This window comes from Telopea speciosissima, chromosome 5 (genome assembly GCF_018873765.1).
Source record: "Telopea speciosissima isolate NSW1024214 ecotype Mountain lineage chromosome 5, Tspe_v1, whole genome shotgun sequence".
NCBI lineage: Eukaryota > Viridiplantae > Streptophyta > Magnoliopsida > Proteales > Proteaceae > Telopea > Telopea speciosissima.
The window spans coordinates 19,936,545-19,999,753 of record NC_057920.1 but is presented as its reverse complement, the minus strand read 5'-3'; the positions used below and the strand labels follow the sequence as shown (position 1 = coordinate 19,999,753).

Here is a 63,209-nt window from a genome sequence, read left to right as displayed (position 1 = left end):
GATTTGATGTGTATCTATTTTTTGGACACTTTATTGGATGGACGTTTATTTGTGTCTCCCTTTCACAATATGTTTTTGGTAGAGCGATATTGCATGTACACATTTATAGTTTTAAAGATGTCACTAGGCATTGAATCGACCCACTCACATGGGTGATTCACCTCGGTGCTTGAGGATAGCGAGTTAGATGAGCCCATGAGCATATGTGCTTGATGGTGCCTTAGTTAAAACTAAGATGAGACCTCACCAGGTCGGATATGGAAGGCACCACACTTTCGAGTAGCCTGAGCGAAGCAGGATGTGAGATTTCAGGCAGGAACCAAGAGGGTGACTGGGTTAGAAACTCAGGTTAGGCATTTATCCCAGCGACTAAACTTAGATCCGTATGGCATTTATTTTATGAGTGACATGCCCACTCCAGTGGGAGTCACGCCATAGCATACATATCATATTGTATGTGCTACAATTGACTGATAGTGGAAGTGATTGAATGGATCCTTACTTCGTCACTGTGTGAGCCACTTGGATCATACTTGATTGATCCCATAGTACCCTTATTACCTGAGACCATGTCATGAAGAGGATATCTAATGATGCTACTTTTACGTTCTCCTTAGGGTCATGGATGATGCGGTCCAGCGGGACACGATTGGGAAAGCTATTGGAGACCATCGGATTGACATAAGGGGCTCAGGGAAAACCATTCGGAATTACACCTTTGTTTTGTGACTCATTGCTCGGGCGACTTATCATTTTGATATCGACATAGTCATTAGTACATTGCATACAAAGAGCCAGCACTATGCACCATGAGGGATCGAGAGTGCTGAGTTTGGTGTAACTGGATCGTTTGGGGTATTTTGAGATTGTTTGTGAGTGATGTACTATGTTGGTTAGATGGAAGCTTGATATAGTACTCCTACCCTGTATTATCTCGTTAGGTCGCACGCCCCATTCCTATATAAAGAGTTACACAAATTGAGAGAAACTTGGATGCATTGTTGATCTAATGCGCCCATGCATGGGCGAGTAGGAGATGTGAATCGGATCCGGGTCTTGGACCCGATCCATGGCGTCCATGAGGGGCGGTTGACCCAACCCACGAGCAAGGGGAGGGAGCAGTTCACTTTAAGTGAACGACTCCCTCTCCCCCTTTCTTTGAGTGAAAGACTGCAAAGGGGGGGGGGACTTAGGGTTTTGGCTATAAATAGATGCTCTAACCCTAAGTCTCATTATAACATCAGCAACCAAGATTTGTCTCTATCTCCCTACTCTCCAAGTAATTGTGTGCTCTTTAGATTCCATCTCTTTCCAAGGATTTGTGGTGTGGAGTTCTTCTTTGTGGAGAAACCAAACAAGATATTCGAAGATCGTGAAGGAGATTGTTCGAGTTCATGAAGCTTGTAACCAAACCCATACGAGATCCTCTTCTACTGTGTTCCCATCTAAGTTCAGGTAACACCCTAACGGGTGATAATTTATTTACAAAAAAATAAAAAATAAAATTACAAACTAAAACTAACACAACAATTAATATGGAAAACTCTCCAATGTGGAGGGAAAAATCACGAGGCAACTCCAAGAATAATCCATCGAAACATATAAAGGATTACAATAATTCACCTCTCAAGTTTATGTCCAAACTTGAGATCCGCCTACCACAAGATTGAGAAAAAAGAAATAACAAGCATTTGGAGAGATTACAAGGTTACCTCAAACTTTAGCAAAAATGCTATCAAATCACATCTAAAGGCTACTAACAATTTCTCTTAAAGCTTGGATAACCCAAACCTAATAAGGTAAACGGCAATTTCGATTACCAGGCTTATATAGTGCGTGAGAAGTAGTAAAACGACATCAAGAATGAGCCAAATGTGAGAACAAAACCTCCACAATAAAAAAAAAAAACTGCACTGCTTCTCCAAGAGCTTAAAGAACAAACTTCGTCTCCTTTTGTCTTCTCAACCAAGCCGAAACCTTGTTTTCTTCTCAAACCTTGCACTTTCTCTCTCCTTAGAGAAAACCCATTAATTCTCTCTCTTCCTTTTCTTCTCTTGGAAGAAAACACACTATACACTTCACAAAGAGGCTCTTTGAATTCTACAACTCACTAAGGAAAGGTAGTGAATGTCAACTCATTGACCCTTTAGCTTCACATGAGTTTTGGACCCAACTTAGCACAAGCACCCAAACCTCCACATGGGGCTGGACCAACATAGTCCAACACCTCACAATTGCTCGGAAAACTGACTTAAGCATCAAAGAGTCCCCTGGAGTCCACTCTGGTCCTCTCTTATGCTCTTTGGTCTTGCTGAGTAGCTCGTCCAACCGTGCTAGGTTAATTTTCTACGGCAATAAAAAGTATTGTATTTAATTTTCTCTTCCATCTCCAAATTCCAACCTTTAACTTTCATGCCAACTTAAATATAAGCAGAAGGCAACTTAGAAGGAAAAAGACCTTTTGAAAACATTAGGTGGAACTTGATAGGAACCGTAAACCAGTATCAGAATCCTTACCAAGGAATATTTTATTTTAGTTTATGGAATTAAGAAAACTTCCCAAAATTGAACCTTAATGATATTTGAGCTACTCAATTTCAAATGGTATTGTCTTCTTTTCCTTTTTTTTTTTTTCAAATGGTTTTCTCAACCTATTGGCTCAAGTGGAAAATTTTATAAAATTGAACCATGCGCTCAGACACATGGGGTGGCGAAATGACTGTCGGTCCCCCTGAATGGCTGAAATGACCGTTCTGCCCCGCCCCATGGGTCTGGACGCATCCTACGCCCCTATGTGCTACGGTGCTGAGAACATGATTGTTGGATTTAACCCTATGGCGCTGTGGAATCGGATCGGGTAACACACTTTTCGTGCAGATCCAAGAGAGGTAGAAACAATTTCATAAGGAAAAATCATGGTTATCTTAGAGACGCAAGTATAACTCCTCCTATAGATATTTGGTCTTTCCGACTTGTGCAATGTTGGAAATTGATGTAGTTCAACACTTTGAATCTCGCTATCAATTCTTGCAAAGTGGAGTAGAAGTCAAATCACCAAAACACATGGATTCCAAAACCCAAGAATCCTTCTTGTTCAAACCACACCAAGAGAGAGGTAGAGAGAAGAGAAATCGTGGGAGGAGGGAGAGAAGTAGCCAAAACGTGGGCTGCTTCTCCCTTCCTCTCTTTTATATTTTTAGAGACCCAATTGGGTCCCCAAATTGTTTTCATATTGGTCATGGGCCAATATTCTATTTTGGTGAGATAAAATCTTCTCTCCTTTTGCAACTCCAATTTTCTATCAAAATGGAAGACAGAGAATTTGAAAAGGGATCCAAGTTCTTTAATTATGGTTAATAGAATATTTCTACAATATCTCTTGCCATAATATAAAACGATAATTAACCATCAATACATTTTTCTCATAAGATGCCAAGTGTCCAATAAATTCTTTTAATTGTACACAAGCCCCTCCACTTTCCTAATATCCCATAATGAATTATAGGGTCAATTCATTATGTACGTAGATCGAGAGAATATGTGTTTGTGATTGGACGGTCGTAAAACTTCGAAATCAAAATTCAATATAATACATATATTAATTTTATATTGAAAATAAATTTATAAAACATTTCGAATAAATATTGGATCCAGATTTCTATCTGATCAATCACCTACTTTCTCTCTCATGGATATTCCCTGTAAATTGGGCAGTGGATTCCGTGTTGAGCATCCTCTTTGTTTACAATGCGGGACCACGAATCTAGTGTATCCGTTTATAGTCCTAACGAACATCAACCATTGGCTTACCAAAATCCATGATGTCACGCTGCAACAAATAGAATCTCTCAGATCAAAGGGCATCGAGTGGTGGGTAAGTATATCACTCTCATACAACTGGCATCACTACATATGATATACGTACCAGATTCATATCTATACACGTTCTCGACATGTACCCACATCATGCACTGAAATCACCATTTCTCGTGACATGTGATATGGCAACCATATGAACGGGATGTCCAATCCCATCCCTAGTCGAGACCTATTTTAGGTTAAGACCTAAGGAACGTTCTTATAAGCCCAAATTAAATAAAGTCATGCAAAAATTAAATTCACTAATTTAATAAATCGTGTTTGATGGGCACACACTTTCAACAATGACCCCTTTTTTCTTGTTTACTCAAGGCAAAGCTTTTTATTTGCTTGTAAAAAGTCAATCCATTCTAACTAAAGATGGCAACAAGTCGAGTTAAAGCAAGAACTTGTCCACCCCACCCTGCCGCAGCTTGCGAATACCATCCCAATTACCTTGTAAACTTAGAGAGTCCCATACATGTTTTGCAAGGGAAGGTTAAAGACATGAGCTAAATCCAAGTTATAAATAGGGAGAAAAATAAATTAAAACAGTTATTAAGAGACTAAAGATATGAGCTAAATAGATACAGTATTGGAAATGTACGAATTGAATAGGTCATCTAATTGAGTTTGGTGGGTTCTGTTCTCCTTTGTCAACTCCTTGCCGTGAGATTTGTGATCGCTCTTTCGTCCCGTCTCGTTGGTTCTCTATATCCCCTTGAGTATTCAAAGAAAAATTGTTTGATCATTCAATGGATCAAACAAGGTGTTGATGATGCCCTTGCGTGTAGTCTCAGACACCTTTGAAACTGGATTGCCATAGATCGGCCCATATCAGATAATTTTGCCTTTGGCTTCCTAAAAAGTAGTTGACAGTTTTACCCCTGGTCTGTACTGTTCTACTAAAACAAAATCGGCCAGATACCGGGCTCAGTCTATGCCGATACCAATCCGGATCACCCAATATGGCCGATCTGTGTCCAATACCTCCAACCATGCATTAGCCTCCATGCTGGTTCAGGGCAACGCGACCAGGGAGACAGGGAGCGATCTATTGCGATCTTGCCCCAAAATTAATTACAGAAAAATGATTGAAAATCACTTCACATGAAATGACCTCCCTACCCCTTATTCATGATGCTCTGATTTCCAACCTTGAGGAGCACACCAGCGAGGTCCGACGGAAGAAGTTGCAGCAGGGATGAAGATAGTACTCTGAACAGCAGTTTTGTTACAGTTTTCAAGCAAATTAAAGATCTCAGTCCAGCAGTCCTCCATTCATCAGTCTCCTGCCTGAAACGCTGAGTCTCGTTTGTTGAAACTCGATGGAAGAACAAGAGGTGAACCAAAGCTGCGAAAATGGGAGAAAAAATGGAGAAGAGGGACAAGAAGAAGACAGTGTCTTGCAATTTATGGATTCAATCGACAGTTATCTCTGCCTCATGGATTCCCTGTCTTCTGCACTTCGCCAGGTAGGGTGTGATCTACCTTTTCTTTCTTATCTATGTGGAATTTTTTTTGGGGGTGAATCAATGAGAAACTGTGTAGGATTATTATTTGTTCTGTTGTTTATTCCCTGTGATTATTTTATCAATTCACTTTTCTGTCGCTTTTCTGGTTTTATTTTATACTTATCGTTGTGTGGGATACCCAGATCGTTTCTAAACAAGTCGAAAACTTCTATCTAAAAGATTGTGGCTTGTGGATGAACTCACCTGTAATTTCACACTGTTTTGGTTCTGAAACTGCTTGTAGTATCATATTGCTGTGATGGATTTTTTGTTTTTTTAGGCTGAGTGCTAATAGGAAGCTGTTTTATACATTTTTTTTTTCCTTTTAACTAGAGGCAATTCGATTGTTCTTTGGTATCTACAATATTGTGTGTTTTTAAGGACCTTTCCAATTATCTAACTTCACGGTTTGATGTGTTGTGCAACTGTAAGTACCAATTTTTGGAGTTGTAGTTGGGTGGTATGGAAAGAAGGTGTTAGGTACATGACCAATACACCAAAAGCTCTAGAGCTAATGGAAATTGTAAGTTGAGGCCCTACTATGTTGGTGCCATTTAGTGCCGACCTAGGTAACCCTTTTTAGGCAGCTCCACTTCAAGTTTTCACTTGTTAGCATGTAGCCCGTTACTAGGCACTCTACTCTGCTCCAGGTGTCCCTTTTCAGATGGTTTGCTCTCTACTCCATGTAGCTCTTTCCGTAGACTCTGATACTAAGTCTTAGGTACTAGACTGATACACCAAAAGTTGCAGAGCTGATGCAATGTGTAAAGTCAAGCCTTTTAACCTATCCCGTGCTAGGCTGGCCCAATCCAACACCCATACTCCAGGTTGGGCCCCACCAGACACATAACAGAAGGCCATGAAGTTTTGAGTATTGAATATGGAAGTTTTCTTCTTAAAATCCTACTCACATGTAAGTGATCAAGTTCAGCTCTTGATATTTGGATTATTTCTTTCCAATCTGGTGCTACTTCAGCTTTGAAATTCTTGGGGATTTATTTTAGAGATTGTAGTAGATCAAATCCAATGTGTGATCTTTTAGATGGTATGTGCTGTTCATCCAAACTAGTTACAACCATTAACCGATAGAAGGTGTCTACATTGATCATTAGTCATATCCATTTTTGTTGAAGAATAAGACATGTATTGAGGTGCTTTTGTTGGAGAACAGGAATAAGATTCGTGCCAGATAATCTTTTATCAAAGGTGCCACTACTGGGCATTGCATCTTAGCTTGCTTCAAGTTCTATTCAAACAATGATCACATGATATCATTAGTTTTTCAAAATTTTCTTTAGTAAGCTGTGAAATACTCATATTATGACATTTTTTGTCTAAATTTTCCTGTGTAGCCTTAATAATTATTATGTTTAGCTATAGGTTTTGGTGTATTTCTTCTGCTTTGGATAAGGTAATTCATTTTCTCTGTTGTTCTCTTGGTATTTGCTTGGGCTCCTTAGCTAATTAAGTTCTATTCTCATTGTTAATGCTCTTTATGTTTCTCTTTCTACAGGGATGGCTGGAACTTGCTAGTGCTCGGCACTCGATGGGTACTTCACGCGTCTCCAGTGCACTGTTTGACCTCAAACAGCATTCTGCTGCCACTACAACACAAGTGATACCTTATGGTTTTGAATGTTCTGCTCCAGGTACTTGATGAATTTGCTAACATCCCATGTGACAGTTGTATGATGGTCTGGATTTTGATGTATTTTAGCTGCAGAGACAACTTTATAGTGTTCAAATTTGCCAAAACAGCTTCATATAGAGGACCTGCTCATATCAGTTTGCACTGTAGGACCAAAAGCACGTGTCCTCCTTCTCTTCATTATAAATGTGACAAACATCAAGGAAGGAACCACCAATTGGTAGTTCTACCTAGGAAATATCACAGGCCTAAAGTTTGATCAGATCCATCCCAAAATAAAAGTTCTGATTGTGAAGTAAAGAAAGGGATATTAAGAAAAACAGTGAAACCACGTACTCTGAAAATGTGACATAAGGGATCAAATTCAGCTTGAAATACCATCATTTATTTCCAAACAGAAAGAAAGATACAACAAATTAAGTTTGCATACCCTTGCTATTCTCTTCTCTTCTTGCCCTTTAGCTGTTTGAGTGATATTTATTTCCTTTCTATTGAGACTTTTTTTTTTTATCTCTTAACAGGCCTTTTCTTATTTTTCCTTCCTTCTTTTGATTGCTTTGGTTTCATCGTAGTCATAATTATGATATGTGAACAATTTGTAGAAGATCCTATGGTGAGACAACCACATTTTACTCTGTCAAAATGGTCATCTTTCAATGCTAGAAAATGCTCCTTTGGTGAAGTAGCAGCCGACGAGGAAGAGTTCCAGAAGAAACTACAGAATCCACAACTACGACATCGCAGCCCATCCCAATTGCCTGGTATCCTTATTGTTATCCTAACACAGGCTAGCTTACTTTTGAGGAAATATGAATTGTGCATTATGTAGTTTGTACATAGTAGGTATTTACAACTGCATAAGAGTAACAAAATAGATGTGCACAAAACTCTTAGTTCTATGCTTTGCACCTAAGGGAACTCCTACACTAGAAGTTGATTTGACTAGATGAACTTAACTGTTCAATCTGTTGCCTTTTATAAGTACATAAGAATGTGATTAGATGGGTTTATGGCTTAAGAAACCAGTAAGTGCATTTCATGTACTTAATTGCCCCTTGGGGGACCACTCTTATGATTTACTTGATAGAAACTTTAGATGTCCCTCTTTTGTTTGTTTGGTGAATCAAGTCTTCTTTAACCAGCTCGTGTTTCTCTCTGTCCATTGACTAAAGAATCCCAGGAGACACACACAGTAAGCAAAGGATCTCCTCTTAGTGCTGATGATGAAGTAAGTGACACTTGAAATTGGTTTTCTTCCCATCGTTGTTGAACATATGAACGAGTAATCATTTCATTTGGCACTTTACTTAATATTAGAGTTTAATTACTAGAATTAATAAATTGATTCTAGTATCTTTACGTGGAAGAATCTTTGGAAATCTTTTCTCATATCTGGTGTATAAATTTGCAGAATACTCAACTCTATCAAACTCAACTATCGCTTTTCCCAACTTAATGCGGCGGTCTACATAAATTCTGTTCCACTTTTTGGTTCTATTTATATATTTGCAGAATGCTAAATGTGATTAATAGAGCCACTGGACAAATGACAGAGAGATATCTTACCGGAGTCTTGTGATACAGAGCAGGAAGATCCGATTAGGTCAAATACTTGTGCAAACCTATAGAAAATGTAGTCTTGGCTTAGGAAACACCACAAGAGAGAATGGTGTCCTCCTAGGTAAATGGGTGTGCAACTGTTATGAGGAGCCTTTAACTCTAGGGATTGGGCATCCATTAAGTTCAAGTAGGGACTTTTAGAGAATGAGTGGATTCTGTTGAGTTTTGCATACCCCTGGAAGACTAAAGGTTAGAATTAGATTTTATTTTAAGCACATGTGATATGGTATGGGTGGTTGAGAGAGATTCAAATTCCTGGAAGATTTTTTGTTTGGTACAAATCTTTCAATTTAAAACTCCCATGATTGTTTCCGTTGTTAGAACTGAAGGTTGAAGTACCATAGCTAAGAGGTTCGTAACTTGGTATGAAGTAATAGTGTCCTTGGGGTTTTGGTAGTAATGAGATACTCAGAACTTGAAGAGTTTACTAACCTTATCAAATGCCTTGGTGTTGATTAGATCCCAGTAATTGAGTAGGATGCGTCAATGCCTCAATTGCTGATGCAGAAGCATCTCAACCTTCAAAGAATGTTGAACCATTTTTCCATTGCCTATCTTTGGGTCAGTTTTTGGAAGGTCAAAAACATGTTCTCTTGGCATGATTTAGCTGCTGTTTGGAATCTTACTCTCTAATGAGACCAAGATCATACAAACTGGAGTTCTTGAGAAAGTTCTGGCCGTCTTAGTTTGGGGTATTATGCTGTGACGGGAATCTGGTGGCAGGCCAAGAAACCCTAACCCTAATTTGAGGGCTAAACTGTAGGTAGAGAAAATAGGGCAGAACTGAAGAAATCCTGTATCTTAATTGCCAGGGGTTGATTGAGTCTGATTTCAAGGTTGAGCAGGCTTCTGGAGTGGGTTGAACTAAGGCTAAAAAACATGGGAGGGAAAACTCAGAAGGAAACAAAGTGTAATTGGCTTTATCAGTTATCCCGGATAAAACAGGGGGGAGGGGTCTGACAGATAAAGTAACAGTGCAGTTTAAGTTGGGTTTTATGGCTGGAAATAAGGGAGAGGACTAACAGAAGCTTAACTCCCAAGTAACAAGGCAAACAGAATTCTATTTAGAGAGATGAAAGAAATCAGTAATTCAAAATCAACCTAGAAAACATAGCATCTGCAGCCAGCAGGTAATAAGGAAATAGGGAATAAGAAAGAAGGAAAAGGGACATAGAGGAAGAAGAAGATTGATCAGCTAACCAGAAATTGAGAGAGAAGAACCAGTAGAAGAAATCAAATAGAAGGAAGAGGAAAATATCAGTAGAATCGCAATGAAATCACTTCCAAGAAAGGACGTACCGAGTGCATGAGGCTCTCCCCACTGCGGAGTTTGAGGAGGGTCATAATTTATGCAGTCCTTACCCCCGTTTTGCGGAGAGGCTGTTTCCCATCTTGAACCCATGACCACTAGGTTGCAATGAATGAAATCACTTCCATTCATTCAAAATCATTCTAATCGATGGTTACAATGGTATGGATTGATAGATTACTAAACTGAACCCAAATTAGAAACTAGATAACTCTTTCCTAAGGAATTTACTAAATATAAAAATAGAAACTTTGTATTGTTTTACAACTGTAACCCAAGAAAGCAGAAAATATAAATTTTCCCAGAGGACTAATAGAGACACTAAAAAAGGGTAACTAAAGCTAAACTCTTAATCTCGTATATGACTTAGTACCCCTGCATGTGGGCTTATAGATATGGCCCATAACAAAGGTAACTACAAAAACAGTTAGCCAATGACCCATATGACTCAATGGAGACTTGAAATTAAGCTTAACAAGGGCCAATTGAGTTGGCTGTCTGCATCAAAATCCTATTTTTAGAAAATAAATCAATAAGTTCTAGCTTGGTTTTTATTTTTTTTACTTAGGGAGCACTCACAGAAGTTTCTGAACTTGTCATTGGAGTCCATTTGTTTTTAGTATGTTAGAGAGTCTAGAAAGTTTCTACTTTTCTTAGTCCTGTAACCTGTATAAAGGCATTGGTTCTGGCCAAGCTAAGTAGTTGAATTACTATTTGCTTATTGAATTGAAGTTGAGTTGCTCCGCTTTATTGCTCTTGTGGTTGGTGCCCTTGAGTTCTAGTGCTAATTGTAGCATGTAGTAAACAGTAGCTAAGTTGTAGCTTGTCTGGTTCTCTTTGTTTCCTCACCTTATTCTTCTTTTTATTTATTCTCTTAAACATTTTGGCCTGCTACCCATAGAAACAGTCCTTGCTGTCCAACATCAATTGTATGCCCCCTCTCTGCCTTTTTTGTGGAAAGTCAATCACAAAGGGGTGAACAGAAATAACTAGTTCTGAAGGATCTATCTTTCCTCAACTTTGTAGTTTGCTGATGGAGAGTTATTACATCCTTTTATAAACTGTTGTATTGTGTATAGGGCTGTCAACAGGAATGTTTTATTGCAGATCCATTTTATAGTTGGATCAAGTTAGATTCATCCTGATACACTTCAGTTATGATATGAATTTTATCTCTTAACTCAACTCAATTCAGCCTTATCCCAACTAAATAGGGTTTGGCTAAATGGATTTTTTTTCCTCCAATCAGCTCTATTCAAATCCATACTTGTTACTAGTCCTAATCCGTGCACCTAGAGTCATTTAGGCCTACCTCTAGCTCTTTTAACTCTTTCAATCTGAATCAATTGACCTTTCTGTACTCAAGAATTCAAAGGCCTCCTTTGCACATATCCATGCCACCTCAAATGACTTTTTCCCAACTTATCATGTATCGGAGTTGGACTTACTCCTAAAGTAGCTCTAATTTGTTCATACTAAGTTTGTTTATATATTGTTTATTCATTGCCCAACATTCAGATTCATACATCATTGTTGGTCGTATAACTATTCTATATATTTTTCCTTTTAGTTTTGAGGGAATACATCGATCACACAAAACTCTAGATGCACCCCTCTACTTCATCCACCAAAACAATATCATCACCAAAAAGCATGCACCAAGAGATGTGATCTTGAATAGCTATATTGAGCTCATCTATGATTAGCGCAAACAATACAGGCTTAGAACTGATTCTAGATGTATTCTAAATGTAATTGGGAATTCACTTCCCTGCCTCCACAGTTCTTACACTAGTTACGACACTATTATACATATCTGTAATTATGTTCACTTATTTACTTGAAGCACTTTTCTTCTCTAAGTCAGTATAGACCATAGGGAGATCCTTCTTACATTCTTTAAATCTTTCCATTAGTCTCATAAGCAAATAAATAGCTTCTGTGGTCAATCTCCTTGGCATAAAACCAAATTGGTATCTGACATATTAGGGCCTGCATGATAACACTTCTGTTTTTTTGTTCCTGGGAACAAAAAACTAAGAGAAATTCGTTTGTTAACACCGGTTCATTTTTTTGTCCCTGGAAATGAACCGTGACAAAAAAGTTGTTGAGAAATAGAAAAAAAGAAGCTCCAATTTTAAGCTTCTCTGTCCCAAAAATAAAAGGAAGAAATAAGGGGGGAGTTGCTTTTTAATGAGTACATGGTTAATTTAATGGGGACAACAATAATTTCACGTTCAACTTCAACCACCACCAGTACCACCACCGCCACCGGCCACTATCCCTACCACCTCCACCACTGCCGTCGCCACCACCACCATTGCCACCGCCACCGTCAACACCACCATCACCACCACCGCCGCCACTACCTCCACCTCCACCTCCACCTCCACCGGTACCACCTCCTCAACCACTACTGCCACCTCCATCGCCACCATCACCACCGCCACCACCGCCTCCACCGGCACCACCACCACCACCACCACCACCACCACCACCACCACAACCTCCACCTCCACCACTGCCACCACCACCGCCAACACCTCCACTTCTGCCACTGCCACCACCTCCACCACCACCTCCACTGCCCCCCCCACCACCTCCACCTCCACCTCCACCTCCACCGCCACCACCTCCTCCACAGCACCACCACCATCACTACCACCACCACCACCACCAATACTTTGGTAATTTAATGGCATGTTTGAAATTTTGTAGAAGGTCTAGAAATAGAAATGATTGTGCATAAAAAAACACGTTTCTGTTTCTTTTTCTTTTCCAGCCCAAAAGTAGAAACTAATATGCGTTACCAAACACGTTTTTTTGCCCAGAAGTAAGTCCTAGTAACAGAAATACAAAAAGTCATTTCTAGAATAATAACATGGCCCAGAAACAGAAGTTTTATCGTGCAGGCCCTTAGTTTCTTGTCTGAGGCAGGTTTCAGTTACAACTTACTCCCATAAGTTACAGTATGGTTCATAAGTGTTTTCGTCTATTGTTATCAGAGCTTTGACTATCACCTCTATTAATATAAATCGGAACCACAATGCTTCGTCTCCATTCATCTGACATTTTTTCTTGTGCTCATAATCTTATTAAACAACTTAGTTAGCCAAGTCATTCCACTAATTCCTAAGCTCTTCCACACCTCTACTGGAATACCATTTGAACCTGCAGCTTTACCTATTTTATATTCTTTAAAGCTTCCTCTAATTTAGACACTAAATTTTCCTTATATAACTAAGATTTATAGTTTCTTAATGGTTAGTACAACCTTCTATAACACTATTACTTGTATTGTTTTCATTTAATAAATGTTGTTGAAATAATTTTTCCATCTCTCTTTAATGTCCTTATCACTTGTTAATATATTGTCATCTTCACTTTTTTTTTTTGGGTGAATAAAAATATATATTACGAAAGAGAAAAGCCCCATGAGGGGATACAAAGGAGCCCCAAGAGGGGAAAGGAGGGAGCAACAAAAACAAACAACCCTTAAAGGGTGAAATTCCAAGAAGTTACAATGTGTCTATTTCTAGGAGTGTCAATGAAATTAAAGGGGACTACAGACAGTCTACCTTTAATGTTGAAGGATGGAGTCCCAAATCTGATGAAGAGATTTGGAGTTGGAAGTCCATCTTCTAAGGTTGCGCTCATACTAGATGTGGTGGATAGCAGCACTGAAAGCAAGTTTACCTACACGGTCACAAAAAGAGGAACCACCAAAGGTCATATTGATGCAGTACAAACCCTAGAGCTAAGGAATCCAGTAATAGGACAGGATTACAGGTGTAACACCCTAGTAGGGACTTAATGCAAGGGCTGGAATTTGCACAACACCACATTCGACATCAAACATAAATAACAGAATTTGCTAATGGCAATTATCAATAGAAATCAAATGAATAAACACCATAGGTCTTAGGAATCAATTCTAGCAACCTATATGGTTAGCTCCACAAGGCTAGGTAAGTAGATTCATGGCATTACATTCAAGGATTTAGTAGGCATACATGACAGTCCATACAAGATACTAAGCCATAATAATAAGCATTAGAAATATATGCAATACCAAAACACCACAGCTAGTGTAGAATAAATACTGTTTCAGGTCTGAAATTAGTGGGAAATCATGCAAACATGATCAAAATAAAATTCTGTTTCTAGATTTAAAGAAAGGATGTGTTGTAGGGGTTAGCTTGGGGGTTAAGATTCAAGGTAAAATCTGGAAATGGGGTTGGGATGGTTAGAGACTGGTTTAGGAAGGGGAGACAAAGGGTTTCGGCTGGCAGAGAAGGAGGGGAATGGAGAGAATAATGTTTAATGGGGCTGGGGTGCTTCGGTTACAAGGACAGGGAGGGGAAAAGGAATCTCGACAGCAAGGGGAAGGGGGGGAAAGAGGGCTACGACAGCAGCCGGGGGGGAGGAATGGTCTCACGACAGCAGCAGGGGGGAATGGTCTCATGACAGCAGGGGGGAAATGGGGACCACGACAGCAGGGGAAAAAAGAAAGAAGAGAAAAGGGGAGCCGAGGGGAAAGGGAAGAGAAAGAAAGAGGAAGAGATAAGAGGGAGAGAGAGAGAGCTCGAGAATTACTTTGAGAGAGGGGAGAAAATCCAAGAAGGGGAGGGGACTTCTCTTGTCGCAAGTCTCTTTCAATCTTCATTCATTCATCGATTTTCAAAAGTGGCTGAATACAAACCTTAATAGAAACTAAAACATGCATATTCCTAATCTACCCTTACCCTAATTAAAACAAAAGGAATTACCCAAATACCCTTACTTAAGTTACAAGGTTGAAACAAAAAACTGCAGAAATAAATAAATAAAACTACTAAAACATCCTTCACTTATTTAACATAAGTACTAACATAAAAGACCAAAATAAGCCTAGAAGTCTAAACAGCCCCGCGCTAGCCTATAGCCTCTGAAAGCATCATCGAACCATAGTAACTGGCTCCGTGGTAGTCTCCCTCTGGTAGTGGTGCACAAAGGGCCTGTGGTAATGGTTAGACTTCTAGGGTTATTTTGGTCTTTTAACTTAGTACTTATCTTAAATAAGTGAAGTATGTTTTAGTAGTTTTATTTATTTATTTCTGCAGTTTTTTGTTTCAGCCTTGTAACTTAAGTAAGGGTATTTGGGTAATTCCTTTTGTTTTAACTAGGGTAAGGGTAGTTGAGGAATATGCATGTTTTAGTTTTCTATTTAGGTTTGTATTCAGCCACTTTTGAAAATCGATGAATGAATGAATGAAGATTGAAAGAGACTTGTGACATGAGTAGTCCCCTCGCCTTCTTGGATTTTCTTCCCTCTCTCTAGGTAATTCTCGATCTCGATCTCTCTCCCTCTTATCTCTTCCTCTTCCCTTTCCCTTCGGCTCCCCTTTTCTCTTCTTTCTTTTTCCCCTGTTGTCGTGGTCCCCATTTCCCCCCTGCTGTCGTGAGACCATTCCCCCCTGCTGCTGTCGTGAGCCATTCCCCCTCTACTGCTGTTGTGGCCCTCTTTCCCCCCCCTTCCCCTTGCTGTCAAGATTCCTTTTCCCCCCCTCCCTGTCCTTGTAACCGAAGCACCCCAGCCCCATTAAAAATTATTCCCTCCATTCCCCTCCTTCTCTGCCAGCCAAAACCCTTTGTCTCCCCTTCCTAAACCAGTACCTAACCATCCCAACCCCATTTCCAGACTTTACCTTGAAATCTTAACCCCCAAGCTAACCCCTACAACCCATCCTTTCTTTAAATCTAGAAACAAAATTTGATTTTGATCATGTCCGCATGACTTCCCACTAATTTCCGACCTGAAACAATATTTATTCTACACTAGTTGTGCTGTTTTGGTATTGCATATATTTCTAAAGCTTATTATTAATGGCTTCTTATCTTGTATGGACTGTCATGTATGCCTACTGAATCCTTGAATGTAATGCCATGAATCTACTTACCTAGCCTTGTGGAGCTAACCATATAGGTTGGTAGAATTGATTCCTAAGACCTATGGTGTTTATTCATTTGATTTCTATTGATAATTGCCATTAGCAAATTCTGTTATTTATGTCTGATGTCGAATGTGGTGTTGTGCAAATTCCAGCCCTTGCATTAAGTCCGTATTAGGGTGTTACACCTGTAATCCTGTCCTATTGCGGGATTCCTTAGCCTCTAGGGTTTGTACTGCATCAACCAAAGATTGATGGGGACATCAAGCTGCACCATTACTAGAGGCCCTTTGTGCACCACTACTAGAGGTGCAGGAGACTACCACGGAGCCAGTTACTATGGTTCGATGATGCTTTTAGAGGCTACAGGCTAGTGCGGGGCTGTTTAGACTTCTAGGGTTATTTTGGTCTTTTATCTCAGTACTTATGTTAAATAAGTGAAGGATGTTTTAGTTGTTTTATTTATTTATTTCTGCAGTTTTTTGTTTCAGCCTTGTAACTTAAGTAAGGGTATTTGGGTAATTCCTTTTGTTTTAACTAGGGTAAGGGTAGTTTAGGAATATGCATGTTTTAGTTTTCTATTTAGGTTTGTATTCAGCCACTTTTGAAAATCGATGAATGAATGAAGATTGAAAGAGACTTGTGACAAGAGTAGTCCCCTCCCCTTCTTGGATTTTCTTCCCTCTCTCTAGGTAATTCTCGATCTCGATCTCTCTCCCTCTTATCTCTTCCTCTTCCCTTTCCCCTCGGCTCCCCTTTTCTCTTCTTTCTTTTTCCCCTGCTGTCGTGGTCCCCATTTCCCCCCTGCTGTCGTGAGACCATTCCCCCCTGCTGCTGTCGTGAGCCATTCCCCCTCTACTGCTGTCGTGGCCCTCTTTCCCCCCCCTTCCCCTTGCTGTCGAGATTCCTTTTCCCCCCCTTCCTGTCCTTGTAACCGAAGCACCCCAGCCCCATTAAAAATTATTCCCTCCATTCCCCTCCTTCTCTGCCAGCCGAAACCCTTTGTCTCCCCTTCCTAAACCAGTCCCTAACCATCCCAACCCCATTTCCAGACTTTACCTTGAAATCTTAACCCCCAAGCTAACCCCTACAACCCATCCTTTCTTTAAATCTAGAAACAAAATTTTATTTTGATCATGTCCGCATGACTTCCCACTAATTTCCGACCTGAAATAGTATTTATTCTACACTAGTTGTACTATTTTGGTATTGCAGATATTTCTAATGCTTATTATTAATGGCTTATTATCTTCTATGGAGTGTCATGCATGCCTATTAAATCCTTGAATGTAATGCCATGAATCTACTTACCTAGCCTTGTGGAACTAACCATATAGGTTGGTAGAATTGATTCCTAAGACCTATGGTATTTATTCATTTGATTTCTATTGATAATTGCCATTAGCAAATTCTGTTATTTATGTCTGATGTCGAATGTGGTGTTGTGCAAATTCTAGCCCTTGCATTAAGTCCCTATTAGGGTGTTACACTTGTAATCCTGTCCTATTGCGGGATTCCTTAGCCTCTAGGGTTTGTACTGCATCAACCTGGTATCAGAGCATGGTCTAGAAGTCTAGCTTCTTTTATTTCATTCTAGGGACAAAGTGTCTTAGGATCTCCCATGTCTTCCCGTGCATGACCACTCGTAGTGGTAGGTCATATCAACCTATGGATCTACCCCCCAACTTTGAAGCACTAGTTAGGGAAATTCAAGCTGAGCTGCATGCTAGCAGAGAAGCTCGAGAAGCTCACATCGATAACCTTTGTACCCTCGAACATCCTTACCCTTACCGAGAGGGTTACTGTTGTGGAAACATCAGTCCCATGCATCGACAAGCAGCCGAACCACGATGAACATGATGGTGCCTACTCTGAGGCTGAAGGCAGATTAGAGGTTCCCGTCCTAGGAAACGGTCGTGGTATAGATAGGGGTAGAGGTCATGCTCCCCGTGGGCATCGTGCTTAGAGAAACTATCCCCCACACAGGGATGATGAAGACTTTGAGCCATATGATAGAGGATTCGATGTCAGGAAGCTGGAAGGTAGATGCACCCTCCTACGATGGCCAGATCGATGCCAAAGTCCTGCTTGACTGGATCAGACAATGGACCGGTACTTTGATTTTTATGCTATTTCCGTAGAAGTCCGTTTCAGGTTTGCTAAGATGAAGCTAACTGGAGCCGCACAGGACTTTTGGACTGAACTTGAGTACCAGGCATGGTACTAAATCTCGTTTCGTTTTGGTGTTTCGGCCTGACCGAAATTTCCGAGATACCGAAATTTCGTCGAAATCTCGGTTGAAATATGGTATTTTTCTATGGATATAAAATGCCAAAAATGTCCGAGATTTCCGAAATTTTCAAAACGAGATGACCGAAATTATCGAGATTTTCGAAATTTCCGAAACGAGATGACCGAAAAATTTCGTCATCAAAATTTCCGAAATTTCTGAAATATTGCATTTTTTCATATCGGACTTGCGTTTCGTTTCGGACAGGCCGAGATACTCGAAATATTCGATATCTCGACCGAAATTTCGCGAGTTTTAGTACTATGGTACCAGGAACATGATTAAGGTCTGGAGCCAGTGTCTACTTGGGCTGAAATGTAGGAAAGGCTCAAAGGGGAGTTGTTGCCTATCACTTATAGGTTGCAACTTCTAAATGACATGAACTCCTTGAAGCAAGGTAAGCTATCTGTGACGGAGTACATGGCTAAATTCAATGAGTTAAAGATTAGGAGTCGTACCCGTGAGGATCGGGAGCAGACATTGTCTAGGTTCTTGACTGGACTCAATTCCGATATCCAGCTACACATGGCACCCCACCTAGTGCGTGATGTTCCCCAAGCCTTTAGAACAGCTTTAGAGATTGAAAAGTCCATGAGATCTTTTCCCCTGAAGAAGAGTTTCTCGACAGGAGACTCGAGCTTCAGAAGACCTCCACAGTCTTCCACACACCCCTCTAAGCCTCCCAATAACCCACCAAGAAGTTTTGACAGCAAAGACAAGGGTATCTTGGGAGCAAAACCATCAATTGGAGGTCAAATGCGGTGTTTTAAGTGTCAAGGTGTTGGACATGCAGCTAGAGAGTACCCCACCCGAAATCTCTATGCGGGGAATCTTGAGGATTATGATCAGGGTGATGATCTGTATGGTGACTACGACGATTATATTCCCAATGAGTTCATTTCTGATGAGGAGGTCGATGAGGAGACTGACACTTCTAGGTTAGGAGTTGTGCGATGCATGGTCCCACGGACCCTACACGACAATGAGCTTGAGGTAGTTGACATCTCCCGTTTGGGTGTTGTGCGTTGCATGGTCTCACAACCCAAGGGCAGCGATGACTGGCGGCGAACCAATATTTTCATTACCTATACTTGCCACCAGGGTAAAAACTGTCGTGTCGCCATCAACAGTGGGAGCTACATGAATGTGGTTGCCCAAAATGCTGTGTCCAGAATGGGGCTTAAACCTGAGGCTCACCCAAAGCCTTATAAGGTTGAGTGGGTTGATCAGTCCACTATTCCCATTACATTGAGGTGTTTAGTCCCCTTACATTTTGCGGGCTATGAGGATAGAGTATGGTGTGATGTCCTAGATATGGATGTCGCCCATATCATCCTAGGGAGACCTTGGCTATATGATAGAAATGTCACTAATTATGGAAGGTCCAACACCTGTGTGTTTGAATTCAACGGGAAGAAAATTTGATTGAACCCTAGTGCCCCTAAGGAGGTGAAAGCTCCAGAGAATAAAGGTAGTACTTCCAAACAAACCCCCAAGAAGACACTCAACATCTTAAGTCAGAAGCAATTTGAAAATGAGTGTAAAGAATGAAAGGTTGTCTATGCTTTGGTTGCCATACAGAGTAATACAGATTTATCACGCCTACTCACTGAGGCACTTAAGGACGTACAACCTCTGTTGAGGAAATTTGAGCTGTTGTTCCCTGAGGAGTTACTGGACGAGTTACCACCTATGCGTGACATTCAGCACGCTATCGATCTAGTGCCAGGCTCCTCCTTGCCAAATTTACCTCACTACCGTATGAACCCCAAGGAGCATGCCGAACTAAAAAAGCAAGTAGATGAGCTGCTCCAAAAGGGCTTCATTCAAGAGAGTTTTAGCCCATGTGCGGTACACGCCTTGCTCACGCCAAAGAAAGATGGTACGTGGCGTATGTGTGTGGATAGTAGGGCCATTAATAAGATTACGGTTAAGTATAGGTTTCCCATATCTAGGCTTGACGACATGCTTGACATGATGGTTGGCGCTACAATCTTTTCCATGATTGACTTGAAGAGGGGGTGCCACCAGATAAGGCTTAGACTGGGGGATGAGTGGAAGACCGCCTTTAAAACAAAGACGGCCTTTATGAATGGCTGTCATGCCATTTGACCTGTCAAACACCCCCAGTACCTTCATGAGGATCATGACGGAGGTATTGCGACCATTCATGGGGAAGTTTCTTGTGGTCTACTTCGAGGATATTCTTATCTACAGCAAGACCAAGGAAGCTCACCTTGATCACCTGAGTCAGGTTTTCCAAACCCTTCTGAAAGAGAAGCTTTATGCTAATCTTAAGAAATGTACCTTTCTGAGCGACCAAGTGATTTTCTTGGGTTTTGTCGTATCGGCAAACGGAGTGTCAGCCAACTCTGAGAAAGTTAAGGCCATAGAAGAGTGGCCTGAATCAACAAACATTCATGAGGTGCGAAGTTTCCATGGTTTAGCCACTTTCTATAGGCGGTTCATCTACAGGTTTAGTTCCATCATGGCTCCCATTACAGATTGCATCAGAAAAGGGGAGTTCAAGTGGACTAAGAGTGCTTCATTGGCCTTCCAGGAAATTAAGAAATCAATGACAGAATCCCCCTTTCTTCGTTTACCTGATTGCTCCAAGGTTTTTGAAGTAGCCTGTGATGCATCAGGGGTCGGAATAGGAGGTGTCCTTAGTCAAGAAGCACACCCCGTTGCTTACTTAGTTACTTTAGTGAGAAACTGAATGAAGCCAAGCAACGATATTCGACGTACGATAAAGAATTCTATGCGGTAGTCCAGGCTTTACGCTATTGGCGATACTATTTGCTACTGCAGGGATTCGTCTTGTTTTCCGATCATCAGGCCCTACAATATTTGAACTCCCAAAAGAAACTGAACCCTAGACATGCCAAGTGGGTTGAATTTCTGCAGGAGTATACTTTTGTGCTTAAGCACAAGCCTGGGGTGGAGAACAAAGCTGCCGATGCCTTGGGTCGAGTCAATGCTTATTAAAGCTTTACAGTGCATTTGGTCGTGTGAAGTCCCTCCTGCACAGTCTGAGTGCGCAAGTTGTTGGTTTTGTTCGGATGAAGGACCAGTACCCCACTTGTCCTGATTTTGGAGTAGTCTTTACTTCCCTCAGCGGGGACCCACCGGTGTCTCATCTTGATTATATTCTGAGGGACGGGTTCCTGTTCAAAGGGAGCCGCCTTTGCATTCCCAGGACTTCACTGAGGGATCATTTGATCTGGGAATTGCATAGCGGGGGAGTTGCTGGCCATTTTGGTCGAAACAAGACCATTCCCCTTGTGGAGGACCGATTCTATTGGCCTGGCCTACAGAGAGATGTGGCAAGAGTTGTTCGCCAGTGGCTGCTTGTCAGACTGCGAAACAACAGAAACCGAACACGGGTCTTTACATTCCTTTGCCTATGCCCCATGCCCCATGGCGGGACCTTAGCATGGATTTCGTGCTCGGTCTGCCCAAGACTATGAGGCAATGATTCGATCTTTGTGGTCGTAGATCGATTCTCTAAGATGGCCCATTTCATTCCATGTTCGAAGACATCTGATGCTTCTGCGGTAGCAAGATTATTCTTTCATAATGTCTTCAGATATCATGGGCTCCCTCTCACTATAGTGTCTGATAGAGATGTTAAGTTCACTAGCCACTTTTAGCGAACCCTGTGGCACAGGTTAGGTACTAAACTCCGGTTTTCGTTTGCATTCGACCCTCAGACTGATGGTCAGACTGAGGTTGTCAATAGGAGTCTTGGTAACCTTCTTCGATGTCTCGTAGGTGAGAGTCTAGGTACTTGGGATCGTGTCCTGTCTCATGCTGAGTTTGCCTATAACATGTCCAAGAACTGGTCGACTGGTCTGTCACCCTTTGAGATATGCTTGGGCACACAACCTAAAGCACCCATAGATCTTATCCCTGCACTAGTCAGTTCTAGAGTTAGCGAGTCAGCCGAGTCTTTTGCACAACGCTTACATGATTTGCATGCAAAGATAAGACAACAGATTGCTTCTAGCAATGATCACTATAAATCTTATGCAGATGTTTACCGTCGGCTGCAGGAGTTCAAAGAAGGCGACATGGTAATGGTCTGGATCCATCTGGATAGGTTTGTTAGAGGAAGAGCGAGCAAACTCCATGCTCGTGGGGCAGGCCCATTCAAGGTAATCAAAAGGATTGGTGCCAGTGCATATGTGATTGATTTGCCAGCTGATATGGGGATTAGTAATTTATTCAATGTTGAAGACCTTGCCCCCTATTATGGCCCAAATACCACACCTTCACCTTACCCAGTTTCATTGGACGACTACCCTTTTGATCTTAGCCAGCATAGCCCTATCCTACCTGCCACTGCCCCCCTTCCTTTACCTCGTTTTGACACCAGGCCCAAAGAGATTGAGGATGTACTTGATGAGAGGGTTATATCCACCACCCAAGGGGGGAGACGAGAGTTCCTTGTAAAGTGGAGCGGAAGACCGGCGAGCGACAATTCTTGGATTCCATTTGATGACTTCCAAAGCATTGATCCTTGTAAAGTGGAGCGGAAGACCGGCGAGCGACAATTCTTGGATTCCATTTGATGACTTCCAAAGCATTGATCCCGACCTCCTTGAGCTCTACCAGAGTTTTCATTCACCAGAGGTGAATTCTTCGCGGGCGGGGAGGATGGATGGGGACATCATGCCGCACCATTACCAGAGGCCCTTTGTGCACCACTACCAGAGGTGCAGGAGACTACCACGGAGCCAGTTACGATGGTTCGATGATGCTTTCAGAGGCTACAGGCTAACGCGGGGCTATTTAGACTTCTAGGGTTATTTTGGTCTTTTATCTTAGTACTTATGTTAAATAAGTGAAGGATGTTTTAGTAGTTTTATTTATTTATTTCTGCAGTTTTTTGTTTCAGCCTTGTAACTTAAGTAAGGGTATTTGGGTAATTCCTTTTGTTTTAACTAGGGTAAGGGTAGTTTAGGAATATGCATGTTTTAGTTTTCTATTTTGGTTTGTATTCAACCAGTTTTGAAAATCGATGAATGAATGAAGATTGAAAGAGACTTACGACAAGAGCAGCCCCTCCCCTTCTAGGATTTTCTCCCCTCTCTCAAGGTAATTCTCGATCTCTCTCTCTCTCTCCCTCTTAGCTCTTCCTCTTTCTTTCTCTTCCCCTTCTCCTCGGCTCCCCTTTTCTCTTCTTTCTTTTTTCCCCTGCTGTCGTGGTCCCCATTTCCCCCTGCTGTCGTCAGACCATTCCCCCCCTACTGCTTGTCGCAAGTCTCTTTCAATCTTCATTCATTCATCGATTTTTAAATGTGGCTGAATACAAACCTAAATAGAAAACTAAAACATGCATATTCTTAAACTACCCTTACCCTAGTTAAAACAAAAGGAATTACCCAAATACCCTTACTTAAGTTACAAGGCTGAAACAAAAAACTGCAGAAATAAATAAATAAAACTACTAAAACATTCTCCACCTATTTAACATAAGTACTAAGATAAAAGACCAAAATAACCCTAGAAGTCTAAACAGCCCCGCGCTAGCCTGTATCCTCTGAAAGCATCATTGAACCATAGTAACTGGCTCCATGGTAGTCTCCTTCGTCTTTGGTAGTGGTGCACAAAGGGCCTCTGGTAATGGTGCGGCATGATGTCCACAGCAATCCTCCCCGCCAGCGAAGAATTCACCTCTGGTGAATGAAAACTTTGGTAGAACTCAAGGAGGTCGGGGTCAATGCTCTGGAAGTCATCAAATGGAATCCAAGAATTGTCGCTCGTCGGTCTTCCGCTCTACTTTACAAGGACCTCTCGTCTCCCCCCTTGGGTGGTGGATATAACTCTCTCACCAAGTACATCCTCAATCTCTTTGGGCCTGGTGGCAAAACGAGGTAAAGGAGGAGGGGTAGTGGCAGGTAGGGTAGGGCTATGCTGGCTAAGGTCAGAAGGGGAGTCATCCAATGCAATTGGGTAAGGTGAAGGTGTGGTATCTGGGCCATGATAGGGAGTAAGGTCTTCAATTGAATATATTACTAATCCCTATATCAGCTGGCAAATCAATCACATATGCACTGGCACCAATCCTTTTGATTACCTTGAATGGGCTGCCCCACGAGCATGGAGTTTGCTCGCTCTTCCTCTAGCAAACCTAGCCGGATGGATCCGGACCATAACCATGTCGCTTACTTTGAACTCTTGCAGCCGATGGTGAACATCTGCATAATATTTGTATTGATCATTGCTAAAAGCAATCCGTTGTCTTATATCTGCATGCAAATCATGTAAGCGCTGTGCAAAAGACTCGGCTGACTTGCTAACTCTAGAACCGACTAGTGCAGGGGTAAGATCTATGGGTGCTTTAGGCTGTGTGCCCAAGCATATCTCAAAGAGAGACAGACCAGTCGATCGGTTCTTGGACATGTTAAAGGCAGACTCAGCATGAGACAGGATACGATCCCAAGTACCTAGACTCTCACCTACGAGGCATCGAAGAAGGTTACTAAGACTCCTATTGACAACCTCAGTCTGACCATCAGTCTGAGGGTGGAATGCAGACGAAAACCGGAGTTTAGTACCTAACATGTGCTACAGGGTTCGCCAAAAGTGGCTAGTGAACTTTACATCTCTATCAGACACAATAGTGAGAGGGAGCCCATGATCTTTGAAGACATTATGAAAGAATAACCTTTCCACCGCAGAAGCATCAGATGTCTTCGAACATGGAATGAAATGGGCCATCTTAGAGAATCGATCTACGACCACAAAGATCGAATCATTGCCTCTCGCAGTCTAGGGCTGACTAAGCATGAAATCCATGATAAGGTCCTGCCATGGGGCATGGGACACAGGCAAAGGAGTGTAAAGACCCGTGTTCTGTTTCTGTTGTTTCGTAGTCTGACAAGCACGACACTGGCGAACAACTCTCGCCACATCTCTTTGTAGGCCAGGCCAATAGAATCGGTCCTCAACAAGAGGAATGGTCTTGTCTCGCCCAAAATGGCCAGTAGCTCCCCCGCTATGCAATTCCCAGATCAGATGATCCCTCAGTGAAGTCATGGGAATGCAAAGACGGCTCCCTTTGAACAAGAATACGTCCCTCAGAATATAATCAAGATGAGACACCGGTGGGTCCCCGCTGAGGGAAATAAAGACTACTCCAAAATCAGGACAAGTGGGGTACTGGTCCTTCATCCGATCAAAACCAACAACTTGCACACTCAGACTGTGCAGGAGGGACTTCACATGACCAGATGCACTGTAAAGCTTTAATAAAGCATTGACTCGACTCAAGGCATCGGCGGCTTTGTTCTCCACCCCAGGCTTGTACTTAAGCATAAAAGTATACTGCAGAAATTCAACCCATTGGCATGTCTGGGGTTTAGTTTCTTTTGGGAGTTCAAATATCGTAGGGCCTGATGATCGAAAAACAGGACGAATCCCTACGGTAGCAAATAGTGTCGCCAATAGCGTAAAGCCTGGACTACCGCATAGAATTCCTTATCGTACGTCAAGTATCGTTGCTTGGCTTCATTCAGTTTCTCACTGAAGTAAGCAATGGGGTGTGCTTCTTGACTAAGGACACCTCCTATTCCGACCTCTGATACATCAAAGGCTACTTCAAAAGCCTTGGAGAAATCAGGTAAACGTAGAATTGGGGATTCTACAATTGATTTCTTAATTTTCTGGAAGGCCAATGAAGCACTCTTAGTCCACTTGAACAACCCTTTTCTAATGCAATCTGTAATGGGAGCCATGATGGAACTAAACCTGTAGATGAACCGCCTATTGAAAGTGGCTAAACTATGGAAACTGCGCACCTCATGAATGTTTGTTGGTTCAGGCCACTCTACTATCGCCTTAACTTTCTTGGGGTCGGCTAATACTCCGTTGCCGATACGACAAAACCCAAGAAAATCACCTGGTCGCTCAGAAAGGTACATTTCTTAAGATTAGCATAAAGCTTCTCTTTTAGAAGGGTTTGGAAAACTTGATTCAGGTGATCAAGGTGAGCTTCCTTAGTCTTGCTGTAGATAAGAATATCATCGAAGTAGACCACAAGAAACTTTCCCATGAATGGTCGTAACACCTCCGTCATGATCCTCATGAAGGTACTGGGGGCGTTTGACAGACCAAATGGCATGACTAGCCATTCATAAAGGCCGTCCTTTGTTTTAAAGGCGGTATTCCACTCATCCCCCGGTTTAAGCCTTATCTGGTGGTACACACTCTTCAAGTCAATCTTGGAAAAGATTGTAGCGCCGGCCATCATGTCAAGCATGTCGTCAAGCCTAGGTATGGGAAACCTATACTTAATAGTAATCTTATTAATGGTCCTACTATCCACACACATACACCACGTACCATCTTTCTTTGGCGTGAGCAAGACGGGTACCGCACATGGGCTAAAACTCTCTCGAATGAAGCCCCTTCGGAGCAGCTCATCTACTTGCCTTTTTAGTTCGGCATGCTCCTTGGGGTTCATACGGTAGTGAGGTAAATTTGGCAGGGAGGAGCCTGGCACTAGATCGATAGAGTACTGAATGTCACGCATAGGTGGTAACTCGTCCGGTAACTCCTCAGGGAACAACTGCTCAAATTTCCTCAACAGAGGTTGTACGTCCTTAGGTGCCTCAGTGAGTAGGCGTGATAAATCTGTATTACTCTGTATGGCAACCAAAGCATAGACAATCTATCATTCTTTACACTCATTTTCAAATTGCTTCTGACTTAAGATGTTGAGTGTCTTCTTGGGGGTTTGTTTGGAAGTACTACCTTTATTCTCTGGAGCTTTCACCTCCGTAGGGGCACTAGGGTTCAATCGAATTTTCTTCCCGTTGAATTCGAACACACAAGTATTGGACCTTCCATAATTAGTGACATCTCTATCATATAGCCAATGTCTCCTTAGGATGATATGGGCGACATCCATGTCTAGGACATCACACCATACTCTATCCTCATAGCCTGCAAAGTGTAAGGGGACTAAACACCTCAATGTAACGAGAATAGTGGACTGATCAACCCACACAACCTTATAAGGCTTTGGGTGAGCCTCAGGTTTAAGCCCCATTCTGGACACAACATTTTGGGTAACCACATTCATGCAGCTCCCACTGTCGATGGCGACACGACAGTTTTTACCCTGATGGCAAGTATAGGTAATGAAAATATTGGTTCGCCGCCAGTCATCGCTGCCCTTGGGTTGTGAGACTATGCATGTCAACTACCTCAAGCTCATCGTCGAGTAGGGTCCGTGGGACCATGCATCGCACAACTCCTAACCTAGAAGTGTCGGTCTCCTCGTCGACCTCCTCATCAGAAATGAACTCATTGGGATTATGATCGTCGTAGTCACCATCCTAATCATCACCCTGATCATAATCCTCAAGATTCCCCGCATAGAGATTTCGGGTGGGGCACTCTCTAGCTGCATGTCCAATGCCTTGACACTTAAAACACCGCATTTGACCTCCAACTGATGGTTTTGCTCCCAAGATACCCTTGTCTTTGCTGTCAAAACTTCATGGTGGGTTATTGGGAGGCTTAGAGGGGTTTGTGGAAGACCGTGGAGGTCTTCTGTAGCTCGAGTCTCCTGTTGAGAAACTCTTCTTCAAGGGAAAAGATCTCATGGACTTTTCAATCTCTAAAGTTATTCTAAAGGCTTGGGGAACATCACGTACCAGGTGGGGTGCCATGTGTAACTGGATATCGGAATTGAGTCCAGTCAAGAACCTAGACAATGTCTGCTCCCGATCCTCATAGGTACCACTCCTAATCTTTAACTCATTGAATTTAGTGATGTGCTCCGTCATAGACAGCTTACCTTGTTTCAAGGAGCTCATGTCATTTAGAAGTTGCAGCCTATAAGTGATAGGCAAGAACTCCCCTTTGAGCCTTTCCTGCATTTCAGCCCAAGTAGACACTGGCTCCAGACTTTGATCATGTTCCTGGTACTCAAGTTCAGTCCAAAAGTCATGTGCGGCTCCAGTTAGCTTCATCTTAGCAAACCTGAAACAGACTTCTTCGGACATACCCTAAAATCAAAGTACCGGTCCATTTGCCTAATCCAGTCAAGCAGGATTTTGGCATCGATCTGGCCATCGTAGGAGGGTGCATCTACCTCCCAGCCTCCTGACATTGAATCCTCTATCATATGGTCAAAGTCTTCATCATCCCTGTGTGGGGGATAGTTTCTCTGAGCACGATGCCCATGGGGAGTATGACCTCTACCCCTACCTCTACCACGACCATTTCCTAGGACGGGAACCTCTAATTTGCCTTCAGCCTCAGAGTAGGCATCATCATGTTCATCGTGGTTCGGCTGCCTGTCGATGTGTGGGACTGATGTTTCCACAACAGTAAGCCTCTCAGTAAGGGTATGGATGTTCCGCTCGAGGGTACGAAGGTTATCGGTGTGAGCTTCTCGAGCTTCTCTGCTAGCACGCAGCTCAGCTTGAATTTCCCTAACTAGTGCTTCAAAGTTGGGGGGTGGATCCATAGGTTGATATGACCTACCACTACAAGTGGTCATGCACGGGAAGACATGGGAGATCCTAAGACACTTTGTCCCTAGAATGAAATAAAAGAAAGCTAGACTTCTAGACCATACCAGGTTGATGCAGTACAAACCCTAGAGGCAAAGGAATCTCGCAATAGGACAGGATTACAGGTGTAACACCCTAATAGGGACTTAATGCAAGTGCTAGAATTTGCACAACACCACATTCGACATCAGACATAAATAACAGAATTTGCTAATGGCAATTATCAATAGAAATCAAATGAATAAACACCATAGGTCTTAGGAATCAATTCTAGCAACCTATATGGTTAGTTCCACAAGGCTAGGTAAGTAGATTCATGGCATTACATTCAAGGATTCAGTAGGCATGCATGACAGTCCATACAAGATAATAAGCCATTGATTATAAGCATTAGAAATATATGCAATACCAAAACAGCACAACTAGTGTAGAATAAATACTGTTTCAGGTCTGAAATTAGTGGGAAATCATGCGGACATGATCAAAATAAAATTCTGTTTCTAGATTTAAAGAAAGGATGGGTTGTAGGGGTTAGCTTGGGGATTAAGATTTCAAGGTAAAGTCTGGAAATGGGGTTGGGATGGTTAGGGACTGGTTTAGGAAGGGGAGACAAAGGGTTTTGGCTGGCAGAGAAGGAAGGGAATGGAGGGAATAATTTTTAATGGGGCTGGGGTGCTTCGGTTACAAGGACAAGGAGGGAAAGAGGAATCTCGACAGCAAGGGGAAGAGGGGGAAAGAGGGCCACGACAGCAGCAGGGGGGAATGGTCTCACGACAGCAGCAGGGGGGGAATGGTCTCACGACAGCAAGGGGGAAATGGGGACCACGACAGCAGGGGAAAAAAGAAAAGAGAAAAGGGGAGCCGAGGGGAAAGCGAAGATAAAGAAAGAGGAAGAGATAAGAGGGAGAGAGGGGAGAAAATCCAAGAAGGGGAGGGCACTGCTCTTGTCGCAAGTCTCTTTCAATCTTCATTCATTCATCGATTTTCAAAATTAGCTGAATACAAACCTAAATAGAAAACTAAAACATGCATATTCCTAAACTACCCTTACCCTAGTTAAAACAAAAGGAATTACCCAAATACCTTTACTTAAGTTACAAGGCTGAAACAAAAAACTGCAGAAATAAATAAATAAAACTATCAAAACATCCTTCACTTATCTAACATAAGTACTAAGATAAAAGACCAAAATAACCCTAAAAGTCTAAACAGCCCCGCGCTAGCCTGTAGCCTCTGAAAGCATCATCGAACCATAGTAACTGGCTCCGTGGTAGTCTCTTGGGCCTCTGGTAGTAGTGCACAAAGGGCCTCTGCTAATGGTGCGGCATGATGTCCCCATCAATCTTCCCCGCCCGCGAAGAATTCACCTCCGGTGAATGAAAACTCTGCTAGAGCTCAAGGAGGTCGGAGTCAATGCTCTGGAAGTCATCAAATGGAATCCAAGAATTGTCGCTCGCCGGTCTTCCGCTCCACTTTACAAGGAACTCTCGTCTCCCCCCTTGGGTGGTGGATATAACTCTCTCATCAAGTACATCCTCATTCTCTTTGGGTCTGGTGGCAAAACGAGGTAAAGGAGGGGGGTAGTGGCAGGTAGGGTAGGGCTATGCTGGCTAAGATCAAAAGGGGAGTCGTCCAATGCAACTGGGTAAGGTGAAGGTGTGGTATCTGGGCCATGATAGGGAGCAAGGTCTTCAACATTGAATAAATTACTAATCCCCATATCAGCTGGCAAATCAATCACATATGCACTGGCACCAATCCTTTTGATTACCTTGAATGGGCTTACCCCACGAGCATGGAGTTTGTTCGCTCTTCCTCTAACAAACTAAGTATTTATAATACCACTTTTGTGTCTGTATCAGCACGTACATTAGTAAACTTGGGTCAATAACCATAAATACCATTTTGAGTGATGTTTTGGTGGAAATAATTAATGGATTGTGTTTAAAACATCAAATATAGCTTACCTGCAAAAAATCAGACCTTAAAAAGTTGTTTTGGTGCTCGAAACCATGGTTTCCCCATCAATGGGAAAAAATCCCTGGTTTCGACCAAAACTCGGTTTCAGCCTAGTCGAAACCCGAGTTTTTTTTCCTTGGGACCGATTAGGGTTGTGAATCCTTAGGACGATCCTACTCTGATACCATGTTCGAGAATGGGAAAAATCAGACTTGTGTCTAATGCAACACAATCCCTCTTTATTTATAATGTAAAGGAGAACATTCTAGAATAAAAGTAAGACCAAAATAACTTTATGAACAAATAAGACAATTCTACCCTTATACCCATTACAACAAAATCAAATTCCAAAAGATAAAAAAGTCAACCCCCTCAATTTAAGAACAAAAACTGGATTTTTGGCGGTAGGTGAATTTTCAACTTTCTAATGCTGGGTTTTTTCTCAATTCTAAAAATCCATAAACCAAAAAAGCGGTAAAATATTCATTTGTTTTGATATCTAAAAAAAAATTTATTCAGAGTGATTTTGATAGCATTAGCGCACACCAAATAAGGTTTGACCGGAATATAATTCCTTCAATTTAAATCAGATTTAAACAATATTGGATTTGTTGGAAAGCTGGTTTTATGCTCTACCTAATACAAGAAGTCATGTAAAAATAAAATCATTTGACCAGTCAAACTTCTTACAGAGCAATTTCTCTAAATCGCGAGCAGTTTAATTACTTATAGATAACATCATATTTTCGAAGAATGGTACAAATCAAATGTGAGACTAGGTATACCATGACAATAACCAATTCCAAGAACAATATAAACCAACTATATGTTTTGATTGTTTTAAACTTTCAATAGCTTGCGTGTTCAGTTCTGCTGTCTTCTAGTTCTATGTTGATTTCTGATGACTTGATGTGGTTTAATAATGATTTTTTATGACTTGATGTGACTTAATGTTGATTTTTGATGACTTGATGTAGTTTAATGTTGACAACTATGGTAGGGTCTAACAAATCCCACCTGAAAAAAAAATCAGTTACGCTCTCATGGTTCAGCCCAAAAGTCCAGATGAGGGCTCCTCACACTTGGGGCTATATTAATTCCCTAATGAACACCCAAACAACAAATGCATAGAGGAGATCTAGTCACAGGAAAGAAAACTAGTGAAAGGGAAGAATCGGGTATGATTTCAGGCTCTAACTCACAATAAATGGAGCTTTATGGAGTGATATCCATAGGACAGATTGCCCACAGGTTGGATTCTAACTCATGAAATTTCAAATAAAACAGAACTGAAATATAGGTATTCTATCAATCCTAGCAATTCCAATCCAACATAGAAAAACTGAGCAGCTGAAATAATTCAAACTTGAGAGCAACTATAGGGAAGAAGGATAGATTAATGAAGAATAAATATAAGGGAAAGAAGAGGTTTGGATAATAGAAACTTAAGGGAGAAAGAATAATGGTGGGAATAGAAACCAGAGAAGATCCAGGGAGAAGAAAGTAGCAGTATTTGTTGTCGCAGGATGAAGGTTCATTTCTGTAATAGAGAGATCAGATCTAGTTTATAGGGAGGTCACAATACTTGTTGATGAAGACGGACGGTTCAGATCTAGTTTATAGGGAGGTCCGGAATAAGATAAAGGGAGTAGACGAGGTTTCAAGATCAGATTCTGATCTAGGATGAAGAGAGAAGAAGAGACGCGATTGAGAGGGGGAGAGAAAGAAGATATGAGATTGAGAGGGGAGAAAAAGAAGAGAAGACGTTTAGGAGAGGGGGAGGGATAGAAGGTGATCAAACACACCTGTTGATTTCCAATGAAATCCAATATTCAATTCATTCTTCAAATCTTTCTTTCATTGTTGGATTACATGAGTGTATAAAGAAAATAAAAATGACTCTTGGACTCAAGCATTAATCACCTAGAAGCTAACTCCAATAAAGCATTAAATTACCTAGAAATTAATACCAAGTAAAATTAATTACTTAACACAAACTTTTGGACTCCTACATAAAAAACTTAAAAGACCCGACTTGAAAACTGAAAAGTCTTATTAAAGCACCTAAAAAAAGAAATCAACTCATTAACTAAGCCTAGGAAAATGAAAAGACACGTTGAAATATGAAAAGACACTTCAAGAAAATTTAACTCAGGTCTGGTGGCTCTTTGGAGTTGACTTCATGGGCCCCCCAGCAATAATATCGTAGGGACTACCCCTGGCCTGCTTAACCCACGACTGGGCTTAATAGGGGCTGGTTCTTGACCCTGTGGTTTGGGTCTAGTTTTGATGTGGACCAAAACAGCATGAGGGATCTTCTTCAGGCTTGATACTGCATCACTTGTGCACTCTCAGCTCTTGGCAGCAACACTCACAAAAAATTCATTCCATCCAAATCTGAATTTCTTTGATGGTCATGCTTACATATATATAAGAGAAAAAAGAAAGAATGTTTCCTAATCAAACTCTAAAACTGAAATAGAATTAAAATAAAATTTTACCTCCTATTTGCTATTAACATATCTAACTTCAACAAGATAAATTTAAAAAAAGAAAAAAATACATAAATATCTCTGTAACCCTGCACATAACTGCATCAAAACCTTTCTGTTTCCATCATTATCATGTAACACCCCCATCCAAATCCGTCAAGGGGTTTAGGTCGTTAACGGTCCACAAGATCGATAGTCTTAGCAAAAAGGAACCGGAGTGTGAACCAAATAAAAATCGTCATAGCCTCAAATTACAGTGGCAGCGTACCTAATCATAACCATTCATAAAAAATAAAAAAATAAAAAAAACACAGCGGAAGTCTTTAAATAATCCTACAATATCTACCTTGTTACAATCATCTTTAAAATTTTAAACTAACACTTTATTACAAATCTTCCCAAAAAATCTCAAATTAATTCCTTATTACCGAAATTTCAAACTTAATAAAATCATTGATATCCTTTAACAGCAAATACAGTAAGGTCCATCATTATCATCACATGGCTCCTCTTCTTCGGTCGCCCATCCACCAAGTGCGATTTCAGGTTCTAAGGGCTCATTATCTGAAATTTGTAAGGGGTAAGCTTTCGGGAAAAAGCTTAGCAAGTACACAACATAATAACCATTCGAGTATTCCAAATTAGAGACACAAATTGAGGAATAGCAGCAGTCAAGATTAGATGAAAATTATGGTAATAATGGAATAGAAAATCATAAACAAAGATGAGGTAATGCTATGTATATGCAATAAAATAATTCTCTCGAACATTTTCAAATAAATTCTTGGTGAACATGAAATATGGCCCCTTAACGTAATACGGCCTGTAACGTGATACAGCTCCTAACCATTTCCAGGTTTCACCAAATGCCAAAATCTTATCAATTAACTTCGTGTAAACGTGAAATGTGGCCTCGTAACGTGATACGGTCTGTAACGTGATACAGCCTTTAACTATTTTCAGTTTCCACAAAAGCCAAAATCTTATATTTAATCATACATCCTTCAGGATTATGACATAGTGCCCCGTAATGTGATACGGCCTATAACGTAATACAGCTTTAAACACATGCATGAATATAATCCCCAACACACAAAATAACATACAATGTAATTTCATAAAAATTCTCCCTTTAAACACATGCATGAAAATAAATCACAATACTAATATTGCTATAGGAATTTAAATCATGACATGTGATATTCATCATATAAAATCACTATGGTAAATAACCAAAAGATAGGCTCACCAAATCAACCGAATTGCGATTAGAATAGATCATAGGTTGGCTTAAGATGTATCTATATAAATCATAAGATCGGCATTTTGATAGGAATAGATCATCATAGACCCAATCAATCAGACATCGTTTCATTGGAGGTCAAATCAAATAGAGTATAGATCATTGGAGAATAAATCAAATAGAATATCAAAGAGGAATTAAGAATACAAGCATGGAATGATAAAGTGCACTTACTGGTTTGTCGAATTAATCAATGTGTACTTCTGCTGAAATTTGAAAATTCCAGAATTCCTTACTTAACTTCAACTTGACTTTTGATCCACTTAGAGTCGGAATTGGAAGATGTCTATTTCTGCAAAATTTGTAGATTTTAGTGTCTATTGACTAACAGAGTTGGAATTACTCAATTTCGATCTGTATTGAGTGAGTTATGGTCTTTCGAATAGGAAAATGTCAAATCTGTACGGGATAGAATCAACTCACCATTTGCTTGGCAAATCGGATTTCCTAACGAAGCTTTGAAAGTGCTCTAATAGAGGATAATGGGCACGCTGCAACTACAGGTCCAGCAATAGAGGCGAGGCAATAACTCTGATCCTTTTCTCATCCTCTTCTTCCTCCTCTCTTTTCCTTCCTTTCTTCCTTTCTTCTTCTCTTTTCTTTCTTCCCTTTTTCTTTTTCTTCCTTTCTTCTTCTTCCTCTTCCACGATTTCTCTCCCTCTCTCTCTCACGTTTTTGCTGGGGGAAAAGGGAGCTCCATTCTCATGATTTAAAACTCTTTGAATAATTCAAATCCTTTTATGATTCTTTCCAAAATTCTATTCCAAGTCTAATTTGCTTTCCTCCAATAAAATTATTTCAAAAGGAATCTTTAACTTTGAGTTTTTAATTAAAAATCAGATTTGATAGTTTTAATCTAACTTAACTTCCTTATTTTGATAGGATTCTATTCCATGGAGATTTTCTCTTATCCTTGGAGAAAAGATTCTCTTAGTGATAAGTCTCCAACCAATGGGAGATTGCCACATCACCTCAATCCTCTCATCCAAAACTCAAATAAAATTTACAGTCTATATAAATCGTCCAAGCATAAATCTTTTAAAATAATGTTATTTTATTAAGTTGGAATAATTAAATTATAATTTATTAAGCCCACAAATGTTAGGCCCGTTCACACTAGAACTAGGCCGGTTTAGGTTTAGCCCAAATTGGGTTAAGGTCTGTTTGGTTGCACTAATTAGAAATTAACTTATTATTCAAATAGCGAACATTTATTAAATTAATTATTGATTTATTTATTGTGGAAAATTCCAAAAATACCCTTTTTAGTCTCTCTCTCTAGAAAACCTTGAAAAAGACATTTTTACCCTTTTTGGTAAAACTTCCAGAATAACTCTTGGGAACTAACCTTGACTAAGTATGGACTTATTTCAGCCTAAAAGTTAGCAAAATATTATTTTAGGCAAAAGTACTAACCCTTGATTGGTTGTCTCAAGGCCAAAGTGCTCTCAGGGCTTTCCCAGAAATCAGATCATCCTTCCGTCACTTCTATAGGATCTGCATAACAGATAAAGATTTAAATTAACTCCCTTGTTATTCCAAGATATTACAATCCACCATCCTTAAAGAAATTTCGTCTTTGAAATTTACAATTATTTGGATCGCTGAATAAATGCGGGATATTACATATCAACACAATCTACACCATAACAAACATACTTGTGACATTTTTGGATCGGAATCCTTTCTACACCTCAGCGACTCTCTGAATCCATTCAATAGATCTGTAACCATCAACCATCCCTTAAGATTCTTGTTCCCAGCTACCAAATCCATCACCTTCACTTTGGTCCTAGAACATGCGAGTCAGAAACAAAATCACTAATTAACCTACTGATCTAATTCATGCCCATGTTCTGATTTACCTAATCTATAAGCACTATCCATTTTTCTTCAACCTGTACCTTGATGGTTTCACTCCATCCAGTAGGTGTTTGATCAAGTTGCTGAACCAGATTCTCTTGTTTAAACTTGCCTTTTTGGCCCAACATCACATGCATGCACTTGATTTGTTGTTCTATATCTTTGTGTACTATTGGGGATGTATCACTCCAGTAAAGGATGCAATGGTCTAGCTAACTACCTGATGAGCTTACTAAAGGGGCCCACTGGAATTATTATGTTTGAATGACCGTACCCTATAGATCTACCTTGTTCAATGGGCTATGTTCTTATGCTGCATTATATGTATCCTACAGGCGGTTTCCATTCAATAAAATTGTCTTGTCATATATTAAGGAAAATGACACTAATAGAGCCTATACTTTAGCTGTTCTTCCCCTCTCCTACTAACTTCTTGCTTTTTTTAGGCGAAAAAGGAGCGATCCAAATCATTGTCAGTGTTTGGGAGTTTGGTTTCTCCAAAGCTCCGGGCTTCTCAGCATTCATTTGAGACAGGTTAAGTAGCTTTGCTTAATTTGGTTCATGAAAGTATATTCAAACAGATCATGTATACAACCACGGATTCTTGTTATCTTTATTGCATGTGTTTACTTTCATAAATTAATGATACAGATGGAATCGAAACTGTAAATAGCTAATAGCTATTTTGTTCCAAGAGTCTCCTTCTCAAACGAGCCTTAACCTTAGACCTCAAGGTTGCATACATAATAAACAAACCATTGAGGATACCAAGAGGCTGGTAATAGTGCTTAGATTTGTAGGTAAAAATGGGGCTATGGAACCTAGTTCTATGACATGAAAGATACCTGCTAGTTGCTACCCCTCAAGATGACCATTGATAGTATATCATGTGGAGCGGGATAGGCACACGGAGGGCAGGCAAGGGGCGACCCAATTCTTTATTATTGAATAATAAAATAGGACTAAAAATGTAATGAAGTTAAATTTAATGGATTTTGTGTACAAACAAAAATAGATTGGAAATGTGAAAAAGAAAAAGAAAATGGTACCTAACTTTTTATTGTAAAGTAACAGAATATGCATAACTACCTAATTTTGTCACAAGAGAAAGTAGCGTTAATTACTCCGTTGATATTATGACTTGTAATTTGCTACCTGCATAGTGGACTTGTATATGCTAGTATCTACAATGCATTACCATGAACATGTTGGTTCATAAGTTGCATACAGTTGAAAGACCATACATTCATCTGATGTTAATTATGGGCATCTTAATCAGAGATTTGGGGCTTGTGTGGGGTGGTCTGTGTTAGCCTATTTATTTGCTACATGGAGATTACTGTGGTCTGTGGATCACATATGGGGTTCTTAAAACTCAAAAAAATCCACCGTCACTTGCATGCATAGATGAGATATATGTCCTAATTCAGAACTACATTGCTGCAGCCCTGGAGATAGTTGTCGAAATAGCAAACAGGCGGTCTTTGATGTTATCTGCTTTTGCTCAAGTCCGGCAAGAAATGGAGTGTAACTTGGAGTGATATACATCTCTTTTGGTGAGCCTAAACCTCATTATTTTTGAATCCTCAATTTATTTAGTTTTTTTTTGTCTAGCAGTGAACATAAGATGCCCATGAGAGTATCAGCTTCCTTTCTCTAATTTAATGTCGATTAAACTATAATAATTATTATTATTCATATTATTATTATAATATGCTATGGTAGTGCCTCCTGTGTCTCTCTCTCTCCTCTCACAGTAGGGGGTAGATATACCATTTCATAGGAGAGAGAGAGAGGCAGGGAGGCGCTAGCATAGTGTACGCAGTCTGGCAGCATTCTTTCTCCATAGTAATAATTATAATGAGAGAAGTTCTCTGTGGGGGGAGTGTACTGCCCACGTCCAGGCACTAAGGAGGGCGAAATGACCACCCCACCCCCATGAAAGGCTGAAATCCCATCCCATGATGCAAGCACACATGCTCTCATTAGCCCCTGCGAGCACGCAGGGGCCACTCTCCCCCCCATAGAGAATGCTGACCCTAATAATAAATGGTCTCTTTAGATGAGCTATGATCTGGCACTGAGGTCATCTTTGTCTACCTCCTAATTTCTAGTCCCCTTGTTATTTATAAATATAATAAGTGGAATTTGTACCAAAATATCCTGTACTCTCAAAAGTGTAATGGGTCCCACCAAAAATTTGGAGGCAAACATGTTATGACAAGAAAACCATGCTTCTATTTACCAAAAAAAACAAGAAAACCATGCATATTTTGGCTGAATCATGTCTCTTGTTAAACATTTAACTTATCCATTTGATATGGGAAAAAGAACGCTACCTAGTCATGTGGCCTTGCTTTTGACACAAAAGCGGGCAAAATTACTGCACCACCCTCCATGAAATCAAAGATTTCACCCATGTCGATGCTGCTGCATGTGATTTCATTGGTCCCCGCACTGGTGCAGGGATTATACGACTAGACAGCGATCTCTTGCCCATTTGATATTTATTAATTACTAGCTAATATTTTGTTGTGTAAGGAATCTTTACGCCTTCACCATCAACTTATCTATTGGTGATTTTGGAAAATTCCTACTGTTTTTTGCTTTCAGATTGTCGGAATTGGCCAGTTTGCATCACTTAACGACACTGATTTGTCTCTCAAGATTCGAACATGTCACCAGATTGGGTTTTTACTCCATCATCAGGGACGTGTGGCTCCATATGTGCCTCCATGCCTCTCCCTTTCCTCCTGGTACAAAGTGAATAATGATAATGATAATAAGGGTTCTCTGGTTTTTTTTTGTTTTCTTTTTGGTTTTTTTTTATGAGAATAAGGGTTCTTTTTTATATGATACTAAAGAGAGTCATTATGTACTTACCAGAAGAAAAAAATCATTATATTTTGATTTAGTGTTGGTTTCTTTTTCTCCTACCAAAAAATATTGATTATGAATATTTATTTATTTTATTATATTAAAAGAGCCCTTATTATTATTTATAATAGCATTATTATTATTATTGTTTATTATATCATTATCATTTCAGTGGTGGGGTAGGGGTTAAGGGGGGGTGTGTAGGAGAGAGTAGTTTGTTTTGGTTTCATTCCTATTGCAAGTGTCAAATGACATTTTTACCTTCATTATACACACATGTTCATTTAAGTGTTGGTGTTTAATAGTTGAAGTTGATTTCTTCCGAAATAGGTGAAAGATCCTTAGCTATTTCAGGATTTCTATTAAAATAGGTTTAAGTCTCATAGAAATAAAGTGCAAAAATCATATAAAATGCCTTCTGAAATTGAAATCATTCCTTGAAATAATTCTTGAAATCATACTAAAGAGAGCTTTAATGCACTCTATTGCATCCACTCTGCCTTCATATTTTGTGTAACATCATCTTCAATTACTCTTTCTTTATTTGTAGGGATTTTTTTATTAACACCTAGTAAGGTGTCAATAGATTTGTAATTTTATTTTTTTGCCTCTTGTGTATTCTCAAAAGTTATATGCGGTATTTTTCTTTAAGTTGAAAGTCATTTAATGCAGTTCCTATAGAAAATAACAGTTTTTTCCTCATAAAAAACTACATTAAAATGCTACTGGGAATAAGACAAAGGCAATTAAATGAAGGTGTCAAGTTCTAAATACACTCTTACAAAAAAAAAAGTTCTAACTACACCAATAGAGATATCATTAATACATTTCCTTATTTATAATTGAATCTAGGTACCTAAAAGCATCATTTTGCTGTATTTCCCTATCATCGTTTTTCATTACTCTATTTTTAGTCCTATTGTTGCTAATTTAGTCCTATTGTTGCTAAAGTTACCATATATTTTACCTTTTGTTCTATTAACTTAGGCTTGATTTGGTATGATTTCTATTTCAATTCCATGGAGTAATTTCTATTTTGGAATTTGTTTGGTTTAATATTTGCACCTTATTTGAACTAGTTGAGGAGTTGTTTTAGTTTTGAATTTGAAATTGATTTCACTCTTGCTCATTAAGGAGCACATGGTTAATTTGATGGGCAAAATAGTAATTTCTTGTTAAAAATAAAATATCACCCTTCTTCTCTTGATGGTCTCAGCACCACCACCCCGCCCCCACCACCATCATGGCCATTGCCATTGCACCACTACCACCATCCTCTACCAAAGAAATAGAAAATCTATGCTAAAAAATTGAACTAGCAAATAGATTTGTTATTCTTGAATATTTCAGATTGATACAACCAAAACAATTTTCACTTTCTTGACTAAAAATCTGTTTGTTGACCTTAAAACCTATTGATTCCAAGACAAATCTCCATAATTTCATCTTGATAATTATCCTTGCTTTTGTTTCGTTGCATCCACTGAAACTATGTCATCAGCAAAACACACTCAAAATGACCTTATCTTAAATGTCTCTTGCAAGATCATCTATGATTAAAGCAAACAAATACGAGCTTAAAACTTATTTGACATGAAATTCAATTGTAATTGGAAAATTATTGTCGTGCTTCCTACAAATTCTCCACTAGTCACTACACCATTCTACATATCTTCAATTATGTTCATAAATTTTTTAAAAACATTTTTTTTTCTCTAACACTTTCCAAAATAACTCTTTATGAACTCTATTATAGCTTTTTCTTTTTAAGTTAATAAAGATCATTTTAAGATATTTCTTACATTCTCTTAATCTTTCCGTGTCTCCTAGGCACATAAATAGATTTTGACAAATGGCTTTATCCTTTTATTATAACAAACCACTTTAATGGGTGTACAATATGAGCAACGTGATTTATTAATTAAGATGCATGGTTTAGTTAGGATCATATTCCTCTATCTTTAATTGTTATTGAAGTGTTTTAGTTGTAATGGACTAGGTATCTATGAGTTAACATTGTTTCAAGTTGTTTAATTCATAATTTTATAGTATCATGGTCAGCTAAAACCACCTCCAAGGTAAACCATTGGTTAAAATAGTATTATGCTTAGTTTGATTTATGTTGAGTATTTTATATAAGTTTGTAAGGGGCTACAATCTTGCGCATCAATTGATGAATAAAAGTTGGCTATTTGCCTTTGGTTCTATGATAATTCAGAATGCGCCCTATTGTGGTAATTCCAAGGTTGGGGTATTGATGGTGGTTCCAATTCTACAGATGAGGTGGTGATTCCTAATTTTTTTTTCTATCTTTTATTTTATGGGTTTTGGTCGGTGCAACCACAGTTGGGTACACACAGCTTGTAATCAGAGGAACTTGTCTTTCACATGTGTAAAGTACACGTAATAATGAATTTTTTAATCTTGATTCAAAGTTTCTGATCATTAGAAAGAATGGTTAAATGTTGGAGCAAAAGAGAAAAGTCATAGTGTTACGTGCAAGATAATTTAAAAAAAAAAAATAAACAAAGAAAAATAATAGGGAGAAAAAGAGATGAGAGATATAATAGGAGATAGGGATTTTGGGGTTTTACAGACGAAGCCACCGGACGTCCTAGCGCAATTGGGAGGTTGCCAATCCTCTTCTCAAGATAAATCTAGAAAGATAAATAAGGATAATTCATTGTGTTGTCTCTTTCATTATCATCCAATAAATAAGGTAATCCTCATACACACAATTATTATAACTTACAACAACTACTAAGTAACTTCCATCCACGTCTCCTACTATCTTAGGTAACTAAGTTTCCAACACCTACTAACTACTCATATGACAGCAACACATGCTATTAAAAATAATAACTCTTTTCCTATACTTATCTACGATAATTACATCATAATGCCCACCTATTTTATAGGCACGTACCAATCCATTCTCCTAAAATTTGGTCTGGTCCTCAAGACCAATTATAGGAACGAAAGAGTGCACAAGTAAAAATTTAAATTATTCTCACCCAGATCCCAAATATTGGTAGAATAATTTTCGAAAATGATCCAACACAACTTGCGGTTTTGGATGGAGAGTTCTTCATCTTGTACGGTTGGAAGGTCACCTCATTTTTGCCGTTAAACAGAGGAGGTTATTCCTGTATGGACCTGGGGCGGTTGATTTCCTCCACCATGCCTGCCTCTGATACTATTTGTTACGTGCAAGATAATCTAAAAAAAATGAAAAAATAAAAGAGAAGATAAGAGAGAAAATAAAGATTTGGCTTTACAGACAAAGTTGGGCGTCCTGGCACAATTGGGAGCCCGCCAATCCTCTTCTCAAGATAAGCTCAAGAACTAAAGTAAAAATTTTCAGTCTTCTTTCTACTTCTTCATTCATTAATAAATACACGGATTATCCTAACAACCCACTTCCCACTCCTACAATTTTTCTCTACAATTCATTCCACTTCTAATAACTACATATAATTAACAATAACTAACTATAATCACAAATAACCATACACCTAAGCAAGAACCATGTAGGCATATAATATTACATCCCCCCTAAAATTTGGTCTTGTCCTCAAGACCACTAAATTACAAATAAATTTTTTTAATAATTCCATTCGGATCCTAAATTTTGTTGGGATAATTCCTTAGTTGCTTCCGCAGATTACCGATGTTATGCCCACGAACTTGTCGGTCAAACAATACTTGAAGAACTTGATGAAAATCTCATACGGACCTGAGGTGGTCAATCTTTGCTGAACAAATCTCTTCCAACCACTCTTGTTTTAAGCCGTTGAACAGAGGAGGATATTCTTGTATAGACTCAAGACGATCGATTTTCTCTTCTATGTTTGGCTCTGATACCATTTGTTATGTACGTGGATCTTGGCGGAGAGAAAATAGAAAAAAAATAGAAATATAAGAGAGAAGATAAAAGAGAAAGTAGAGATTTGGCTTTACAGACAAAGTCAAGCGTCCTAGTTCAATTGGGAGAATGCCAATTCTCTTCTCAAGATAAACTCAAGAGTTAAATTAAGATTTTCCCATCTTCTTTCTACTTCTTCAGTCATCAATAAATACACTGATTATCTTAACTACCCACTCCTATAATTTCTCACTACAACTCATTCCACTTCTAATAATTACATATAATTAACAATAACTGTTTTTTTTTGTAAGAATAATTAACAATAATTAACCACAATCACAAATAACCATACACTTAAGCAAGAACCGTATAGGCACATAACATTCCATCCCCCTAAAATTTGGATTCGTCTTCAAGACCATTAAATTACAAATAAAATTTTTTAATAATTCCATTTGGATCCCAAATTTTGTTGAAATAATTCCCAAGTTTTTTTTTTGTTTTTTTTTTTAATTTTTATAAAAGTGTAGTTACACAAACCACACACCAATCCCAAGTTGCTTCCGCGGATTGCCAATGTTACACCCACGAACTCATCGATCAAATAATGCTTGAAGAACTTGATAAAAATCTCGTACGGACACGAGGAGGTCAATCTCTGCTGAATAAATCTCTTCCAACCACTCTTATTTTAAGCCGTTGAACAGAGGAGGATATTCCCATATAGACCTGAGACGATCGATTTCCTCCACCATGCCTGGCTCTGATACAATTTGTTACGAGCACGAATCTTGGTGGAGAAAAATAGAAAAAAAAACATTCCAATGATTGGCATGAAGGGATTTTGAGTGCGACTCAAGAGGGTACAAGATGGTTCTCGTACGTGAACTGAGCCAAACTCGAGATTTTACATTTGAAATGATAGTAAGAGGAACATTTAAAAGATGATCATTAAAGAACGAGTTGGTTGGTCAGTTTGTTTTATGAAAGCAAACTCACCAATATTATTAGATTTGCTAATTCACATCAACTCCGCTCCCACCACATTCAGTGCTAACTCCAATCCAAGACACACACTATCAAGACTTCATTTTGGGGACTTAGGGGAGGAGATTTTTTTTGGGTGGTGAGTATAAAGAGATTAGGTTAATGGATCTTACCTTTTCATATAAAAAAATCTATCTTCATCAAACATGATATGGGATATGGATCGTTGATCTTAATTGAATAAACATGATCTAAAATCTTGATCAGGGATTTTCTATGACGTATCATTATCCAGGTCTTTGATCAACGATCTATTTTCATTAAACATTATACGAGACATGGATCATGGATCATGGATCTTAATTGTAGGAGCATGATCTAGACTTTGGATCAACAATATTTTATAATTAAAGAATCATGATTTGGATCTTTGATAAATGATCTCTTTATGTAACGTGACATGAGACATGGATAATGGATCTTACCTAAAAGAGAATGATCTAAACCCTTGATTAGGGATATTTTATGATGGATCATTGATCCGGACCTTTGATTAACGATTTATCTTCATCAAACATTATATGAGACAAGGATTGAATGAACATTTAGATATTTGATTAGAAATCTTTTTTGAAGAATCATGATTTGAGTCTTTGATAAATGATCTCTTCATCAAATATTGCATGGGACATGGATAATGGATCTTACTTTAAGGAATATGATTTAAACCCTCGACCATGATTTTCTTTTTAATGATATATCATGATCCAAGTTTTTTTATTATGACCCAGACAGATGAGCCATGCGGATTGTGATCTCACATGTGCTTGCTTACATGCGTAGAAAAAACCCATAAATGTGTCAGTAGTGAAATGCATGTCTTTATGAAATGAAATATAAATATTGGATCATTGATATTTGTTATATTTTGACTCTTCATAAGTTCTTTTATGATAAATCATTTGGGCCTTTGATGGATACCCCATCTTGATCAAACATGATACGAGATATGGATCATGAATCTTAATTGAAGGAACGAGATTTAAACCCTTGACCAGATATCTTTTATGATGGATCATGATCGATCATTTGATCAATGATCAATCTTCATTAAAAAAAATTATATTGGATATAGATCATGAATCCTAATTAAAGGAACATGACCTAGATGAAATGGGTGCGCCTTCAAAAAATACTCTTCATAAAACATGATTTGGGATAAAGATCATGGATCTTACTTAAAAGAACATCATTTAGACCATTGAACATAGATATTTTAATGATGGATTAGGATTTGAGCCTTTAACCATGACTTGTATTCATGGATTTGCATTCTCATGGCTTTTCCTTATTTTTTTTAGGATTTTTCTTGATTTTTTTATGAACCTTTTCTAGCTTTAGGGGCGTTTTCATAATTTTTTTTGGTTTTATATATGCACGAATTTTCACTGCATTTTTTTTTTAAAATCATATTTCACCATGTTTAGGGTTCATTATTTTTTTTTTTTTCTTTTGATCTTTATTGACATGGTCAAGTTACACGAATTTCCACTTCATTTTTATCGTATTTTCACCATGTTTAGGGTCATGGAGTTATTTTGTAGATCCTAGACCTTAGTCTAAGTGATGACTCCCTAATCGTTCACTCTCTTTTACCAAAGAGGTGAGGTGAGGAACAAACCCTACATCCCTTCTCCCACCATAGAGGTGGGAAGACGTGAAAGATTCACCGTTTTTGTTTATGAAACCCTACCTCACTCTACTTTCTTCCACAAGCCTCATCGAGCCTTGCCACGACCAGGCTTGGCTTGGGATGCGTAAAAATAAACTTCAAAACTCCAAAAGATAAGAGAGTATAGTGAGCATTTCTTTCATGAAAGCCTATCTTTGTAGTTCCATTGTACTAAATGAGCTTCACTCTATTCTCTTCCATAAAGAATGTGAGACTAAACATTTCTACTACTTTGATTTATAAGAAGCAACATTCCAAAAGTTTTGAATTCAAAACTTGTGGGAGACAAAACAAGGAAAACCAAAAAAGGTATTTTGAAACTTCTTTTTCTTTTATAAATTCATTTGATACAACAACTATTGTCTGGTGAGTGGTGTGTCATATTCTATGGGTTTGCAGCCTTCTTCAAATATAAATTGATTGCAAGGGTCAAAAGTACGTGTTAATAGATCCAACAATGGGTACATAAGTTTTAGCTCAAGTTCTTTCTTCTTTTTTTATAGTACTCAACTCGGGCAAGTAATAGAGTGTGCTTGATAAATGGGGCTGCTATATCTGGTCCATCCTATTGGGAATATAATAACATATCACTTGTCACAAGTCTAAAAAACTACCTATATTGAGAATTATAATTTGCTTCGAATAAGTTTCTTCTTTTTCCAAGTGTGATTCCCTTTGCATACTATTAAAAAGGGCAAAATTATGTGTGTAGATTCGTACACCATCTTACAAAAAGTGAGGGGCCCACAGCTTCTCTCTTACAAAACTAGGTTTCACATACGCCCAAATTAGTACTCAAAGCGTTGTCCTATTAAAAATGTGGGAATGGGTTCACTCCGACGTTCATGTACTTATTCAGGCCAATCGAAGGGGTGGGTTACAAATCATATAATATGAGGTTTGATGGAGGAGAGAGTGTGTGGGGCCCCATTTTTGTGTCTTGGCGTGCCAAGGAATCTGCACGATAGCATTGTTATTTGGCCTGCTCTCTTTCCAGCTTCTTGAGATTCTTGGAATTTCCCTAGGCCAATTGACACCCAAATGTACTTTTTCAGGTACCTAAATGTACTTTTTTGTACTTTATTCAATTCCTAGAGAAAGGGGTATGCGATCCTTTGTCAGTATCTGTTTTGAGACCCTATCCATCTTTTAATTAAGCTAGCTCTTGGTTAAGAAATTAATATGCAGACCGGGGTGCAGTAAACGAAGAACTATTCTCTCTCCTTGCCCTTAAGTCTCGCGCTCTTGCTTTGCTTAAGCTAGCTGGCAAGCTGTGATCTGCTTCCCTTGATCTGTCTTGATCCTACGACTGCACGGCTTCTTCTCAGTCCTGGGTACAAGTCTTCCTTTCCTCCGTTCACAACTGAAATCCCCTTTGAAACATCCAACCCGTAATCGCAATGACCCAATTGCAAGAGCGGCGCTCTACCAACTGAGCTATATCCCCCCGAGCCAAGTGGAGCATGCATGAAGGAGTCAGATGCTTCTTCTATTCTTTTCCCTGTCGCAACTGGGCCATCCTGGACTTGAACCAGAGACCTCGCATCACGAACTCAGTACACCTTACCATTCTTCTGCGCTTAACTGATGACTAGTTTTCCAGCTCAGCTCGACTTAATCTATTGGAACGTCTTTATCATCTGCTTTCGGCTTTAAAACAACAAACACTTCTGAACAAAAAACTATCTATTCTGGATCCATCAGAAAGAAATCGATATGTATCTGATGGAGTCTACATCGTATGTAGAGCGTTCAAGCGCTTTTTGGGCCAGCTCAGTTCTCTTATCCATCGGTCCAATGCACTGGGCTCATCTCATGGAGGGAAAAGCCAAAATGTAGTTGTGTTGTTGTTGTTCACCACCTCAACGCATTCCCTTCTCTCCCCGACATCATCCCACACAGAAAGAAAGAGCGTGAAGCCCTGGCCCGACCTGTAGGTCCGCTAATGTAAAGCGAGGAGTTGAGCCTGAACTGGCGAACCGAAGTCACTTTCGGAACCATACTTCCTACAGCTAACACGTGTCCAGTCCAGCGGGAACGCACAGCGCAAATGAACTTGAGCTACTATACCGAATTCCCCGCTGGCCATCAGGGACTGAGTGGTAAGGCCATGATCTGTAGGGGAACGGATCACTCATTCTTCCATTAGGGACAGGTGCACGAATGACAACTCCAAACATCACACATCTGCCGCCTACCTACTATTTAGGTGGCACCAGCGAGATCCAGCTAAGGTAAGGGTGGTCGTAGATCAGCGGCTGCTCCACTCCGCTGCGGTCTCATGAACTGAACGTTGTTGCCTCCCCGTGCGCGAAGCGAAGGGGCGCTTTTTTACAATTCCCTAATCCTAATATCGTAATCTTTTTTGTCACTACTTCTAGATCGTATATACCGTATTTGTATATATTATCAAATTACATTCTGTTGAACCACGCGTGTTGGGATAAGCTAAAAAAAAATTATTTCGAAAGTGAGTCAATGATGATACTCATACCTATACTTTCTAGTTGATACTCATACCCAATTCCATTGTATCGAACAAATGATGGGATACAAGGGAATAGGATATAGCATCTATTTATTTATAGAGCGGGGAATAGGATAGAATAGAATGAAATGGAATAGGGGACGGAATATTCTGTTATGTCTATTCCTTTGATACGTCTCCAGACGCGGAGTCTTCGGCGGATGAAAATCTTCAACATGTTGATTTGGAGCCTGAAACGGCTTCTGATTTTGCTTATAATTCGGATTCAAATGGAGATGCTACTTCGGGAAATGCTATTGAGGGAAATGCTCCTTCTGGAGATGAGCATCGAGTGCGTGGGCTCGGCTTCGCTACCATTAGAAGGAAGTTCCATGGTATTGATCATCCAACCATTGATTGGAATGTCTATCGTGATAAACCGTGATTTGAGCCTATCTATAGCTATAACAGTGTTATTCTATAAGCTAAGCAGAAGAGAAGATTCAACAAAGAACCTAACCGTCAGTCTGAGCTCCTCTCTGATTGACTTCATTAGGAGATCCCTACGGCTTCTCCTTCTTCGATTGCCAAACAGTATGCAGGATCCTCTATCACTTTGATCTCTATTGGCCGGATATCAATTCCTTCTGGGATACTGATCATGGAAGCTAGTGTGGCCAATGGGCCAGCAAACTGATTCTTCGTCCCTCGGAAGCGAAAGGCGAGCTAGCAAACTCCGGCAACAAGCAAGGGCCTGACTATATACAACGGCTAGCTGATCGTAGACCACTCTCTCCCGGTGGTCGAGCTGATCTACAAGCAAAAGTCAATTCAAGGTTTCCTTTCTTTTTTTTTTAGTATTAGCTGTCATTGATAGAGCGTTTCGGCAGGAAATAGCTAAGTTGGTTAGAGTCCTGGTCCGTCACGCCAGAAGTCGCGGGTTCGAACCCCTTCTGGTGGAATAAGTTGAAGTTGTGGGATCCTGGGTACAATGAGACCGCAACAACGGTAGGAAGGCTAATTGCTCGCCCCTAACAAGCAATGGCTATCACGCGCATCCATTTTTTAGCTTTTCTTGGGGTGAGCTTACTGCTCCTGGCTTTACCTCATAGGGGTAGACAGGAATATTTAATGGTTCAAAGTTGAGGTAAACGACTGAGCAAAGCTACTTCAATAGCTTTGTACAAGTTGAGTAAGCTATAGCTCACGCAAACGCTATTGAAAGTGAAGTTCAGTAGCCTGAGGAGTGTCTTCGAATCTTTTTTAGCCGCCAAAGCAAGCACCTTTTCAGAAAAGTCCAGTTCAAGCAAAGGAAGCAGCCGCTGAAGCGGCCATTGGGTTAGCTATTGTTTCGTCAATTTTTCAAAATAGAAAATCAACTCGTATCAATCAATCGAATTTGTTGAATTGAAAATTGAATAAATATATTGCTGCCATTTTGAAATGATTAAGGATCGCCGAAGTAATGTCTAAACCCAATGATTCAAAGCAACGATAAAGGATCCATGAACAAGGAAACACCATTTTCAATGGTCTCAACAATTGGATCAAAATGAGGAATCAAACTAGATTTGAAACGAGACAAATAAAGGGGTTTAGAGACGGCTCAATAAATGAAATGCCTAAGGATTTTCTTTCCAACTCTTTGAGAATTATCCAACTTGAGTTATGAGTATGAATGATTTTTCTTTTTTTCTTTTTTTCCTTTTCGGGAAGGAAGAATAAAAAAATGACTCAAATCATATTGACACTAAAATACATAAATTGAATCATTCTGAAGTGAGAGAAGGAGGGAAGGCGCGCTAGTGCGCTACAACTAACATAACTGCCAGCTAAAAAATGTTAGCTAGCTAGGCTACCGCGCTACTCTGGCTTGCTTCTGAAAGCGGAGCTTGTTGCTGTTAAGCCAACAAACGTAGGCAACACAGCCTGCAAACTCCGGTCCAAGACCCAGCAAATGGTGCAAACGAAGGCTTTCAAGTCGGAGTGCACTAGAGTGCCCTTCCGCTTCACCGGAGTGCCGGGGAAAGAATCCCGGGGTTGATGCTGAACCAATTCTTCCATTCCAGAGCCCAGAGGAAGAGGATCTGCAAGACCATTACCCTACTCTAAACAACGACTTATCCGCATTCCACTACCGCTTGCTTCCTGTGCTTGTCTCACTACCGCTTTCTGCTAGCTAGTCAATTCAAAGTTTGACCTGTCTTCAACGCGAACTCTTATGACTATACCCGAGATCACTGCTTGCTTGCCTATGCTTGCTGCTTCTTGCTTGCCTTATTTGGCCTGCTCTCCTTATCACTTCCTGCTCTAACCCGTCTTATGCCTTTTTAGATGAAAAATCTCATTTTTGAAGGAATTATTGCTAGAGCTAGCTGCCAACAAGGCAAACATGTTGAATAGTCCTTCATGGAACATAATAATAAAGAAAGAATGCCCCATCTCTTGATTACGAAGATCACTTTCACAGCAAGCACGAATGCGCGAGAAGCTTCACTATTATGTAAATTGACACTATCTCCCCGGGAAAGCATGATACCTGGCAAGCAAAAGTCTTTTCATGAGATTTTTGGAGGATACATATACAGAATTACACCAATTAACAAGAATTTTGCTCTTTTTACCAACTTGATGTTGAAAAATCCATGATCTAGAAATTCATTTCGGACAATTGAACCTTCTCAAACTGTTTCTTTTTAAGAACCAAAAAAATATGTGCCAAAATAACAGATGCCAAGCTTAGTTGCAAGGGCGCGTTAGCCCGTTTATCTAGCAGTAGGCCTTTTCTTGCTGCTAGTCTAAGACCACCCCTAATTTACAACCCAAAAAGAGGAGAACGAGGGCAACTGACTACCGCTAAAAGTCAGACTATGAGTACACATTTTATGATTGAAAACTGCCGCTACGTACTACCCGATGCTTGCGGGTCTGACTGGTGCCTTCTCTCGAACAGCTGCTTCAATCAAGGTTAAGTCTGACTACGAGGCTTCCTAGCCCACAGCTGACTACTTATTGAAAGACCGAACAGGAAATCCTAGATCACAAGCGAAAGCAACAAGCGAGAAAACCCCGAACCTAGTAGGGGCGTGCTAGCGCACTCCGGCTTTCTTCGCTAGCTTCGCTTCCTCCGATTGCATGTTAGGAGTTTTCTTTGCTCCCTAAGAATTGAACGAACCAAGTTCACCTTTGTGGGTTGGGCAGCGACACGAAGAGCGCCCGTTGAGGTGCTCAAGGCCCAGATCCAAAATCTTGTGGCTGAGTTCATTGTCCTAAAGAGGGCTGGAGCGACTACAATTAGGAGACTCTTCATGAGTGAGAGTCCCCGAGCCACAGTGCTACAATGACACCAGGGATGCCAAGGCAATTTGAATTCCTTTGGGACAACACTACTAAACTTTAGAGCCTACCAGTATATAAGATAGGACTATCCCTATCTCTATCCTTTCTCCTAAGGAGAAAGAGTGATTGAGGGAAAACAAACGTTTAAGTGATTGTACCCCGGGAAGCGAAAGACAGTAAAGCAGGTTCTCGTCCCATACCCTTCACTTGATTTAGGGCCTAAGGCAAACGTTCCATTGTCCCCTCCAGTGCCTGTACGATCTAATCTTTCATTTTAGGTACTTGCTCCTCAAGTACTTCGAAGACCGATCAAGTCCCAGAGATCTTTATCATTAACGCAACCTCCATTTTGCTCATTCATGGAGTTGTATTTAGTACCTCTAAGAAAGATGATTATCCATCGTTAGTCAATAATGTGGGTTGGCTTCGATTACTTAGTGTTGCGCTGATTTTCCGTAAAATTATGTATGGAAAGAAAAAAACAAAAACACGAAAGGACTTGCGGCCGATCGAACAATTTTCTACGCGTCTCCTACTAGGTCTAGGGAGACGCGCCCACCCTTAACGGAGCGAAGCCAACAAGCACTCTGACTTGATGACTGGCTAGGGAAGGCTTGGCTTGAAGAAGAGAAGGGCATGGAGATTTTCCTTACCGATGGTTTGCCCCAGCTCTAGTACACCCAGCAACCGCTCCAGTTCTGCCAGTTCCCATTATAGTATGCAAGTTATTATAAAGTTTATAAAATGACTAAAGCACTAGTGAGGCTGCTGCTTCAGCAATCCGCACTTGCCTTTCAACTCTTTCTCCGGAAGCTCCATTAGTGACGATTTTGTGCTATCTAGATGTGGCTTCAGTCTTTGTATTCTCTTCTTCATTTTTTGCCCGAACCCTTGCAATCAAGCCTGGACCAAAGACCTCAAAGGTGTTGAAGGAAAACCCACCTTTAGTCGATGTTCCATGTTCTCCTTCCCTTTTCTGTAAGAAATTCTGATACCCACTATATAAGTTTCTTTTTTTTCTTAAACAGAATATTAAAAGAAGGCCAAATGTTCTCTGTGCTAGGGTGCAAGCTGTGCCCAAACACATAGAGGTAGGAGGAATGACCATCCTACCCCCTGAATACCCAGCCCATATATCTAGGCGCAGGCTATGCTGTGGCATAGAAAACATCATCCCTTAAAAAAATTATGATTCCATTTGCATAATATTAAGCATTATTTCCGGAAGGGGAGAACTACTGAGATCAAAATATATCTTATCGTTTTCATAAAAAAAAATATATATATATATATATATATTATCATTTGGTCAAAACTTATGTAGTGGAATATTTTCCCTCATCTTAGCTATTTTTAAGTTAACAAGTCAAAGTTATTTTTTATGACAGTTGCTAGTGCAACTAACTTGAGGCTAGTGCAGTAGAGCCTATCCCTTAGGAGGTTTTGAGTTCAATACTTTATGGTCCTCATCTAGTCTAGGATCCCTCCACAATCCAAATAAAAAAAGTCAAAGTTATTTTTGAGTTTCAAATTATATTCATTATTTCACATAAAAAAGGCAAAGAATTCTGGTTGGTGGCTACTCATACTGTGGCATTCTGTGGGGTAGTGCACATTCTGTGGGAGGGTAATGTCTAGGGGGATTTCCAGATTGAAGCATCATCTTACTCACAAACAAGGGCAAGTGGCACCATGCCTCCAAGTCCCAGTTCAAGTGATGAGACAATTTCAGGATCATCTACATGAGCTAAGAACGATAGCAATTGCTAGATGTAGACATGGGAGCTTGAGTTGGAGGCTATTAGCTAGGAGAGGAGGTAGCGGATGCGGACTTGTTGATCAGTCAAAGGACCAGGGGTACGAGCATTTGGCGGCTAGAAGAAGCCCCACTTATATGGATAGATGAGGGATATGGTTAGATGGACTATATTAAACGGGCTAGCAATGCCACTTTAGAGTCCGATGAGATGAGACGCAGATCCATCGCAATTCGTGTTGGGTCCTCTCAGCAAGATGAGGAGAGGAGATGTTGGAGAACCGTATGATACGATGAGGCAGAGGTATAGGATCATTGATGCTGGGCTATTTCAGTGATTTCTACTGTCAGAGAGCAGACATCTTATGAGTGGACTGAGGATCTAGCGAATTTGGCGAAGTAGAGGGTTGTTCATCCTAACATCAGACCTGCTGATTACAGAGTGGCATCTGCAACACAGACCACAATTACATATTATGTTAAAGGAAAACTGAAGGAAAAGACGACCAAGATTTGTAGGGTGTTTACGAAGTTCTTGACTTTCAATGCTTTGTCATTTAATTTGTTGAGAGTTCAAACCTTTAGAACGTATTTGATATAGTACAAAGGAAGGGTGAGTACAAGGCCCTCCCCCTTGGGAGATTCAACACAAATACCTTCCAATGGAGGTAGAGGATTTGAAGAAACTACATCCTGAGATTAGAGAGCTGAAATTCATGGGATGCGCTACCACTAGACAGATAAATAATTCCCCAGCTATTGTTAACCGGTTTTGAATGATCAATGGTGGCAAGGACTTGTTGTGGTCGGGCTCAACTCGGTTTGCCACTAAGTACGTATGTCTTGAGAGTTTAATGGAGCATAAGGAATCAATCATGAAGGCCTTTGTTGACGAAGAATTTTTTAGAGCCCTTGGTATTCAAGACAGAAAGAAGAGATCATAAGTTGAGTGGACACAGTGTAACATTATTGGTACTTGGTTCTGGGATAGAGCGAAGTCCATTTTGGCAAAGCCCATCATGGAGGTGTAAAAAGTTGTCGATACTAAGTGTCGGGTTATTATGCCATATATCTATGATGTCATACTTAGGGCCCAAGACTGCCTTTGGAACACCTTAACAAATTGGGAGCGATACTGGAACAAGATAGAGGGACGGTGGGAGAGCTAACTTCTACATTCAATGCATTCTACAGGTACAAATACTTAATACACTTTATTGATGTCTATATACCTTACATTATACTAACAAATCTTGGCCATGCTTTCATTACATTACTTTTATATGTAGATAACTGGTGGAAAATGTATGGTGTATCAGCACCACATTTGTAGAAGATTGTAATGAAAATACTCACACAGACTTGTAGCTCTTTAGGGTGTGAGAGGAATTGGAGTACTTCCATCCTAATTCACATTAAACCATGAAACCAACTAAAGATGAAGTCTCTACATGAACTAGTCTATGTGCACTACAACGAGCGGCGACTCTGTAATTTGCGCTTATAGGAGTCTAACTATACACCACTAGATCTAACGCACATTTATGGTTATGATGATCCAACTGATTCATGGATACGCAAAGGTGTACATATGGTGCATGATGCTACTGAGCCAATGTTTGATGGTGACACTTCCTAGTTGGATAGAGAGCTTCTAGGTGAGTCTGATTAGTACGAGCCATCACCAGAAGAGCTTGATGATGATGTTTATCGACAGATCCACAAACAATACTACCAAGGCGTTGATAATGCTTCTACTCCATTGGGTACAAACATAAAAGAGCTCGAAGAACAAATAGATCTTCAGCTTCATTGATTGATAGTGAATGTGCATCCATCTGCAGTCCCTAGCATAAATAAACATCTCAAAGGTGCATTCCCAACAAACCCAAGATACACACATATCCTAGTAGTTAACTTCATATGGTGAGATACCATTGCAAAATCCACCAAGTTAGGTCCCTTTCACTTTGTCTAAATATCTTTCCTTTCTCTATCCATCTGTTGTTGCTACAAAACTACATGAAACTATCACTTCCCTCCCAAAAATTGGCAATTAAAAATTCTGTAAAGAAATTAGTGCTAGTGTGGGATGAACTCTAAAGTGGGTTTCACCCGAAAATAGGTGGGATTGAGAAACAGGTATTGCAGAATACATGGTGAAAATATTAAACACTTCTTCAAGATAGATAAATACCAGTGCTTGAGAAGAAGAAAAGCTTATTTGAGAGGGACAGGGAAAGAGGAATACCAATAGCATAACTCTGATAGTTGCTGGTTGTTTAACGATAGATATTAAAGATGAAGCTAACCACTGGCCCACCTTGAAGATTTCATGCTTAATGGGGATAATACACTCCATTGAACTGGAGGCTTTGGTCCTTTGTGATGCATTGAGGGCCCTATTTGGATTCAAGTTGAGGCCTTATTTGCTTAGACTTGGAAGTAACTTTATTACTAGATTTTTTTTTAGGAGGGGGCTGGGAGGGAAGGTGCAATAGCCCCTTGGAAGGACCCTTCATGTTTTTCCTTGGATGAGGTGACTTTTCTAGCCTTTATTTATTTATTTATTTTAGTTTGAATTTTGACAAGCACAAAATACAAATGGCCTGGTTATCCAAACCTATTAAATAATTTAAAGACAAAAGGCCCCATAGGGCAAAATTTTAGGCAATCCAAAATAAATAGATACCATTTACCCTTCTCCCCTAGCTATTGGATTTTCTTCCTTGTTCAGCTTTTAAGTTTTATTAGTTAGAGGTCTGTGACAAAATTTGTCCCCATTTATAGATCAACTACGTGGTCCAACAAGGATCATGCCATTTGAAATACAATCATTACCCACCTTCCAACATGCTAAATTCTGAAGTGATGAAGCAGAGATGAGTGATGGAGCAGAGATGATTTATGTATAGATAACAATCTAAATCCTAACCCTCCTGAAGACTTAAGCCTACACATTTATTGCTGCCCCCACAAGACTCTGCCTACGTTGACGCTCCCCAAACCATTTCAAGAATCTTGAATTAATGGAGTTTAATTTTGAACATATTTTGGCAGGGATCAGGAAACATGACATCCAACAAGGTTGGTATAGAACTAAATCCTGGAGAGGTATAGAATGCATAATTCCAAGGGGGGAATATTTCTTTTCGACTTGGCATCACACTTTCTAAGCCAAGGTGTTCCCAGCCCCTTGAGGACATAGAGGCTATGAAAGGGGTACCCTCTGTTTGTGTAACGGAAAGCCTCATGTATGTAATGCTATGTACTAGACAATATATATGTCATGCAAGTAATATGATCAATCAATACTAGTCTAACCCCGGAATGGAACATTAAATTGTTGTTAAGTGCATCATGAAATACTTGAGAAGGGCAAATAACTATCTCCTTGTTTGTAGTGCAGATAGTATGTTGGTAATTTATATATACTGACGTAGACTTTCAAACTGATAAAAATGATAGGAAGTCCACTTGCAGAATGTTGTTCATGTTTGGCGGAGTGTCAATCAAAGTCAACAATAGATACCGCGATCGAGGCTGAGTATTTGGTAGCTTATGAAGCAGTCAAGGTGGGGTTATAGTTGAAAAAGTTCTTAACCAGCATTGAGGTAGTATATGACCTTGGAAAAAACCTTATATCTTTGTTATGTGATTATAGAGGAGTCATTGCTCAAGCTAAGGAACCAAAAGCTCATCAGAGGAACAAGCACATGAAGTACAAATATTATCTCATTCGAGAGATCATACTCGAGGCAATGATATCATTGCTTAATTTGACTATGTAGATAATCTATCTGACCATATGGTGAAGGGACTCGCACCGGTTGTGTTTAAAAAGCATGTTGAGAACATGAGTATTAGAGTCGTTAGATGTTGGCTTTGATGTACAAGTGGGAGATTGTTGGATATTTTGATATGTGATGTGTGTCCATCAAATCCAATTTCATGTGATTAAATTGATTGATTACAATTTTATAATTAAGTGCTTGTTATTATTATCTTTTGATGTGCAACAACCCATAATTACCGCTTACTTGTGCATAACTATGGCAAGATTTGGGCAATTTGTTCTAAGGTTGCCACATTGTATATTTCCCCAATAGGGATTGATATGGGCATATAGATGTAAGTACTTATGAATGTTGAACTTGATTTATTGAGATTTCTGAATGGTTCATGGCTAGTTGTGTTTGGAAAAATGAATCTCTGGTAGTTGTTTTTTCCTATCCGGAGAGGTACTTACTATTGCATTTGTGCATTGTGCGTCTTTAATGTACCAAAGGTTGATGCCTCCCAATAGGATTGACTACATATCGGTGCACTCGGCATGTATAGTATGATTATTATTGTGGGTGACATTTAATATGATTTCTACTTCTTTCTTTAGGGAGAATATCCAAGTGAGTGAGTTGTTTGACTGTGACTGATTAAAATCCGGAACCTGATACTTGTTTTGTAAAAATTTACAAAAATAATTTTATTATTATTATTATTATCATTATATTAAATGAATATTATTTAAAAAATATTTTTAATTTCTTTTGGGTACAATTACTGGTCATGATACTCCAATGTCAATATACAATGGGTTGTGATTTATGACGGTGTTTTAAATCCATATTTGTAAGGTCTATTGTGGATGTTGGTTGTGTGGGGGAGGGGGGGTTTGTGAAAATATAATAAAAGCTATCTACCATAGGGGGTTTCCAATTACTTCTTTGTAGGATTGTCATTTTATGCTATTAAAGATAATTTAAAGATTACCATTTAGGATCACACCACTTGGGATGATTGAAACTGTTAGATTGTAATCTCTTAATATTAACCACATTTGTTAGCTAAGACCTAAACCCTAATTGAACTAGTGACATAATTCTTGAGGGGAAAGAGTGAGTCTTCCTCATCTTCAATTTTGGATTGTGGCCATTGGAGAAGGTGCATTAGATGGGATCGTCACTGGATGTTGCGTTCTGTTGGAGGAACTCACCACCAGTGAGTTCTAGGTATCTCATCTTGCTCATTCTTATTTCGTTGAGATCCATCTTGTTGGAATTTTTATCCGACACCCTTTTGGCGTGACATTGCCAACAAAAGATAAATTCATTTTCTTAGAGATAAGCAGTGATGTACGACCTGCTACAATTTTTATGTAGCACCTGATGACCAAGAGAAACCAACATTCCCAGCCTTGGTGATTATATAGAAAAACATAATAAATTATTCTACAAAACCATAAAAAATGGATCAAATCACTTGTCCAAACAGAGATAATAAACATTCTTTATGTAAGCAGGCTGTCCACTTAAATCACGAACATAAAGAGTTACTGGTAACTATTCCCAAGGCCAAACGCAACACCAGTTAAACATAGATCATCAAAACCTTCCTCATAAACAGAGGCATGAAATTCCACCTCATTGATATATCTAAAAAACATAAGATGTTTTCACCAAATTTATTTAAATAAGAAAGCTAGAAACTGGTTACCTGCACTGTTGCAACAAGTTCTACAGCACCAGCTGCTCCTAATAGGTGACCAGTCATCGATTTTGTAGAGTTCACTCTCAGCTGCAGAAATTAGAAATCCCATCAAGCATGGGATATGGTGATAAAAAAGTGAACATCATTAGATATATAAATTATTGCATTCATATTACCTCAGGATTTCGGCCAAAACAAGAAGTGAGAGCTTGGTACTCTTTCAAGTCACTGGCAGCTGTAGATGTAGCATGTGCATTAATGTAATTGACATCTTCTCTGGCTAGCCCAGATTAACCCAAGGCTTTCTGTATGCAAAGAACAATTCCAGTCTCTATTTTTTCAAATGACAAAACTGATAGTGAATGTGCATCCATCTAAAGCCCCTAGCATAAATACACATCTCAAAGGTGCATTCCCATCAAACCCAAGATACACACATATCCTAGTAGTTAACTTCATATGGTGAGATACCATTGCATTAACTACAAATTAAATGCAGCAAATAAAATAATGTATCAAACAAATAGATGTAGACAATGTTGAAAACGTAATAAGGGTGTTGGAACCACTTCCTCTAAAAGGCCGATCTTGTAAAAAAGAGAGGAAACAATATGTATATCATATAGGAGCTCTAACATGGTGGACTATCCAAAGGGGATCACGGGTGGATAAACAATTTTTTAACACCTGCCCGCTCCAGGGGGACTCTATACCTTTAAATAATTTCAAACTTCTTTTCACTCAATCAATAAATTTTTACATTATTCATATGTAAATGAATTCATTCATAATGGTGTTTGGAATGTTAATCTGGTATATTCGTTGTTTTGAAGTAATGTGGCCTCAACTATTTTTTTATTCCATTAAGTTCTTTTCATTTTAATGATTTCTAGTTTTATCCTTTTAGTAAAACATGTGTCTTTTCTACTAAAATTGTAGTCAAATGGTAATTCAAAACCAGAATGGTTCAAATGTTAGTCGATTGGTCTTGTAGGAAGTTAGGGAATTTTACATGGCATCTGAAAATTCACCCTAAGTTTCGCATGTTCTTGTGGAAAGTGTTGGTATGTGCATTATGTATAAAGAGAAAGATAACATCTTTTTTAGCTATTGATCCTTATTGTTGCGTTTGAAAAAAGATAACTGGAAATTGAGTGGCATATTTTCTTATCATGTGATTTTTTCTAAAAGATCCTGGTAAATAAACCTTTATGCTTAAGGTTATGTATCTTTTCCATCATCCCTTTGTGATTTGGTTTAGTTTCTTATTTGTAATCATTCCCTATTAAAATCTAGAAAGTAAAGACTAGTCTCAATTCTTGCGATTATTTTCTACATCCTTTGGATGAGCCGTAATGGTGTGTTTTTTTCTCCAACTAAATCCATATCCAATGATATTAATGCAATTGATAAATAGGTGGATCCATGATCTTAAGCTTCTTCCTATGAGTTCAAATATGATCATATCCCAAAAATTATAACTCTCTTCTAACTCTTGAGGATTACCAAATGTCATAAGATGAAGTTTCTTGTATCCTCATTTGTGATGGTAGTTATGAACCAAGTATGGGTATCACGGTATAAGTTTCTATCTTCTTGTTTAACTCTTAGTTTGTGGGGTGACCTATATGAATCATGGTTTTCTAGGGAGTCCTCAAGAATTAAAAAAAAATGTGGGGACTGTATCAGGGCTTGCAGGGAGAGAAAGAATAGGGGTACACATGTATAGTAGTATGGATGAACTGCTAGAAGGTGCTAGATTGGTTGATGCATAGATCGAGTGAAATATGGTCGTGTGAATATTTGAGGGACAATTGGAGTGAGTTGTGAAGGTTAGAACTGATGAGATCGTAGCTACTGTAAGGAGGATGTTTAAAACTTTTTATTTTACTAATATATTGTTTTCTTTTTCATAAGAAAAAAACACACACAACTGGCCTGTAGACTGAAGTAAATCAGATTGTGCCCTACCGTTTGAATTAATCGGTTCATAAATAAAGATGAGGGTATACGAGAAGACCAAATAGTAAAGACGATGTGGTATTTTTTGTCCAGAAAATTTTATCATCTCTCATGCTTCCCTATGGTACCAATCATACACTCATCACTCTGATCCCTAAAAAAGAGAAATCCATCTCACTAGAAGATTTACACCGATCAGCTTGTGCACTATGGCCTGCAAGTTTATTACTAAACTCCTAGTCAAAAGACTTCAACCTCTTATAACTATGATTCTATCCCCTTTTCAAGCTGCTTTTCTTAAAGGTCGATAGATTTCAGATAATATTATTATTGGTCATGAAATTTTTCACTATATGAAAAAGTGTAGAAGTAAACAAGGTTGGATTGCTATTAAGCTAGACATGTCTGAAACCTATGATTGATTGGAATGAGGTTACATAAAAGGGCTCTTTCATTTTCTCGGTCTCTTTGAACAGTGGTGTTACAGTTTGGCTTATTTTGACCCAAATCTTAACCCGAATCCAATTGTAGATCAGGAACCTGAAGTCATAGCATCGAGTACGTTATGGAACGTTGGCTGGGTGTTCAAATGGGTAGATGATGAAGAAGGAATCTATACGGCAACACATCACATGCTGGCAAAACGACAGATATCTCTCCCATGCAATTGCAAGGTTCACCACCAAATGAACCGATCACAGTAAGCAATCTTAATTGTGTATCGGGTATTTTAGGAATATAAATAATATTAGGAATGAGTTAACACGAAAAAACACGGATGCTCGGGGTGTCTCGACACTTGGATAGCATAGAACCATCCACTGGTCGATGGCACAAGTCGACACCTTACATCGATCAATGCTACTGTCATTGCAAATCTTGGTCTCTGGAGTGCGGGACCCAGTGTCCTGAGTCAGGGATCTCGCCGCTGCATTCGAATTACCTAGTAGGAAAATTTTCCCGACAATATTAGGTATGCGGGACCCGTGCATCGGGCCGTGTACGTGGGATCGGATTAATAAAATCGGATTTGGGGTTAAATGGATCCATTTCCAATTCTACCCTTGGGACCCACTATATATATGTAAGCCAACTCAACTAAAACCCATTCTACTATTACCATCGTTGGACACACACACACACAATATATATATATATATATATATATATATATATATATATATATATATATATATATATATATATATATATATATATAAACAAGCCAACTAAAACCCATTACCAAATAGACCTCTAACTCCACTAACTATATAAACAAAAGCTAAAGACCAAACTCATTTACACTGTTTAGATCATAAGAAGCAGAGAAAGAAAAGAAGAGAAGAAAAGAAGAAAGAAGAGAAAAAGAAGAAGAAGGAAGAAACCAATAGCTTGAACCCAAATTCTGAAATTCTGGTATGGGATTTCATCCTCTTCCTCTTTCACTTAGCCTCTTAGGTTTCCAATCACAACACCATACTGAAATCATACCATTCTTCCAATTTTTCCAACCTTGTGAGTCAACCATAGAAAAATCTCATCTCCAATTGCAAGGTAATTCTTACCATACCTTAATCTCTTCCTTAAATTCCTTTTTAGCAGAAATCCTAATGCTAAACCCATCTCTATTTTGGTAATTTAATTACCCATCTTACATGCATGTGAAATTGAATGGAAGATTATGAAATTGGATCAACCCCCTTCTTTACATGTTTAAAATCAGCTAGAAGACCCTATTTCGATTCTGGTTTAGGTTAAGTACTAACAATTTACACCTTATATGTTTTGGTCATGATGTTTTGAAAAGATTTCCATCCATACATGGTTGGTTGATTCAATTGGAACTCAATTACTTCCATAGTTGTCAAGGCGTCGCCTAGGCGTCCAGGCGCCTTGGTCGACTTGGGGGCCTTGGCCGCCTAGGTGGACGCCTTGTTCGCTTAGTTGGTGTCGCCTTGAATTTTGACCCTCTCCACCGCCTTGGATCGCCTAACCGCCGTGACAACTATGATTACTTCATGCATGTATGATCCATGAACCCTAACCTAAATCTTGTCTAATTACTTTCACCCAAACCTATGAATTCATACTGTAATTTTATTTTATGGTAATGAATTTATCAATCTATCATCTTGCCTACTGAAATTGAGTAATTAGAACCCAATCCCTTTGTAAATGTTGGAATCCAAACCAAAAGACTCCATCTAATTCTGTTTCTAAGTTGATACCTAACCAATCCATGTCTTATAGATCAACTTGTACCAATTGAAAACGAATTTCTATCATGCATGGCTGCATTTGTAAATCTGAAACTAAAACCCTTGCATGCAGCCCAAAATCCCATCTCAAAATGATCTTTGTGAAATTCTGGACAGCTGGCAGATTGACGTATCGGCGGTCCAGAGAGCACATCTAC

General features: G+C 39.5%; 1 protein-coding gene across 2 annotated transcripts; it reads left to right on the top strand.

Annotated features, from left to right (window-relative positions):
- Nucleotides 1-5,100: 5,100 nt before the first annotated feature.
- LOC122662733 (coiled-coil domain-containing protein 115) lies at nucleotides 5,101-41,436 on the top strand. Of its 2 annotated transcripts, none has more exons than XM_043858455.1 (7): nucleotides 5,101-5,333; nucleotides 6,886-7,021; nucleotides 7,623-7,781; nucleotides 8,193-8,248; nucleotides 36,765-36,852; nucleotides 37,765-37,874; nucleotides 41,415-41,436. In XM_043858455.1, the coding sequence occupies exons 1-6, from the start codon at nucleotides 5,187-5,189 to the stop codon at nucleotides 37,857-37,859; spliced, it is 681 nt and encodes a 226-aa protein (XP_043714390.1). In that variant the 5' UTR covers nucleotides 5,101-5,186; the 3' UTR covers nucleotides 37,860-37,874; nucleotides 41,415-41,436. The 2 variants fall into 2 exon arrangements, with proteins under 2 accessions (XP_043714390.1, XP_043714389.1); XM_043858454.1 differs by lacking the exon at nucleotides 41,415-41,436 and adding an exon at nucleotides 38,932-38,954.
- The last annotated feature ends 21,773 nt before the right edge of the window (nucleotides 41,437-63,209 follow it).

Bases quoted from the DNA above. Each gene is read 5' to 3' on its own strand.
- LOC122662733 (XM_043858455.1), top strand. From the start codon at position 5,187: ATGGAAGAACAAGAGGTGAACCAAAGCTGCGAAAATGGGAGAAAAAAT. The intron at 7,022-7,622 runs GTACTTGATGAA...AACAATTTGTAG, and splicing joins TTTTGAATGTTCTGCTCCAG to AAGATCCTATGGTGAGACAA. The intron at 7,782-8,192 runs GTATCCTTATTG...CATTGACTAAAG, and splicing joins CAGCCCATCCCAATTGCCTG to AATCCCAGGAGACACACACA.